The sequence below is a fragment of the Xenopus laevis genome, chromosome 4L, assembly GCF_017654675.1.
Source record: "Xenopus laevis strain J_2021 chromosome 4L, Xenopus_laevis_v10.1, whole genome shotgun sequence".
Classification (NCBI taxonomy): domain Eukaryota; kingdom Metazoa; phylum Chordata; class Amphibia; order Anura; family Pipidae; genus Xenopus; species Xenopus laevis.
Window position 1 is genome coordinate 10,143,653 of NC_054377.1, and position 60,948 is coordinate 10,204,600.

Below are 60,948 nucleotides of genomic sequence, written 5' to 3' on the forward strand. Positions count from 1 at the left end.
GTTTTAGGACTGGAAGGGCAGTCGGCTTATGTAACACTCTACTGAGACAGGTGGCCATGAGTAATTCCTCCCTGGGGGTTCAGAAAGGGTAACTATAATGACAGTAGTAATTGATCCAGGGGGTGATATTGAGGTTGGACGGATTTCCTCTCCAGGAAGCGGCCTTGATCACTGAGTTCCACTTTATTACAGCATTATGTATTTATTTCCCATATAAACTCAACAGCCAGAGAGGCAGATAATATATATAGATATTTGTATAAGACATTTCCCTGTGGGGCAGAAACAAGAGCAGATCACGACCTTGTTAAGAAGTTTTGTGTTTTCCCCATTACAGAGCAAACAGCAGATGCAGGAGGAATGCAAATGTTCCCGAGTCCTGTTCTATAGAGGGATTACCGTTTTAGCCTACAAATCCCTGGTGCGGTGTTATTCGGATCGCGGGGAAGGGAAAGTGATGGCATTGCTATCAACAAACTGAGTTTGACAAACGGTTTGCTGAATTTTAAGCAGCTTGCCCTAATTTTACCCACCAGCATCTCCTTTCCCTGCCTCCAATTAGTCTCTTGCTCTCTCTCACTATATATTTATATATAAGGATAAATGAAGAACATTCATAGAATGGGGGGTGATTTGCATGCATAATGGGGTGACTTTTCGCTGACCCCTTGGTTTGTTAAGAATGACTTAATTTCTTGTAGTTTCAGACAGGGATGCACCGAATCCACTATTTTGGATTCGGCCGAACCCCCAAATCCTTTGCAAAAGAGTCAGTTGAATACCGAACTGAATCCGAATCTTAATTTGCATATGCAAATTAGGGGTGGGAAGGGGAAAACATTTTTTACTTCCTTGTTTTGTGACAAAAAGTCATGTGATTTCCCTCCCCGCCCCTAATTTGCATATGCAAATTAGGATTCGGATTCAGTTCGGCCAGCCAGAAGGATTCGGCTGAATCCAAATCCTGCTAAAAAAGGTCGAATCCTGGCAAATCCCGAAGCGAATCCTGAATCGGATCATCCCTAGTTTCAGACAAAGCTGGGATAATCAACATGCAATTCAGTACACAGGTTTGTATAAACCGGGCCGGGGATTTGGCCCACTGTGGTCATAGCAGAACTGACCGCAAGGAAGGCCCTTCATGTTGCAGCCATGGTGGGTCCCCAATGCTCCAGTCTGACCCTGCCCTCTCGAAACCCAGGCCCACCTTTGGGGTCTGCTCCACTGACAGAAAAGAAGAGACGGCAGACCTAGTGGCTGTTGTGGACACGAACAGAGATGTTCTTAGCAGGTGGGAAATAGATGCAGCTACCCTGGGCACCATGCTAGAGAAGGAGAATGGAGGGCCCAGAATTACTTGCTTATTGATTCCTCCATCAATTTGGGGACCTCCTTCCCACTTGCCTCAGGCCTTTTAGCATTGCCCCCCACTCAAGATCCCCAGTTGCACAGAAAAGGTGCTGGAAGCGTTAAAGTGTATGTCAAGGTAAAAAAATAAAATCCAATTTGTACTTTCTTTAATAATCTCCATTATACTTTAATTAAAAAATGTGTACTGTTTTTATAAGAAACCCGACTGTATGTAGTGAAATTCCCCCTTCATTTACTGTTGTGGATAGGAATTGTCAGACGGTCCCTAACTGCTCTGCAGGGAAACAATCATACTTATGAACAGCAGGGGGAGCCCCCGCCTTACTTCCCAGCCATGCAGAACTCAAGCAGCTTTGTTTGTTTCCCTGTAGAGCAGTTGGCGACTGTGTAGAGATTTGTATTGGATTTTATTTTGCCTTTACATCCCCTTTACTGTTTCCAACTCCAGCTGCAGGGACAAAGATCATGGAGCCAGATTTAAACAGATAAACTGGGATTCTATTTGGAGGATTATTTTGCTGCAGCCACTGGTTCTGCAGAGTTGGAGAAAGTTTGTATTAAACAATACAAAAACTATAAAATCCACATTAGATTACATGACAACACAGGAGCCAGTGCAGTCTGTATATTCTGATTATTAATCAGTCTTGCTGTATCGGCTTCTGGCCGATATTATTTGACTTGTGCTGTTTTGATAATTTATGACGATCCCTAAGCAGCCCAGACCACACTGAGCATGTGCACAGTCTTGGTCTTGCAAAGATGTATAACAAAGTTACAAGATGGTGACCCCCTGTGGCCAACTTTGAAAGCATAAATCATTAGTTTGATTAGGCTTGTGGTGCAGTAAGTTCATATTTATGTTTACTATACAAAATACAGCATTTCTAGCCTTATTCTATTTTATACTTTACTTCCCCTTTAAGGCCCCCATACATAAAAGCTGGTGAGTCAACAGTTTATTGGCCCGTGTGTGGGGCCATCCGACGGGCCAATAACGGGCAGATATCGCTCGGGCAGGTTAAAAAATTCAAAAGATCAACTGATGCAGATTTCCCCTTTATAAATGTTAAGCTGGTTTCTCTTTAAAGGAAAATATACTTTAAAAAATAAAAATGAAAGGTCCGGCCAGCCATTCCCTTTGTTCCCCTCGTGCCTTTGTTCATGAGAAAAAAAAAAGAAAGAAAGAACTTGAGAACCTTTTCCTTCACAAAACATCTTAAAGTTCATTCTCTCCTTCATCTCTTCTGGGGCCCAGGGCTAGAATTAAGCATTTGCCTTCAGCCTCATGCACAGCAGTATTAAGCTTTTTTTTAAAGAAAAAAAGAAACATATTTAAAAACTCAGCCACGTTGGCTTTTACTTAAAAGAAAAGTGGAAAAAAGAGATTTAGAAAAGCAGGGTACTCAATTTAAAAATATGTAGAAGTTTATTCCAGGATTCCAGCACGATTTCTGCCCATGGCAAACCAGTGCATAATTTGGTGCCAGTTAGTAAATGACAGTTAATGACACGGGTGACAGTGAGTGACAGTAAATGATAGCAAGGAAATGACAGTTAGGGGCTGATTCACTAAGGGTCGAATATCGAGGGTTAATTAACCCTCGATATTCGACTGGGAATTGAAATCCTTCGACTTCGGATATCGAAGTCGAAGGATTTAGCGCAGATAGTACGATCGAACGATCGGAGGATTATTCCTTAGATCGAACGATTAAATCCTTCGAATCGAACGGTTCGAAGGATTTAAATCCAACGATCGAAGGAATATCCTTCGATCAAAAAAAGTTAGGCAAGCCTATGGGGACCTTCCCCATAGGCTAACATTGACTTCGGTAACTTTTAGATGGCGAACTAGGGGGTCCAAGTTTTTTTTAAAGAGACAGTACTTCGACTATCGAATGGTCGAATAGTCGAACGATTTTTAGTTCGAATCCTTCGATTCGAAGTCGAAGGTCGAAGTAGCCCATTCGATGGTCGAAGTAGCCCAAAAAAACTTTTACTTCGAATCCTTCACTCGAAGTTAGTGAATCGGCCCCTGAGTGAATGATAGCTGGAGAATGATAGCGAATGACAACCAGCAAATGGCAGTTAGTGAATGAGTTAGTACATGAGAGTGAATGAATCAAAATCAGGATACAGGATTAAAAGTATGTAGAAATGCTTTCCCCAGGATTCCAGTACAACTTCCGCCCATTGCAAACCAGTGCATAGATTGGTGCCAGTTAGTAAATGAATGACATTGGTGACAGTTAGTGATGGGTGAATTTTTTTGCCAGGCCAAATTCGCTGGCAACAATTTGCCGGCGTAAAGAAAAATGGACGCCGGCATTTACGCCAAAAAAAATTTCGCAAATTTCACACAAAATTCGCAAATTTTTCAGTGAAGCAAAACGGCGCAAATTCGCCCATCACTAGTGACAGTGAATGACAGTAAATGACCAGGGCCGGATTTACATTGCGGGCACCCCTAGGCCTTTTGTCGTCTCCGTACAACCCCCCCATTTATTTGCAAATTTCTGAAGCAATGGGGATTGACGCACGGGAAGTTTAAAACTATTGTATCTCCTGCACATCCCCAGTGTTTCTGAACCATTGTGGGTGTGGTTGGGCAGCATGCCGCCCCCTAAAATCCTGCCACCCTAGGCCCGGGCCTTGGTGGCCTGTAAATGACAGTTAGTGAATGATAGCTAGAGAATGATAGTGAATGGCAGTTAGCAAAGGACAGTTTGGGAATGATAGTGAATGACAGTCGGCTAATTACATGGGGAACAGTAAATGATAGTAAGTGAACGATAGTGAATGCCAAATAGAAAATGACAGTTAGTCAGATAGTGAATGAGTAAGTGCATTAGAGTAAATAATAGTCAGTAAATAACAATTAGTAAAAGCATTGGATGACAGTTAGTGAATGATAGCAAAAGACTAAAGTTAATAAAGTTAGTGAATGACAGTTAGTAAAAAAATAAAAACGAAAGTACATTAAAGTATGAATCCTTCCTGAACCTTTACTGTGCCACAAGATAAAACAGCATCGTTAGAGGGATCTTAATTTCCATAATACAGGAAAATAAATGTGTTTATGGATAATTATTCCCCCCTCCCCCCCTCCGATCATACTTGATAAGACTTTGTGTATATTTAGGGGACGGAATTTATCTTCTCTGCTTCCACATTCAGTAAGACCCACTCTCTCCTGTGTATTCCATTTCCCCGTGACGCTGACATTGTACAATAATCTTTATTTATCAGAGGGTTTTCATTTTCTAATTACTTTTTAATTTTGGAAGCCTGTTATTCATAGGGAGCCCCGCGGGACCAGAAAGTCTGCAGTAGGCAGATGCCGAGATCCGGCGCTGGGTAAAGGAGCGAGAGCTACTCCGGCACATTCCGCATCCAATTTCTGATTCTTGACTTGGGTTCAGTACAGACTGTAAAGTCCCTAATCTCGAACTATAACTCTCTGAGGCTCACGTGGCAGGAGGATTAAGGGGAAACATGTCCTTGCATCCAAAATGAGTATTTCTGTGCAACTTCACATGGCAGAAACTTCAGTGGAACCAAGGATACCAACCCTCGTCTGAATCTGAACCTATAGATACAAGTTGGCAGCAATACCTACTGATCTCCAGTCCTTCTAATTGCAACCTAATCAGCTACCAAGTTCATTTATTTAACTTGTTTAAAGGTAACAAGCAGGGCCACCATCAGAAATCAACAACATTTTCTGTGCTCCCAGGTCCCTGCCCACCGCAGCCCAGCCCCCAAGCCCAACAACAAAAACATTGGTGGCCAGGGTCCTCCATAAAAGTTAAAAAAAGAACATTGGTGGCCTGGGTTTAAAAGAATGAATGAAAAAGATCATTGGTGTTCAGTGGACCTTATCTTTAAAGGTCTACTTCATTCTTCCCTTCTTTGGGTCAACAGCTTCTCCTCTTCTATGGGTCCATTCGACTTTTGGGTGTTTATGAAGCTTTCAGCTCAAAGACAAACAGGGTCTTTGGGTCTGTTTGGGGCTTTGGTACTACTGCTCCGTTCGCAGCTTCGGGTGTTTGGGTCTCATTGTGGCTTTGGGTCAACAGCTCCGTTCGCAGCTTCAGGTCTTTGGGTCTGTTTGTGGTTTTGGTTCTACGGCTCCGTTCGCAGCTTCGGGTCTTCGGCTCTGGGTCTTTGGTGACGTCCATGCTCTTAAGAGGGGCTAATGCTGGTATGACTGTACCCCCTGATGGTGGACTGGGAGCAAGTATCCACCCTTAAAGCTTGATGTAAAATGCAGAGGTGAAATTGCAAAACTACTCATAATTCACAGAAATGGCTTGTTATTTTTAGTCTTTGTGATATTAGCATTTGTACATAGCTTTTATGTGTAGTATAGGCTATACTACACCTGTGTAGTTTTTTTACCTGTGAGCAGGGGCCCGGAACTGAAGGGGGGCCCGGCAGTGCTGAACTTTTCGAAAGATCTGGGCCCCCCTTGACAGTGCTGAAGCCGTGCCGCCTCCTTCCAAAGTCCCGAACAGCCGAAATACGGAGTGCGAAAAAAGCCGAACAGCCGAAGTCCTGAATCTTTCGAAAAAACCCAAAGCCACGAGAGGAGGCGAAGTTGAAGTTGAATTTTTTTTAATCCCCTGGCCACCAATGTATTATTTTAATATTCTATAGGCCCCTGCCACCAATGTTTTTTTTAAAAAATATTCTCTGTGGCCCCAATTTTTTTTTACTTGTAAGGGGGGCTCTGGCACCAATGTTATTAAAGAAAACTTTTATGGGGGGCCCGGGCGCCAATGTTTTGTTTTTTTACTTATAGGGGAGCCCTGGTCACCAATAATTTTTTTTAACTTGTAGGGGGGCCCTGACCACCAATTTTTAAAAAAAAAACTTTTATGGGGGGCCCTGGCACCACAGTTTTTCTTAACTTATAAGAGGGCCCTGAACAACAATAGCTTTTTATAACTTGTGTGTGCGGGGGGGTTACCTTTATTTGCGCTGATGTCTGTGTGGTCTTTTTACTGTGGTGTGGATTGGGCAGGATCTGGAGTGGGGCTTGTGGGCCGTGGTGGGCGGGGCCCAGGGGGCCAAAAAAATTGTTGTACGGGGCCCTGCCTGTGAGCTACATTCAAATGTAAAAAGAGTTGGGGAGCAACACAAGCATAAAAAGTCCCTGGGGTGCCAAATAAGGGCTGTGATTGGCTATTTGGTAGTCCCTATGTGGACTGGCAGCCTACAAGAGACTCTACTTGGCACTATACTTAGTTTTTATGCAATTAAAACTTGCCAGGAATTAAAAAATAAGCCCCTGCTTTGAGGCCACTGAGAGCAACATCCAAGGGGTTGGTGAGTAACATGTTGGTCATGAGCTACTGGTTGGGGATCACTGCTATAGAGCATTGTCATTCACCTCTTTACCAGTATTGGGAGCTCAGCTGCTATCAGAACCCAAGGGGCCTGATACTATTTAGTCAGTGGGGCCCTTTCCCTTTAGGGGCCCGGGCGATTAACCTACTGACCTGGTCATCTGGCTGCCAACTAATTAAAATAGAACACTCATTTTCAGCTCATGTAAAATATAAGGATATTATTAGTTACAGAGGAGTTTCATGACCATATAATATAATTATTCAGGTCATGGAATTCCAAGGTGACTTCTAATATCCTTATATTTTTCAACAGGGTCTACTTTTTGTAATACACAAGTTTCATGTGACGTAAATGACATCACTAAGCTCTGATTATAACCGATGATGTCACTAAGCACCGTTTATAAGGATATCCTTTACAGGATATTCATGGCTCATGTGTATTTTACATATATATATCTATAATACACAAAAGCCATGAATATCTTGTAAATTATATCCTTATAAATGGTGAGTTGTGATGTCATCAGTTATAAACGGTGAGTTCTGATGTCATTTCTGTCCCATGACTCACTGAAACTTGTATATTATAATAAATAAAGTACCCCCAGTTGCAAAATATGATGATATTAGAAGTCACCTCTGAGTTTTATGACCTTCAGCCTCGTACTTTTATTTGGTCATGAAACTCCTCGGTAACTTATAAAATCCTAATATTTTACAAGAGGGGGTACTTTATTCACTATATGTATAAATATTATATATATATATATATATATAATATATATATATATATATATATATATATATAACACACAGTTATACCCAGACATATGATTCCATGTGAGAACAAGATGCCTTAGATTCCACACTGGCACCTATGGGGTTAACTCAGATGACAATGTGAATGAGCAGTAAAACAACAAAGACACAACAGAGGATGCTCCTTGGAGAAGAGATCGGATTCCTCCCCATTCAGGCCTTTGTTCCATCTTCTTTATGTGTCTCTCCCAGTGCGAGTCCATCCCAGGCTCCGCTTTGGCCTCTCCCACTGTACAGAACAAGGACCTCGTTCTGAGGCCGGGCTCGTAGCTTACAATCCATCCGGATGGGAGGACGGTGAACTGAGACGTTCCAAGGTAACTCTAGTTGGGGGTGAGAGGCCTTTGGAACATTCTACTGAGTGACATTGACAATGAAGTGGAGATAAACTCATGGCAATGGCATTGTCACTATCTGGTCTCTTCTTCTGCACCCACCTCACGTTACCACTAACTCGTTACCCAGCGGGTGCCAAGTATGGGGTGAAAAGGCCTCAGCAGGATTTATTACACTGTAAACCAACAAAATAAAGTAAGACAACTTGTAAAGCTTTATATAACATGGAACTTACTGCACTGGTTTGTGCCAGAGCCCCTCTATAAACAACCTGCACCCCCTCCAACACAATGACTAATGGCCAAGTACAAGCCCACCCCAATGACCCCTCCCAGAACACTACTTACTAGTTTCTGGCCAGGAACCAATTAGAATGAGTTGGCAGGAACTTTGTTCCTCCAAAAATATCCTTATAATAAAAAGTAAGGGGATATTATCCCTCAGAGTTCCCTGTATAACTCAGCCTGCAGCCTTGTGCCTTTATATGGTCACAGAACAACCCCTCAGTGACTTCTAATATCCTTATCATTTACAGTAGGGGGTACATTATCCCTTATAATACATGAGTGATACTCAGAGTTCCCTGTATAACTCAGCCTGCAGTCTTGTGCCTTTATATGGTCACAGAACAACCCCTCAGTGACTTCTAATATCCTTATCATTTACAGTAGGGGGTACATTAACCCTTACAATACATGAGTGATACTCAGAGATCCCTGTATAACTCAGCCTGCAGCCTTGTGTCTTTATATGGTCACAGAACAACCCCTCAGTGACTTCTAATATCCTTATCATTTACAGTAGGGGGTACATTATCCCTTATAATACATGCGTGATACTCAGAGTTCCCTGTATAACTCAGCCTGCAGCCTTGTGCCTTTATATGGTCTCAGAACCCCTCAGTGACTTCTAATATCCTTATCATTTACAGTAGGGGGTACATTATCCCTTATAATACATGAGTGATACTCAAGAGTTCCCTGTATAACTCAGCCTGCAACCTTGTGCCTTTATATGGTCACTGAACCCCTCAGTGACTAATAATATCCTTATCATTTACAGTAGGGGGTACGTTATACCTTAATCTACAGTAGATGGTACATAATGCCCTATGTGATTTGGACATTAAGTAAAATGCATAGGAAACCTTGACCCTTACAATCACCTGCAGTATGAAATATTATCCTTACTCCCAGACTAAGTGCAACTGTGCATCACGTGGACACCCTGCAGCCCTGGGTCTTATTGGCTTGTGCTAAATGATATCCAGTCCTTCTTATAGGCATTAAGGGAACCTGCCATCACTCGTCGTGCAGTCAATTACTTTTCTGATCCTTTAAAATTAACCTTCTGTGTGTATGAGTGTGGGGGTTGTCATCTATCTAACCAGGGCAGTGTGTATGTATGTGGATTTAGTGCTATCAATTCATGTCTTGCAGAGCAGACAGTAACCCTTCCAACGCTCCTTCCAACACTGTTGCCCCATGTATGGCCACTTGGTCACTTGTCCGCACTGAGAATTAAAATAGTCCCTGGCATTTCAGGTACACAGAGGCCCAATCAGCCCACATAGAGGCCCAAACAGCTCCGACCAGCCCACTAAATACTGACTTTCTATGGGACCTTATAGCAGCCCCACTGGCATTTGCCAGAACCCACAGATTGCCAGTCGGGGGCTGCTTGTATGTATCACAAGGCTCTTGATGGGGAGATTTGCACTTTTTGGCCACATCCACACAAGATGCATTGGGGGAAAGAAGACGTGATGCATTATAAAGTGGATTTTGCGAGCCATTAAGCATGCTCTGTCAATCTCTGCAACACGGTGACAGCCATTTGGCGCTGAAAATATAGTCCAATCCATTTTCCTTGGTGATGATACATGGATTTAATTAAATATCAACAAATCGTAGAAGTTAATACCACCATAAGTAGAGAAATTGCTGTTTGATTGGAAAACGTGTTGGCTCTGCTGCCCTCTGGTGGCCATTGGATGTAGGTCCCTAATATCTAAACTGATCAGAGATTCACATGGGACAATTAACTCTAATCTCATGGAATGATTTCATGAGCTAAAGCTTTAACCCTTTATGTACCAACTGCCATTGAATTTACAGCTCTGGTCTCAAAGTATATTCTAGGTTTTTCTTTGATTCATGCTGCTCCTGCTATTTACTGCCAACATGGATAGAGCAAAAATCCCACTGAAAACAGTGATTTTACCATCTGCTGTATTCTTGCAGTATCTTCTCTAGTAGAGAATGCTGAATTCTAATTCACATCTGCCACCTGCTGGTCACATTGGGATTTTCATAAACTGCAGGTACAAAGCTAAAAATAGAGAATTTTTTGGCAATGCTTTTTGCAGCCACCTTGGGCCCCGTAATTACTAATAGCCACCCTGGACTGTGCAGCAAGTAGAGAATACATCAATAAGAACTGCAGCTCAACATCGTGGTACACAATAGAGATCATTGCTTCAGAGGATTTGTTATTTAGCTGAATCTATATAGACAAATACAAGAGTCCTCTGCACTCAACCCATTATCAATGTCTCTGTCTTAAATATATTGATAATGGGTTGAGTGCAGAGGACTCTTGTATTTGTCTATATGTATTTTGTGGTCACAGCCTCATTGCACCCCCGCCTAATGGTTTTAAAAAATAGTGGTGAGCACAACTTTTCCTTGTTTGATTTACCTGAATCTGACAGTTAGGGGTTCAATACATTGGGACTAAAGAACAAAAGGGGAAATATAACTCACAAGGCCTCTGCTGTACCCACCCGTTCTCAGATCTGACAGTTAGGGGTTCAATACATTGGGACTAAAGAACCAGAGGGGAAATATAACTCATGAGGCCTCTGCTGTACCCATCCGTTCTCAGATCTGACAGTTAGGGGTTCAATTCATTGGGACTAAAGAACCAAAGGGGAAATATAACTCACGAGACCTCTGCTGTACCCACCCTTTCTCAGATCTGACAGTTAGGGGTTCAATACATTGGGACAAAAGAACCAAAGGGGAAATATAACTCACGAGGCCTCTGCTGTACCCACCCTTTCTCAGATCTGACAGTTAGGGGTTCAATACATTGGGACAAAAGAACCAAAGGGGAAATATAACTCACGAGGCCTCTGCTGTACCCACCCGTTCTCAGATCTGACAGTTAGGGGTTCAATACATTGGGACTAAAGAACCAAAGGGGAAATATAACTCACAAGGCCTTTGCTGTACCGACCCGTTCTCAGATCTGACAGTTAGGGGTTCAATTCATTGGGACTAAAGAACCAAAGGGGAAATATAACGAGGCCTCTGCTATACCCACCCGTTCTCAGATCTGATTACAACATAGTCCCTTTCCGCACGGCAAGAGACAAAAGGCACGCAGGTCAAGGTGGTGAATTCCTCACTGATTAACCCAATATCACTTTCACCTGGGGTTAAATAAAATATATAGGTGAATTATAAAAGGAATGTGGAATGATATATACACAAACCAATAACTTACCATAATCTGCAGAAAGCTTGTACGGCACCAGCACCGACCCCTTCTAGGATTTTGGCCACAAGTTCTTGCTGGTGCTGCGTCCAACCCTCACTTCAACGTCACCCTGAAAACGCAGCCCCCCGACTCCTGACAAGATTCCATACATGTGACTAAAGGACAAATATACACACAGTGGCCTCTGAATCCACTTACCTACACTGGCTCTCAGGATCCTGCTGGAAATGTCACTGCAGTTCATATTAGTGGCTGCAGGAAAAAACACATTTTATTATTCCCTTTGTACTGATATTCTTATAGAAATATATTTGAATTTTGCCCTTCTTTCGTAAATGAGACCTTCTGTGGCCATAACAGTGTCAGGTAAATAGTTAAAAACCATACTTGTTTTATTTATCTCCGTTTCTGAACTACCCAGTCCGTACCGTTCTTACTACATGTTTGTCCAGAACATCTTATCTTGTAAAGTGGCAAATTTTATCTGTGCTCCGAAAAAATGTTTTCGTTTTCAGTGCTCGGACTATTAACTGCCACTGACCTGTCTCTATCCAACAGCCTTGCTCTCATCCACTATTCCTACATATATATATATTTCAGCTTTTTGTAAGAACTCCTGTTTTACTACAAGGATATTTAGCACCATATTCCTCAACTATATCTGCTATCCCTTTCCAGAGGCACCATCTCTCCCTACTATACCTGCTATCCCACAGTCACACTCCCTTCCCAGAGACTATTATCCACTGTTACTATAGGCACCATCTCTCCCTACTATACCTGCTATCCCACAGTCACACTCCCTTCCCAGAGACTATTATCCACTGTTACTATAGGCACCATCTCTCCCTACTATACCTGCTATCCCACAGTCACACTCCCTTCCCAGAGACTATTATACACTGTTACTATAGGCACCATCTCTCCCTACTATACCTGCTATCTCAGTCACACTCCCTTCCCAGAGACTATTATCCACTGTTACTATAGACACCATCTCTCCCTACTATACCTGCTATCCCACAGTCACACTCCCTTCCCAGAGACTATTATCCACTGTTACTATAGGCACCATCTCTCCCTACTATACCTGCTATCCCACAGTCACACTCCCTTCCCAGAGACTATTATCCACTGTTACTATAGGCACCATCTCTCCCTACTATACCTGCTATCTCAGTCACACTCCCTTCCCAGAGACTATTATCCACTGTTACTATAGACACCATCTCTCCCTACTATACCTGCTATCCCACAGTCACACTCCCTTCCCAGAGACTATTATCCCACTGTTACTATAGGCACCATCTCTCCCTACTATACCTGCTATCCCACAGTCACACTCCCTTCCCAGAGACTATTATCCCACTGTTACTATAGGCACCATCTCTCCCTACTATACCTGCTATCCCACAGTCACACTCCCTTCCCAGAGACTATTATCCACTGTTACTATAGACACCATCTCTCCCTACTATACCTGCTATCCCACAGTCACACTCCCTTCCCAGAGACTATTATCCCACTGTTACTATAGGCACCATCTCTCCCTACTATACCTGCTATCCCACAGTCACACTCCCTTCCCAGAGACTATTATCCCACTGTTACTATAGGCACCATCTCTCCCTACTATACCTGCTATCCCACAGTCACACTCCCTTCCCAGAGACTATTATCCACTGTTACTATAGGCACCATCTCTCCCTACAATACCTCCTATCCCACAGTCACACTCGCTTCCCAGAGACTAGTATCCCACTGTTACTATAGGCACCATCTCTCCCTACTATACCTGTTATCCCACAGTCACACTCCCTTCCCAGAGACTATTATCCCACTGTTACTATAGACACCATCTCTCCCTACTATACCTGCTATCCACAGTCACACTCCCTTCCCAGAGACTATTATCCACTGTTACTATAGACACCATCTCTCCCTACTATACCTGCTATCCCACAGTCACACTCCCTTCCCAGAGACTATTATCCACTGTTACTATAGACACCATCTCTCCCTACTATACCTGCTATCCACAGTCACACTCCCTTCCCAGAGACTATTATCCCACTGTTACTATAGGCACCATCTCTCCCTACTATACCTGCTATCCCACAGTCACACTCCCTTCCCAGAGACTATTATCCACTGTTACTATAGGCACCATCTCTCCCTACTATACCTGCTATCCCACAGTCACACTCCCTTCCCAGAGACTATTATCCACTGTTACTATAGACACCATCTCTCCCTACTATACCTGCTATCCACAGTCACACTCCCTTCCCAGAGACTATTATCCCACTGTTACTATAGGCACCATCTCTCCCTACTATACCTGCTATCCCACAGTCACACTCCCTTCCCAGAGACTATTATCTACTGTTACTATAGGCACCATCTCTCCCTACTATACCTGATATCCCACAGTCACACTCCATTCCCAGAGACTATTATCCACTGTTACTATAGGCACCATCTCTCCCTACTATACCTGTTATCCCACAGTCACACTCCCTTCCCAGAAACTATTATCCAGTGTTACTATAGGCACCATCTCTCCCTACTATACCTGCTATCCCACAGTCACACTCCCTTCCCAGAGACTATTATCCACTGTTACTATAGACACCATCTCTCCCTACTATACCTGTTATCCACAGTCACACTCCCTTCCCAGAGACTATTATCCACTGTTACTATAGACACCATCTCTCCCTACTATACCTGCTATCCCACAGTCACACTCCCTTCCAGAGACTATTATCCCACTGTTACTATAGACACCATCTCTCCCTACTATACCTGCTATCCCACAGTCACACTCCCTTCCCAGAGACTATTATCCACTGTTACTATAGACACCATCTCTCCCTACTATACCTGCTATCCCACAGTCACACTCCCTTCCCAGAGACTATTATCCAGTGTTACTATAGGCACCATCTCTCCCTACTATACCTGCTATCCCACAGTCACACTCCCTTCCCCGAGACTATTATCCCACTGTTACTATAGGCACCATCTCTCCCTACTATACCTGCTATCCCACAGTCACACTCCCTTCCCAGAGACTATTATCCACTGTTACTATAGACACCATCTCTCCCTACTATACCTGCTATCCCACAGTCACACTCCCTTCCCAGAGACTATTATCCACTGTTACTATAGACACCATCTCTCCCTACTATACCTGCTATCCCACAGTCACACTCCCTTCCCAGAGACTATTATCCACTGTTACTATAGACACCATCTCTCCCTACTATACCTGCTATCCCACAGTCACACTCCCTTCCAGAGACTATTATCCAGTGTTACTATAGGCACCATCTCTCCCTACTATACCTGCTATCCCACAGTCAAACTCCCTTCCCAGAGACTATTATCCACTGTTACTATAGGCACCATCTCTCCCTACTATACCTGCTATCCCACAGTCACACTCCCTTCCAGAGACTATTATCCACTGTTACTATAGACACCATCTCTCCCTACTATACCTGCTATCCACAGTCACACTCCCTTCCCAGAGACTATTATCCCACTGTTACTAATAGGCACCATCTCTCCCTACTATACCTGCTATCCCCACAGTCACACTCCCTTCCCAGAGACTATTATCCAGTGTTACTATAGGCACCATCTCTCCCTACTATACCTGCTATCCCACAGTCACACTCCCTTCCCCGAGACTATTATCCACTGTTACTATAGGCACCATCTCTCCCTACTATACCTGCTATCCCCCAGTCACACTCCCTTCCCAGAGACTATTATCCACTGTTACTATAGACACCATCTCTCCCTACTATACCTGCTATCCACAGTCACACTCCCTTCCAGAGACTATTATCCACTGTTACTATAGACACCATCTCTCCCTACTATACCTGCTATCCCACAGTCACACTCCCTTCCCAGAGACTATTAAACCACTGTTACTATAGGCACCATCTCTCCTACTATACCTGCTATCCCACAGTCACACTCCCTTCCCAGAGACTATTATCCATGTTACTATAGGCACCATCTCTCCCTACTATACCTGCCCATCCCACAGTCACACTCCCTTCCCAGAGACTATATCACTGTTACTATAGACACCATCTCTCCCTACTATACCTGTATCCCACAGTCACACTCCCTTCCCAGAGACTATTATCCACTGTTACTATAGACACCATCTCTCCCTACTATACCTGCTATCCCACAGTCACACTCCCTTCCCAGAGACTATTATCCACTGTTACTATAGACACCATCTCTCCCTACTATACCTGCTATCCCACAGTCACACTCCCTTCCCAGAGACTATTAATCCACTGTTACTATAGGCACCATCTCTCCCTACTATACCTGCTATCCCACAGTCACACTCCCTTCCCAGAGACTATTATCCAGTGTTACTATAGGCACCATCTCTCCCTACTATACCTGCTATCCCACAGTCACACTCCCTTCCCAGAGACTATTATCCACTGTTACTATAGACACCATCTCTCCCTACTATACCTGTTATCCCACAGTCACACTCCCTTCCCAGAGACTATTATCCACTGTTACTATAGACACCATCTCTCCCTACTATACCTGCTATCCCCCAGTCACACTCCCTTCCCAGAGACTATTATCCCACTGTTACTATAGACACCATCTCTCCCTACTATACCTGCTATCCCACAGTCACACTCCCTTCCCAGAGACTATTATCCACTGTTACTATAGACACCATCTCTCCCTACTATACCTGCTATCCCACAGTCACACTCCTTCCCCGAGACTATTATCCAGTGTTACTATAGGCACCATCTCTCCCTACTATACTGCTATCCCACAGTCAACTCCCTTCCAGAGACTATTATCCACTGTTACTATAGGCCACCATCTCTCCCTCTATACTGCTATCCACAGTCACACTCCCTTCCCAGAGACTATTATCCACTGTTACTATAGCACCATCTCTCCCTACTATACCTGTATCCACAGTCACACTCCTTCCCAGAGACTATTATCCACTGTTACTATAGACACATCTTCCCTACTATACCTGTCTATCCCACAGTCACACTCCCTTCCCAGAGACTATTATCCACTGTTACTATAGCACCATCTCTCCCTACTATACCTGCTATCCCACAGTACACTCCCTTCCCAGAGACTATTATCCACTGTTACTATAGACACCATCTCTCCCTACTATACTGTTATCCACAGTCACACTCCCTTCCCAGGACTATTATCACTGTTACTATAGCACCATCTCTCCCTACTATACACTGCTACCCAGTCACACTCCTTCCCAGAGACTATTATCCACTGTTACTATAGCACCATCTCTCCCTACTATACCTGCTATCCCACAGTCAACTCCCTTCCAGAGACTATTATCCACTGTTACTATAGCACCATCTCTCCCTACTATACCTGCTATCCCACAGTCACACTCCTTCCAGAGACTATATCATGTACATAGGCACCATCTCTCCCTACAACCTGCTATCCCACAGTCACACTCCTTCCAGAGACTATTATCCACTGTTACATAGGCACCATCTCTCCCTACTATACCTGCTATCCCACAGTCACACTCCCTTCCCAGAGACTATTATCCACTGTTACTATAGACACCATCTCTCCCTACTATACCTGCTATCCCACAGTCACACTCCCTTCCAGAGACTATTATCCACTGTTACTATAGCACCATCTCTCCCTACTATACCTGCTATCCCACAGTCAACTCCTTCCAGAGACTATTATCCACTGTTACTATAGACACATCTCTCCCTACTATACTGCTATCCACAGTCACACTCCTTCCAGAGACTATTATCCACTGTTCATAGACCATCTCTCCCTACTATACCTGCTATCCCACAGTCACACTCCCTTCCAGAGACTATTATCCATGTTACTATAGGCACCATCTCTCCCTACTATACCTGCTATCCACAGTCACACTCCCTTCCCAGAGACTATTATCCACTGTTACTATAGCACCATCTCTCCCTACTATACCTGCTATCCCACAGTCACACTCCCTTCCCAGAGACTATTATCCACTGTTACTATAGGCACCATCTCTCCCTACTATACCTGCTATCCCACAGTCACACTCCCTTCCCAGAGACTATTATCCACTGTTACTATAGACACCATCTCTCCCTACTATACCTGCTATCCCACAGTCACACTCCCTTCCCAGAGACTATTATCCACTGTTACTATAGCACCATCTCTCCTACTATACCTGCTATCCACAGTCACACTCCCTTCCCAGAGACTATTATCCACTGTTACTATAGCACCATCTCTCCCTACTATACCTGCTATCCCACAGTCACACTCCCTTCCCAGAGACTATTATCCACTGTTACTATAGGCACCATCTCTCCCTACTATACCTGCTATCCACAGTCACACTCCCTTCCCAGAGACTATTATCCACTGTTACTATAGACACCATCTCTCCTACTATACCTGCTATCCACAGTCACACTCCCTTCCAGAGACTATTATCCACTGTTACTATAGACACCATCTCTCCCTACTATACCTGCTATCCCACAGTCACACTCCCTTCCCAGAGACTATTATCCACTGTTACTATAGACACCATCTCTCCCTACTATACCTGCTATCCACAGTCACACTCCCTTCCCAGAGACTATTATCCACTGTTACTATAGCACCATCTCTCCCTACTATACCTGCTATCCCACAGTCACACTCCCTTCCCAGAGACTATTATCCACTGTTACTATAGCACCATCTCTCCCTACTATACCTGCTATCCCACAGTCACACTCCCTTCCCAGAGACTATTATCCACTGTTACTATAGACACATCTCTCCCTACTATACCTCTATCCCACAGTCACACTCCCTTCCAGAGACTATTATCCACTGTTACTATACACCATCTCTCCTACTATACCTTATCCACAGTCACACTCCCTTCCCAGAGATATTATCCACTGTTACTATAGCACCATCTCTCCCTACTATACTGCTATCCCACAGTCACACTCCTTCCAGAGACTATTATCCACTGTTACTATAGCACCATCTCTCCCACTATACTGCTATCCCACAGTCACACTCTTCCAAGACTTATCCATGTACTATAGACACCATCTCTCCCTACTATACCTGCTATCCCACAGTCACACTCCTTCCAGGACTATTATCCACTGTTACTATAGGCACATCTCTCCCTACTATACCTGCTATCCCACAGTCACACTCCCTTCCCAGAGACTATTATCCACTGTTACTATAGACACCATCTCTCCCTACTATACCTGCTATCCCACAGTCACACTCCCTTCCCAGAGACTATTATCACTGTTACTATAGACACCATCTCTCCCTACTATACCTGCTATCCACAGTCACACTCCCTTCCCAGAGACTATTATCCATGTTACTATAGGCACCATCTCTCCCTACTATACCTGCTATCCCACAGTCACACTCCCTTCCCAGAGACTATTATCCACTGTTACTATAGGCACCATCTCTCCCTACTATACCTGCTATCCCACAGTCACACTCCCTTCCCAGAGACTATTATCCACTGTTACTATAGACACCATCTCTCCCTACTATACCTGCTATCCCACAGTCACACTCCCTTCCCAGAGACTATTATCCACTGTTACTATAGGCACCATCTCTCCCTACTATACCTGCTATCCACAGTCACACTCCCTTCCCAGAGACTATTATCCACTGTTACTATAGCACCATCTCTCCCTACTATACCTGCTATCCCACAGTCACACTCCCTTCCCAGAGACTATTATCCACTGTTACTATAGGCACCATCTCTCCCTACTATACCTGCTATCCCACAGTCACACTCCCTTCCCAGAGACTATTATCCACTGTTACTATAGACACCATCTCTCCCTACTATACCTGCTATCCCACAGTCACACTCCCTTCCCAGAGACTATTATCCACTGTTACTATAGACACCATCTCTCCCTACTATACCTGCTATCCCACAGTCACACTCCCTTCCCAGAGACTATTATCCCACTGTTACTATAGGCACCATCTCTCCCTACTATACTGCTATCCCACAGTCACACTCCCTTCCAGAGACTATTATCCACTGTTACTATAGCACCATCTCTCCCTACTATACCTGCTATCCCACAGTCACACTCCCTTCCCAGAGACTATTATCCACTGTTACTATAGCACCATCTCTCCCTACTATACCTGCTATCCACAGTCACACTCCCTTCCCAGAGACTATTATCCATGTTACTATAGGCACCATCTCTCCCTACTATACCTGCTATCCCACAGTCACACTCCCTTCCAGAGACTATTATCCACTGTTACTATAGACACCATCTCTCCCTACTATACCTGCTATCCCACAGTCACACTCCTTCCCAGAGACTATTATCCACTGTTACTATAGGCACCATCTCTCCCTACTATACCTGCTATCCACAGTCACACTCCCTTCCAGAGACTATTATCCAGTGTTACTATAGCACCATCTCTCCCTACTATACCTGCTATCCCACAGTCACACTCCCTTCCCAGAGACTATTATCCACTGTTACTATAGACACCATCTCTCCCTACTATACCTGTATCCCACAGTCACACTCCCTTCCCAGAGACTATTATCACTGTTACTATAGCACATCTCTCCTACTAAAACGCTATCCAAGTCACACTCCCTTCCAGAGACTATTATCCACTGTTACTATAGCCATCCTCTACATACTGCTATCCCAAGTCACATCCCTTCCAGAGACTATTATCCACTGTTACTATAGCACCATCTCTCCCTACTATACCTGCTATCCCACAGCAATTCCAGAGAATTCCAGTACTATAGCACATCTCCACTAATACCTGCTATCCAGTCAATTCCAAGACATTAACTGTTCTATAGCACATCTTAAATGTACACAGTCACACTGCAGAGACAATTATCCAGGCTTACTATAGACACATTTCTACAATAGCCTCATCCAAGTTCCTTCCAGAAGCTTTTCCACTGTTAACTATGACACCATCTCTCCTACTATACCTGCTATCCACAGCCACCTTCCAGAGACTATTATCCACTGTACTATAGAACCATCTCTCTACTATACCTCTATCCACAGTCACACTCTTCCGGACTATTATCAGTGTTACATAGGCACCATCTCTCCTACTATACTGCTATCCCACAGTCAACTCCCTTCAGAGACTATTATCCACTGTTACTATAGCCATTCTTCTATACCTGCTTATCCAAGTCACATCCTTCCCAGAGACTATTATTCACTTACTATAGACACCATCTCTGGACCACTAGAACCTGTTTCCCACGTGCAGCACTCCCTTCCCAGAGACATTATCCACTGTACTATAGGCACCATCTCTCCCTACTATACCTGCTATCCCACAGTCACACTCCCTTCCCAGAGACTATTATCCCACTGTTACTATAGACACCATCTCTCCCTACGATACCTGCTATCCCACAGTCACACTCCCTTCCCAGAGACTATTATCCCACTGTTACTATAGACACCATCTCTCCCTACTATACAGTTATCCTACAGCACCAGGACAAGACTCATAAAAGTCCATAAAGTATATTAAACATTAAATGTTCATCTTAAATCAACAATGCAAAAAATCGGGGGTTTGTTTTTACCATCCATGTTCTCAGAAGCCTCAGCTCTCAATATCAAATTGACCAGTGGGACATGGGGGGGGGGCCAAACCATTTCATGAATGTGCTCATTATTGAATTGCTGGGGATCGTTCTGCTAATGTTTCAAGAGTCACAACCAGCATTTCCAGTTGTGTTTGGCAAGGGTGAATTTAAAGTCTACGAGCATTGAGTTCAACTTAATTCTATAGAACCAATTCTGGACAGACCAGGAACCTACAAGTTGTCCCCGGCTAGAGGGAAGTTCTGTCCCTGGGATCAAAGGGGAACTTTGCCACTTGCCAAACAATTGTGGCCGTGTGGAGTTTGTTACACAAATGAGACAATGTAGGAAAGGACTGGAACATTTTGTTTAGTGATTAAAGAGATAGACTTGTAAGTTTCAGTGTCTCTCAGTACAGGGCATTCCCTTATCTAACTGCATGACCACTGGCAATCCATTCTGAGAATAACTAACAAAAGATAATATTTGGGTTATTATAATACAAAGCAGGTTCTGGAGCGTTGGGTCTATTCCCTTAAAGGGACAGATACAGGCGCATGGAGAAAAGAGCAGGGCATTGACAAGGACAGAATTGGACAAAATAAGGAAAATATACAAACCTAATGTTGTGCCAGTAAAGCTGCATTAACGTGTGTGTCCAGTTAATTGTCACCAGATTCCGGCCAACAGATTTTGGACATAGAAATGGGATACAGTATAGGATTACTAGGATATTAAAGGGGTTGTTCACCTTTAAATTAACTTTTTAGTATGATTTTTAAGTTTAATTCAGAAGCTCTCCAGTTTTCAATTTCAGCAATATGGTTGCTACGGTCCAAATTACCCTAGCAACCATGCATTGATCTGGAGACTAGAATATGAATAGGAAAGGGCCTAAATAGAAAGATGTGTAATAAAAAAGAGCAATATTAATAAATCTGTAGCATTACAGAGTATGGGGTCAGTGACCCTCATTGAAAGCTGGAAAGAGTCAGAAGACACTTCCAGAAACAATTCAAGAACTGTACAAAATAAAAAATGAAGGCAAATTAAAAAAATTGCTTAGAATTAGCCATTCTATAATATACTTAAAGTTAATGTAAAGGTGAACCACCCCTTTAAAGCCAAGAAGGAGAAGTATTGGCCGTTCATACTAAGCATGTTTGTTGGACAATGATGGCAGCGCTACTTTTGTGAGAAGCCCCATGTGCTATTGCTTACATAGTCCTCTATGCAAAGGTGTTTTTGGGGTTCTTGACTGCCATGAGACAGACTTTCCAAGCCCAATGGCTCTCTGTGCCTTCTGTCACTATTGTTACATCCCTGCAGCTCACGTCTATATAAGGAGCCTGGCCTCCCCCTCTACAATCAGTAGCAGAAACACTCACCCAACCACCTCCTCATGGACTCTGCTGCTTCCATCCTCCTCCTCCTCCCCTGGTTACTCAAGTTGGCACTCACTTTGCCCATAGAGGTAAGGCTGGCACTACATTTGCTCTTGCACCTTATACCCAGAACAATGTATGATGAAAAATTAATTTTGCTACATTTTGTTTTAGGTTATCTTCCCTGAACCAGCTGCTAATGGTGAGTCCCTGCATAGTTACTGTACAGCATGTTCCTTTATTTCACTACGGAGCAGTGAGACAGTCATGGGGGTTGAATGTATATTTTCCTTGGTGGATTTAAAATTATTTTTAATAGGAATGACTCTGGAAGACAGTATCTGTTTGTCCCGTGCTGAACTGATGGTTCAGGCGCCTGAAACAATGTAGCTGAAGACAACTCACTTCTGGGCAACACACCAGTATGCTGGGTACCCCAGGACTTATTGCAGGGTGACTGTTACCCCAATGTTTCTATATATCTGTAACCTTGTTATGAGCTAAGGAGGCCCAGTCTGAAGGCCAGTTAGGGGGAGATTTGGGGTGAGTGCTTATTTGTACCCTGGGTACCCCTGGAACTATAGCAGGGTGACTGTTACCCCAATGTTTCTATATATCTGTAACATTGTTATGAGCTAAGGGGGCCCAGTCTGAAGGTCAGTTAGGGGGAGATTTGGGGTGAGTGCTTATTTGTACCCTGGGTACCCCTGGAACTATAGCAGGGTGACACCCCAATGTTTCTATATATCTGTAACCTTGTTATGAGCTAAGGGGGCCCAGTCTGAAGGCCAGTTAGGGTGAGATTTGGGGTGAGTGTTTATTTGTGACCTGGGTACCCCTGGAACTATAGCAGGGTGACTGTTACCCCAATGTTTCTATATATATCTGTAACCTTGTTATGAGCTAAGGGGGCCCAGCCTGAAGGTCAGTTAGGGGGAGATTTGGGGTGAGTGCTTATTTGTACCCTGGGTACCCCTGGAACTATAGCAAGGTGACTGTTACCCCAATGTTTCTATATATCTGTAACCTTGTTATGAGCTAAGGGGGCTCAGTCTGAAGGCCAGTTAGGGGGAGATTTGGGGTGAGTGTTTATTTGTACCCTGGGTACCCCTGGAACTATAGCAGGGTGACTGTTACCCCAATGTTTCTATATATCTGTAACCTTGTTATGAGCTAAGGGGGCCCAGTCTGAAGGTCAGTTAGGGGGAGACTTGGGGTAAGTGCTTATTTGTGCCCTGGGTACCCCTGGAACTATAGTAGGGTGACTTTTACCGCCAATGTTTCTATATATCTGTAACCTTGTTATGAGCTAAGGGGGCCCAGTCTGAAGAACCAGTTAGGGGGAGATTTGGGGTGAGTGCTTATTTGTACCCTGGGTACCCCTGGAACTATAGCAGGGTGACTGTCACCCCAATGTTTCTATATATCTGTAACCTTGTGATAAGCTAAGGGGTCCCAGCCTGAAGGCCAGTTAGCATGAGATTTGGGTTGAGCAATTATTGTTGGCCAAGATATTCTTGGAACTATAGCTAAGTTACATGTATATCTATAACTGTGGGTTAAGGGGACCCTGACCAAGGGCTGGAGCTCCGAGGAGCTAAAAGCCTACACCTTATCATCATTAACTCATTAGCTAAACAATAACTGCTCCGCTTGCTTTGAAATATCAGAAAAGTGCATTTCAATTACTTTTGATTCCTCTGTTATCATCCATAAACGGTAACGTGTGGTTATATTGTTCCGCAGAAACAAATGTCGTGCATGGAGATGATGTCTTTGGTGACATTCTGAGAGCCAATGAAGGTAGGTCTGTGAGTTTACCTCTGGGACAGCAGGTAGAACAAAGAGAGAAGCACTAAACTTAAAGGAGGACTGAACCTTAAAAATGAACATGGATAGAAAAACTGGATTTTATTTACTGAAGTTACTGCACCAATTGGGAGGTTTGGCAGCCCTATAACAGCAATAAACACATTTGCCTACTAAATTGCAGCGGTCAGATTGTCCAGCACAGTTTTCTATACTCCAGTAACTTTTATTCCGACGTTCCTTTAGGAAGCAAGGTCCTGCTTCGTGAAACAGATATTGCGGTGGCTCCGGGACGCAATGCTATATCCTGCAAAACCTGCCTGTGGCCCAAATCAGCCAGTGGAAGAGTCTACGTACCCTACGCCTTTGATGATAAGTACTGTGAGTATCATATAGGTCTGTCCTCACCTTCACGTTCCACGAACCTTCTCTGCATGAGTTTACTGCACCTTTGTATTTCTTATGATCCCAGCGGAAGGGGAAAAGGCCACCATGAGGGAAGCCATAAAAGATTTTGGAACCATGACCTGCGTGGAGTTTGTCCCTCTAACTGCAGAGAACAACTATCTTTCTATTCACCCTGGGGATGGGTAAGTGTCTCTTCAGTTTAACTTTGCCTTTAATTATAGATACATTGCAATTACATATAGCTGTATTCTTTCAGCTGCATGGTATTGACATTGATTTATATCTTTCCTTAGCTGCTGGTCCTTTATGGGAGTTATGGGTGGAGCCCAAGGGGTGTCCCTTGGCGGCGGCTGCCTGGGATATCGCACTATACAACATGAACTGATGCACGCCTTGGGATTTTGGCACGAACAGAACAGGAGCGACCGGAATAAATATATTGATGTATTTTGGCAGTACATCTCTCCAGGTACATAGAGGGACTGTAGATCCCAAAACAATCGCAGTGTTCAGTTTGGCCAACAGGCTACAGTCTGCAGAAAATTAAATTAGTGAGCAGAGGAAAGTCTTGTGATGTTGTTCTGTTTAAAATTGACCAGGGAAATGTCAGATGACTCTTCTTGGCTCACTAACTTCATTTTCTGAGCAGGGTAACATCAAAAGACTTTTCTGTCCTGCACTTGGAAAGTTTAGGGGGCTACACCAACTACACTTTATATCTTTGGACAGATGCTTATATCAACTACCAAGAAATGGACACCAACAACCTTGGCATGGAGTATGACTACTTGTCGGCAATGCATTATGAAACGTAAGGTTCTAGGTCAGTTCTGTACACATGTTCCATCACTTTTGCCCCTCTAGAACTAAAGCACATCATGTTGCTCATTTTCTCTTCCAGCTGGATGTTCAGTAATACTTCTGGGAAGACCACCATGGCGGCTAAGGATGATCCCAACAGACGTTTAGGTGGAGCTAAAGAGCTGACCAACCTGGATTACAGTAAGATAAACCGGCTGTATGAATGCGGTAAGGACTCTTCCAGGGGCATATGGGTACTGCGGGAGGTTTACCAGCTCGAGAAGTTGACATGGTAGTCATACTATGCACCAACTTAGAGAGGTTGTTCCCAACCTATGGGGATGGCATTTAGTAGATGCAGGTATGTCACTGGTGGGAACTCATCCTAAAGGCCATTTATTGGGTGAGACTTGTGAAGAACACCCTGTGTGCTCTGTAAGGTCCTCCTGGAAGTCAAGCCTGAAGGTCAGTTGAGGTCTACACATATCTGCTGCTCTAGATAGTCATAGAACTATGACTGAACAGCTGACACGCTAATTTTCCTATTGGTGGCCTTATTATGAGCTTTGCAGGGCTCGGCCCAATGTTCTACTTTAAGTGGAGGCCAGGGCTTAAAGAGTAAGTTCACCTCTAGATGGTATTGTAGCCAACCTTTAAACTGGTCTCTTTTCATGGTTTTACAGTTAGCCGCTTCCCTGTTCCAGCCCTGTACTGGAAATCCAATCTGGTTGTTGGGGGCCATTATTATATTTCTATTTATTTTTCTATTATTTTTCTATTTATTTTTCTATTATATTCTATTTATTTTTTTTCCAGATGTTGTTAGCACATTACTTAATGAAGATCGGGGGACCCTGAAGTCGGCCAATTACCCTTCTTCATACCCTAATAACGCCAAAGAATTTTTCCTGATTAGGACTGTTTCTCAGCAGGTCAGTTTTGCAGTGTATAGAATGTCTGAGCCTGGCCAGTTGGTATTGGCACCCAACTTGGACCCCCAACCTGCAAAGCATCCTCAGCGGATCCCATCCCCCTTGGTATTCTCACTAATACCTCCACCTCCTCAGTTTAGTTTGCACAAAAACTTCTCCCACTGACACTCTCTCACTCCAACTTGCGTACCAGCTCCCTCTTCTCCAGCCCAACCCTGACTTTTGTTTGGGTGCAGGGTGGGCCCTAATAAAATAATCTCTTCATTCATAGGTGTCCCTAAAATTTGAGGCCTTTAATATTCAGTCTTCCCCTCGGTGTACCTCTGACTACATTAAAATATATGATGGTTCTACAAAGTCATCCCCAGTCTTGCTGGAGAAATCTTGTGGAATGGGAAAACATCCTCCACTGATAGCTTCTGGTCGGGCCATGTTGCTGGAGTTTATTAGTGATGGGTCTCAAACAGCAACTGGATTCAGGGCCTCATATGAAACAGGTAGTATCTATGTATCTATATCCTTCCTTCTCCTTAATCTGAGATAACAGTGGTTGAACGCTCTCGAGTAGATGCTCTATGATAGTAACTGGCTTCCTATGTTTGCAGTGGAATGTGGAGGTACCTTCACCACCCCATCGAGGAATATCACGTCTCCAAATCACCCAAAAGACTATCCACCTTCCAAAACATGCCAATACATCATAACTGCTCCTTTGTCCTACAAGGTGAGTTCAAATACATTATTGGGTCAGTTTTATTTACAGGGGTCTAGGGAGGCCTATAGGGCTCTAAAGGCTAAACCCCTGGTTACCTAGAATGTAAAGTAATGAATAAGTTCCAAAAAAAAAAAATGAGATGCTTAATGGCGTATTAATGAGCTGCTCAATACAAATTTTCTTCTGCTCTCAACACTCTCAGTCCCTGACTGATAACATAATTGGCCGCACCAGGAGAACATTGTTGGGTTGAGGGAGCAGGCAGCAGAAGACATGTTCCCTGGTCCCCATCAATCATCCCATAGAAACATCTTTATGCTTTTATAGATCTCTCTGAGACTAATCAGCATGGACATTGAGAGAAGCCGCCAGTGCCGCCGTGATTACCTCGATATATATGACGGGGACTCCATCGATGCTCCACTCTTGGGGAGATTTTGTGGCTCTTTAATGATGTGCTCACCGAGGAGCAATGGGAACCGAATGCTTCTGAGATTTGTCACGAACGCTAATATACAAGGGAAAGGCTTCCTGCTGAGATACAGCTGGGGTAAGAACTCTAACACGATCACACAGGGGTCAGTGGCTCTAGGGTAACTATCAAAAATCTTGGGGGCCCCATACAAGTAAATAGTAGGCCCTCTAATGGAAACTCTGGTAACATGCACATAATATATAAGTTATAACTCTGTATTATTCTGATTCACAGTTGCCCCAAGAGGAAGTGTCCTACCCTGAGTGTTGCCATCTGCTGCCTGATCTTATGGGACAGAGAGGAATATAATGCTCAATATATACTTTCATCTATAAGTGCACCTAATTAATATAAGTGCCATTGACCACTAGGTGTCACTGCAGCTCTGCATGCTCACAAGTCTCCTGCTGTGCTACCCCTTTCTTCCACGCATAAGGTCCTTCCCTTTCGAGCTAACTCTTCTGACTCTTTCCAGCTTTCAAATGGGGGGGTCGCTGACCCCTTCTAAAAACGACTACAAGGCTACTAATTGATTGTTATTGCTCCTTTTTATTACTTGTGTTTCTATTCAGGCCGCTTCTATTCATATTCCAGTCCCTAATGCATCATTGCTAGGATAATTTGGACCCTAGCAACCAGATTGCGGAAACTGCAGACTGGAGAGCTGCTGAATAAAAAGCTTAATTACTCAAAAACCACAGATAATAAAAAATGAAAACCAATTGCAGATTGTCTCAGAATACCATTCTCAACATCATACTAAAAGTCGATTTAAAGGTGAACACCCCCATTAATATTATTAATTGGAACCTAAATGATGTACAATAGGCCTTAATTGATTATTTATTTTCCGCTAATGGAGCCACAAGGGAATTGAGATGTGCTGCAGTCAATCAGGGGAGATAAAGAAGCAATCAGGAGACGGGGCATTTACATAGAGATAAATCTAGTTTACTCTCACTATAGGCAGTTTCACCAGAGACTTGATCTAAACCATAAAGACTTTCTTTGTCAGCCGGTGAATGGAAGGCGGATGGAGGGCAACTAAACTGTCTCCTCTCTTGTCCTACAGGGATGACTATTGACTCTCCTGTTAGGTGATCATTGTTTTACGGAGTCATTTACATGTCACAATTACTTTATGGCAACTCTCAGTGATAATGTCAGAAATATAAAGAGCCAGTTGCTGCCCATCTACTTACATTGAAAGTTGAGAGTTCACCTTTTAATAAATACACTTCTAAAAATCCCATAGGAATGAGTACAAATTGGTGAATGTTTTTCCGTGGTGACCCCTAATATCACATTTTGATTAATCTGCCCCAAGGTCACAGAATTCCTCGGTGACTTCTAATATCCTTATCATTTACAGTAGGGGGTACATTATCCCTTATAATACATGAGTGATACTCAGAGTTCCCTGTATAACTCAGCCTGCAGCCTTGTGCCTTTATATGGTCACAGAACAACCCCTCAGTGACTTCTAATATCCTTATCATTTACAGTAGGGGGTACATTATCCCTTATAATACATGAGTGATACTCAGAGTTCCTGTATAACTCAGCCTGCAGCCTTGTGCCTTTATATGGTCACAGAACAACCCCTCAGTGACTTCTAATATCCTTATTATGTACAGTAGGGGGTACATTATCCCTTATAATACATGAGTGATACTCAGAGTTCCCTGTATAACTCAGCCTGCAGCCTTGTGCCTTAATATGGTCACATAACATCCCCTCAGAGACTTCTAATATCCTTATCATTTACAGTAGGGGGTACATTACCCTTATAATACATGAGTGATACTCAGAGTTCCCTGTATAACTCAGCCTGCAGCCTTGTGCCTTAATATGGTCACATAACATCCCCTCAGAGACTTCTAATATCCTTATCATTTACAGTAGGGGGTACATTATCCCTTATAATACATGAGTGATACTCAGAGTTCCCTGTATAACTCAGCCTGCAGCCTTGTGTCTTTATATGGTCACAGAACAACCCCTCAGTGACTTCTAATATCCTTATCATTTACAGTAGGGGGTACATTATCCCTTATAATACATGAGTGATACTCCGAGTTCCCTGTATAACTCAGCCTGCAGCCTTGTGTCTTTATATGGTCACAGAACAACCCCTCAGTGACTTCTAATATCCTTATCATTTACAGTAGGGGGTACATTATCCCTTATAATACATGAGTGATACTCAGAGTTCCCTGTATAACTCAGCCTGCAGCCTTGTGCCTTTATATGGTCACAGAACAACCCCTCAGTGACTTCTAATATCCTTATCATTTACAGTAGGGGGTACATTATCCCTTATAATACATGAGTGATACTCAGAGTTCCCTGTATAACTTGTTCCTTTATGTAGACTGAGATTCATCGAATTTCCTAGTGAAATCTAATATTAAATAAGATGTACACTATTCTCTATGTTGGCAGCTGCAGAGCTACAATCAATATATATATTGTAATTGCAAAAACGACTGGTAAACACAGAGAGATAACTGTATCCATTGTGTTATTTATGTGTCCGTTAATGTCTCCTCTCTGTGCCACTAGCAGGACAATAGAGTGTGAATAATGGGTGTAAATTCACTTTCAGGTTCATTGAGATGCAATGATTTCACTGAGACACCCTGTGTATGATACTGCGCCGTGACACTGGGTGCTAAGGAGCCACTGATGGTAAATATGTTGCTAATTAACCCTTTAGATTTCCAAACATTCTGGATAACAGGTCCTATATTTGCACTTTAAAGATTGTAATATGATAGAGCAGCCACTAGAGGGCAATTCTTTCAGCATTCTCTGCCCTTGGCCTCATGATGGAGCTGGGACACCTGGTTACATTTAGGGTATATGCATGTTTGTATATTTTTATTTATATAGTGTTACTTAAGTACATAGGGCTGTATGGCAGCAGCACAATACATTCATAGAACAAATAGGGGTCATTACAAAAATAAATACAAATAAATAAACAATGACATTAAAGATTAAAAGCTTAGTGTCAAAGAAGACAAGAGGAAGGAAGTCCCTGACCTGTAGAGCTTACAATCTAATGGGTGGGTCATTTACAGACACATATAGAAGGAAAGGAAGTACCAGAATTGGATCAGGTGTTATGCAAGTTTATTTTAGCGTTATAAGATAAGATTCCGGGAGATTAAGTTGCCCAGCGACTAATCGCCTCTTCTTCGGGCGACTAATCTCCCCGAAAAGCCTTCCCGCCAGCTATAATCTAAATCGTGGCCGGGCACTCACCAGCGATTTAGATTCTATCCAGTGGGAAGGCTTTTTTGGGGGTAGGCTTTTTTTATTGGTCGCCCGAAGAAGAGTCGCCGGGTGACTAAAGCTCCCCGAATCTTCCCTTGTGTCTCTCCCCTCAGAGTTTTTAAATTTACTCTAAAACCGCAAATACCATGTGATTTAATATAAAAAAAAAAAAAAATATTAAAAGCATGAAAGGAGAAAAAAAAAATACAAAAACCTCGAAAATTCAGGCAATTAATAGTGGGAAAAGAAATCAGAATACCTTTAAAAGTCTGAATGGCTAAAAAAAAGTTCCAATAGGATCATTGACTTCTATAGGACCTCGACTGCTTCTACTTGTCAAATTTTGTATTAGAGGTTTTTCATGGTTTTTACACTTTTTCGTGGTTTTTACATGTTTTTACAATTGCAAACTTGCACTTTGTAGAGTTTTCGGGGAATTTTAAAAAAAATTAAATTCTTAATAAAAAATAGAAAGAACTGTAGCAAATAGGCCCCTAACTGCATTTAATTATTATAGTCATTAAATGTATTTAAAGGCGAAGTTGTCCTTCTGTAATGCAGCATTACCGTCACTTGTTCTTATATATTACACCACAATAAGGAGTCTGTGAACAGGATCTGTTATGTTTTAGGTAGCCGAGGATGAGTAGAGTATAACAGGGCTTTATTAGCAGGCTCTCATGCAGCCATTACACAACAGTAACTTTCACTTTTCAGCTGTCAGGAAGTATGAACAGTATAAGTCTGGGCACAGTGACATCTACAGGCCATTTGTATAAACACTGCAGGATCCGATCAGCTATGCTTATTACAAGGGGTGGTTCATCTTTATATTAACTTGTAGAATTATGTAGACTTATATTCTAAGACAATTTGCAATGGGGCTTCATTTTTTTTACTTTTTGTGGGTTTGCAGCTTTTTTTTTTTCTTGTTGGATTTCCTGATGGGGATTTCAGCAGCTTCCAGTTATTAGGGTCCAATTTCCAGTGGGGTGAATAAGAGACTTGATGATGATTAGAAGAGTGCACAAATAGAAAGATAATAAAAAAAAGTCTCAAGACCTACATTACCCCCATATTGTGGACCATTTATCCAGAGACACACGTGGAGATTTGGGGAGATTTAGTCACCCTGCGACAAATCGCCTCTTCTTCGGGCGACTAATCTCCCCGAACTGCCTTCCTGTCGGCTAGAATCAAAATCGCCGGTGGGATAGATTCATTTCCGAAGTCATCCGAAGTTTCCTCACGAGGCAACTTCGAAAAAGCGATCCGAGTGCAAAAGGCAGTTTGGGGAGATTAGTCGCCCGAAGAAGAGGTGATTTGTTGCCGGGTGACTAATCTCTCCGAATCTCCACGTGTGTTTCTGCCCTTAAGGGTCAGGGCACACTCTCAGATTCAGGGGGAGTAGTCACCCAGCGACAAATCACCTCTTCTTCTGGGCGACTAATCTCCCCGAACTGCCTCACTGGCAGGATTTCACTCTGTTTCCGAAGTTGCCCGAAGTTTCCAGGTGACGCAACTTCAGGCTACTTCAGAAAACGAATAGCTCCAAGTGCCATCCCGCTGGCGATTTACATTCTAGCTGGTGGGAGGCAGTTTGGGGAGATTAGTCGCCCCGAAGAAGAGGAGATTTGTTGCCGGGCGACTAATCTCCCCGAATCTGAGCGTTTGCCCTGACCTGAAAGGGGTCGGGGCAGATATATAAATTAAGGTTGACTGGCAGGACGGTCTGGAAATTCCCGCCCCGCATATCACAAGTACACAGCTTATCTTCAGCCAATTACTTGGGACTGCTTGTACTCAATGCAAATGAAAGCAGCACTGGATAGATGAACTGGTTGGGATGAAGGCAATTACAGGATAAGACAATTAGCATTATAAATGCTCTGCAGGTGTTCTTGATCACTGCCATCAATTGCAGCAGAGGCAGTTTGCTATTGCAGCTAATTAACAAACTCACAAATGAGGGGCTGTATCATTTATCAACAGGCAGTTTACCAGGGCAGCTCCCACTTCGCTTGTGTAGGGATTTGCTACTAATTGTCTGATCACCCTTTGATAAATATGCCCCTTAGTTTGGAGATCCCAATAAACAGACAGTCCTGCAAGAGCAATGGTTAGATGATTCATTTTTTGAAGGGCAATGAGCGAGGGAAAGTGGCATCAGTAGACAAGGGACTTGGTGGGGGGCCTGAGTATTAGCTCCTATGATGCAGAACTTTACTTCTATAATAGAGCAGTGGTGCATAAAAGCTAGACCCATGGAATTCAGTATAGAACGGGGGTCCCCAAACTTTTTTTTACCCGTGAGCAATTTTCTGATGGAAAAAGAGTTGGGGAGCAATGTAAGCTGAAAAAGGTTCCTGAGTGGTGCAAAATAAAGGCTGTGATTGGTTATCAGACTGGTAGTGTACAGGAGACTCTGTTTGGCAGTACATCCGGTTTTTATACAACCAAAACTTGTCTCTAAACCTGGAATTCAAAAATAAGCACCTGGTTTAAGGCCACTGGGAGCAACATCCAAGCTGTTGGTGAGAAACATGTTGCTCATGAACCACTGGTTGGGGTTTCATGGTATAAAAGATAGGGATGCTCCGCATACATAGTTTTTGATTTGGCCAAACACAGAATTCTCCACTAAAGATTCAGCCGAAGTGAGCCTGAACCTTAGTCACTTTAAATGAAAAAGAAACATATTTATATAACTTAGGCCCACTGCTCAGGTCTACCTTCTCCCCTCCCAAACTGCACAACCCAATATTAGTCCATTTGCATACTAGCGTTGAAGGTTTGGTGGATGTCACCTCTTGCTGCTTGATGTTCCAGTTCTTTTGTGACCAAGAGCAATCTGGTCATAAATTCTACTTTAACTGTGTCCCCAACCTCGTGCTTCAGTGTCGGAGTGGGGCAAGAGGGGGCTGTATCATTAGTGGAAACTGGCCTTTTAGGTGTATGTCGGAAAGCTAATAAGCCTTCTGCCTAAATCTCATGGGAGAGCTGGGAAAGGGACGTGAAACTGGCAGAGATGGTGGTCCATGACCTTGCTGCACTTCTCAAACTGTAGGCCTGCCCTAACTGGGATGGGACTTGGAGTAGTGTCAGAGCCCCAGTCTGAAGGCTTGTAGATGCACAAGTCTTATTTGTTCTTCAAGATAAACCATAAAGCCCAGCTTGATGGTCAACAAGGATGATATTTGGGTTGAAAACATATTTGCTGAACTTGGTATTTTTGAAACTATGGCTAATTGACTGATACACCAATATGTTCCTATATTTGTAACCTTGTTTTGAGCCAAGAGGGGTCCTGATCAAATGTTGGACCTCCAGTGGGGGCATAAGTCAACTAAGGGCAACTAAGTCAAAAAGGGCAATGGCAGATTTTAATTATGAAAATCATAGAAGACAGATGGAAGTTGGAGATGGATCATTTACTATATATACATTTACAAATAACATTGTAGAAGTCAATTTGCAAACTGATCTTTGTGGAGGACACAGGTCTTTATATAGGCCATAGTTGACTATAGGTTTCATTTTCAGCTTCATAGTCGGAGAACAGTGAAATGATGAAGATGTAGTAATGGGAGATATAATAGATAAAGAAAGGGGCACTTGTTATTTAAGGAAATAAAATAATAACTGGCTACTGGTATAGCATGAATACTTCCACTTCTGTTGCCTGGTTAAAGTCATGGAAATTTGACTTCCATTTGCCATTACTTGACCTAGATTTGTAGAACAAGAATGATGGAAGACCTCTATCTAGAACAGGTTTTTAAAATGAACACCTGAGGGACAACCGCCCTCCAAAGGATTTGTAAGCTCCTCAAATTGCTCAAAAAATGTCTTTGAATCTCAGCCAGAGGCTGTGGTATGTTATTTCTTCATTAAATGTGTCCTTCAACTTATCTTCTGAACTGTTTGTTTATTTAGGCTGTAGCCTCTCTAATTGTTATTTGGATCAGGTCATTCCCATTCTTTGATTCACATGTAAAATAGCTCTGGGGGTTAAGGGAAAATCTCCATTCATAGAGTGTCCTGTTTTATTCCCTTTTATTAAATGACCACAACTGACACTACAATAAGAAGGAAATGTACCTGCTGTGGGATTAGTGATCAAAAGCCATCTTCTACTTTAAGCTCTGCATTCTGATGTCATGAGCACTTTCACCAGCACACCCAGCATTCCCTTGCATGGGAAGAACACTGCTTGCTGATCCAGTTTTCCATTTTCCCCAATCTTTTTTTTACCAGTGAGACACATTATAAAATATATCAAATTATATAAAGAGGTGAAGAGCAACACAAGCATTCAGAAAATTCCTGTAGGTGCCAAATAAGGGCTGTAATTGACCATTTGCCTACAGGAGGCTCTGGTTGGTAGGACACCTGGTTTTTATGCAACCAAAACTTACCTTATCTAAAGCAAGAATTCAAAAATAAGCACCAGCTTCGAGGCCACTGGGAGCAACATCTAAGGGGGCGGTGACCATCATGTTGCTGGTTAACCACTGGTTAGGGATTACTGCTTTATACTATGTGCCACAATGTTGGAGAATTACTGTATTTGTTCCATGGCACTAGAGCAGTGGGTCACAAACCAGGATCATCCTGGAATCAAATTATGGTTTTCTTTGTGTAGAATGCCTGTTTGCTTTTTTAGATACTCCTGGAAGCTTAGGCTAAAGTTCAAATGGGGGAATTTGAGGGGATGGGCACTTATATATATTGTTGAAAGTATGACTGAATGCCTGATATCCTAATGTTTCCTATATCTGTGCCCCTGTTATGTGCTAAGAGGAGCCCTTATCAAAGGTTCAGGCGATAATAGGGGCTCGAACCAAGCCAACCACTGCCATAGAGATAGAGATGGAAAGAGTCACCACTGGTGATGAGAGGTAGACCATAAAAAACATAGTGAAATTTAGCCCACCTGCCAATATCACTTTAGGCAGTGCATATGTATCTCTATGGGAGATGGTGACAGGCAGATAGGGTTGTTTTGACACCTAAAAAGCATTCAACTCAGACATGTGTCATAGGGGTTGCGTAACAGTGCCTAAAACTTTGACACCTTTCATTGAATGGTTCATGCATGGCTTAAAAATGCTAAACCAGTGACATTGACATTGCGTTTGAGTGGCATTGATTGACATTTATATAACAATGAAATGTGTGTATGGGGGGGGTGGACAGGACCATTTCAAGGACTGTGGTGGCAGATTTGTAGTTAGTAGGCCCAGTAATGATGCTCCTGTTCCCCTTTGTGCCTTATCTTCTCACAAGAAGATATGAAAAATAGGCGAGTGTTCCAAATGTGCCGCATTTGTGGTAGGTGACAAGAAGCCCATATGTTTGCTTAATATGAGTGGTGCAGTTTAACATTAGCCAGGAGGCCACAGGTAGGACTTCACTGCAAAATCAGGGCAACTACAGAGAAAACAGACCCAGGGGGGCCAGGAGTGTGGAGGGCCTAGTAAAGGTCCCCATACACAGGCCGATAAAAGCTGCAGACAGACCGAGTCGAAACTCGGCCAGATGCCATGGCGGCCGCATCTGTTTGTTGATGTGGTTCCCATGATCTGACCGCCCGGATTGGGCCTAGTACATCGCCAAATGAACGGATCTCCCTGTGTATGGCCACCTTAAAACTAATGAGCAATTTCAGTAAATCTTGAAAGACCAGATGTGTCCCCACTATATCATTGCAGGAAAGTCCTCCACACCTGGCAGTCCATGTTCCCCCCAGGTCAAATGATGAATAATAATGAAACAATTAAGGGATTAGTGCATTACCATGACAAAGCTTAGTTTCACTTGAGACCTTATTTATATAATTGCTAATGGCCCAGCATTAACTCACCTGCAGGCATCAGACTGTGCATGTGTTTGGAGTACAGGGATGGGCTTGTAATCCTCTGATTTTTGTGAAAGATCATGAGGACATGTTTGTGTTGCCTGGAACAGGGCGTCCAGATGCAGGGCTACTGGTCAGGTGTCTGTCTTTTTCATAGACAATTCTTGAAGGACATTATCACAACTTACTCCAGCCCATGTTACTATAGCCAAATCATTTTAGCCCTGATCCCCCAAACCCTACAGTGCAAGCAAAGTTCATTTGTTTATAGCATGGGGGCATCAAATGATTTTAATGAGGAATAATCAATATACACATACTGTATATATAACAACAATAATTTATGACCATAGTTTATACTTACAATCTTGACCATGCAAGTGGGTTACTTCTTTATCATTATGATACATTATCTGTAACTCAATGGCACTTGGGAAGATTGCCCACAGGAATGGACTCCAGTCTCTTCTTGGTTCATTAAACAGAAGGAACTTTGAACAGAATGCAGAAATAGAAAGTTATGGATGCATTCATCAGTTATTAATTTTTGTTTTTCAATCTTTATATGTGCGAGTTGCCAACACTGGAAAATCATTTTAGGGATAATGCATGTTGTGCCACAGGAAAGTACCTAGAAAGAGGAATGTCACTTTTACCACCCTTTGAGAAATGCTTGTTGGTCCTGGTTTTAAAAATGCAAAAGGGTTTGATCTCAAAGAGCTTGAACGCCCCCAGTACTAAAAATATTCTGAAGACTATAGTTGTGAAAGAATGATGTAGCTTGTGGTTACTCACCAAAGGTGTATGAAGCTTTGAACCTGTGACTGTACTAACAGTGGGATAATAGTCTCTGGGAAGGGAGTGTGACTGTGGGATAGCAGGTATAGTAGGGAGAGATGGTGTCTATAGTAACAGTGGATAATAGTCTCTGGGAAGGGAGTGTGACTGTGGCATAGCAGGTATAGTAGGGAGAGATGGTGTCTATAGTAATAGTGGATAATAGTCTCTGGGAAGGGAGTGTGACTGTGGGATAGCAGGTATAGTAGGGAGAGATGGTGCCTATAGTAACAGTGGGATAATAGTCTCTGGGAAGGGAGTGTGACTGTGGGATAGCAGGTATAGTAGGGAGAGATGGTGCCTATAGTAACAGTGGATAATAGTCTCTGGGAAGGGAGTGTGACTGTGGGATAGCAGGTATAGTAGGGAGAGATGGTGCCTATAGTAACAGTGGATAATAGTCTCTGGGAAGGGAGTGTGACTGTGGGATAGCAGGTATAGTAGGGAGAGATGGTGCCTATAGTAACAGTGGATAATAGTCTCTGGGAAGGGAGTGTGGCTGTAGGATAGCAGGTATAGTAGGGAGAGATGGTGTCTATAGTAACAGTGGATAATAGTCTCTGGGAAGGGAGTGTGACTGTAGGATAGCAGGTATAGTAGGGAGAGATGGTGCCTATAGTAACAGTGGATAATAGTCTCTGGGAAGGGAGTGTGGCTGTAGGATAGCAGGTATAGTAGGGAGAGATGGTGTCACAGTGGGAAAATAGTCTCTGGGAAGGGTCTGTGGGATAATAGTCTTTGGGAAGGGACTGCAGCCCTGGAATAGGAGGTACAAACTAATTTGTACAGGTTGCACCATGAGATGCAGCTCTTTGTGTTCCTACAATGATGCACATATATTTGAGCCTTGCTTTGAGCAGTGCTTTGTATTTAGAGGTACAGAATGTTGGGCAGCCTTACGATTTCCTTATATGGTTCTTCAAGTCGTCTTCATTTCCAGCTATGAGCGAAGTACCAGCAACAAATCAAAGGTTTTTGATATGTCCTCCACAAGTCTTAAATCCTCAATTGTATTCTTGCTTCTCTATTTATATGTTCAGCGTAGAAGTAAACATGTGATAGTAAGCTGTTATCAGTCTGCTACTCTGTTTTTGTCTTGAGTGTGGCTCCTTCTCCAGAGTAGAGGATCCTCATAAGAACAAAGAAAAGCTCAGGAGACCTTTCCATGAATGACACAACTGAAGGCTGTCTGTGGTCACTGAAGCTCATTTCGACTTTCTACATCCCTTTGCTTTCCCATTATCCAGCATCCATCAGAAATAATATATCAGGTTCTTCAGCCCTACTGGAGTCAAGGGTATATGGCTGGCACTTCTCTTCTCATAATTTGATGCCAGCAAGTCTGGAGTTGACTTATTCAAGTCTTGGGAGGCAGAGGACAAAACATGTAAATGCTACAGCCACCACAATGGAATCTACATGAGTGGTAGGATTAAACCATTCATTAAATTGCAAAACACATGTAAACAGACGATTTTCATTCAATTGTACATGGTGTCCAGCTAAGATATCCTGTGGAACGATGTATCTGCTTTAATAACAACAGGGATTTTGAAAATTGGGAGTTTATTCTGTTTACAATAGAAACTTTGCTACTCAGTTGTCACGGCCGGCACCCAATACCAGAACAGGTGCCAAGTACCCTGGTCTCGGCTCGGCTTCACCAGTAGTGTGACCACCGTTGGGCTTCGGGAGGAGCCCTCAGCTTACTTGGGTGCCACCTGGACTTAACGAGGGGTACAAGGCGAGATGTTCTGGCTGGCAGAGGGGCACGGCAGGTAGATAGTCTTTTAGGCCGAAGGTCACGGCACAAATGGAGCAGGCAAGAGAATCGTCAGACAGGCAGGGTCGAGGCAGACAGATATCAAGAATCGTCAGGCAAGTAAGGGTCAAACCGGGTAATCAAACAGATGGGGTCAGGCAGAAAGAGTAGTCGAGATGCAGGCAAAGGTCAGGATTCGGATATCAGAATAGTCAGGAACAGGCAGGGATCAAAACCGGAATAGCAGATACAAAATACACAGGAACAGACAGCACAAGGCTTCAGGAACCACCAGAATCAAGATTCTATCACGGGCACTGGCTGGGAGTAAGAATGGGCCTTAAATACCTCCAAATTTCGTGCCAAAACGTGCCCAATGCTCGCTGGCGTAATCGCGCCAGCGCGCCTGTACCTTTAAGAGGAGCGCCGCGCGCGCCCTAGAGAGCCAAGATGGTGCCGGCGCTGGAGGCCGGAACAGGAGCGCAGCAGCTTTGAATCACATGGAATTCTGAATGGGTAGAATTTCCAGTGGGGGACAGAAGTGCAGGCCCTGGCCTAGACTGGATTTAAGACAGAACCTGGTATATATAAATATAGAGTAGTGAGGATTGATGTGTCCATAATGCTTTTGTTATGAGTAAAGTTTCCTCCATTTGAAAACTGGAAATAGTCAAACGAAGAAAACTATAAGAAACTATAAAAAGGCCAATTGAAAAGTTGCTTCAAATAAGCCTTTCTGTAACATACTAAAAGTTAACTTTAAAGGACCAGTAGCATCAAAATTAAACTTTGAAATCGCAAAGTTTTTATTAAGAAATAACTTACCGAAACTCCTCTTGCGCTCCTCTTCGGAAACGACAGGGCGACAATCCATCGTGCGGAGCTCGATTTCTCTTCACTGGCTATCTCCTGTAAGGAAGGCAGGGAGGGAAAAACCGAGCAACGCACCATGGATCGCGATCACCTTTACTGAAGAGGAGTGCAAGTAAGTTATTTCCTAATAAAGACTTTGCGATTTTAAAGTCTTGGTGTTTTTTATTCAATGTATAATAACGAATTTCTAGCCGGCAGGAGGCAGTTCGGGGAGATTAGTTGCCCCGAAGAAGAGGAGATTTGTCGCCGGGCGACTAATCTCCCCGAATCTCTGAGTGTGTGCCCTGACCATTATTGGGGGCCTGGGGATAAAGCTGATTGGAGACAGATAAGGGGTAGGTTCCTGCTGTGAAGATAACAAATTAATAGCGTGTACCTGACTTTCACTCAAGCCTCATTAGGGAAGGAAACCAAACAAACCACAACAACAGCTGTTGTTATTTTAACTGTTAAGTGTAACCCATCCACATAATGACCTGGAGATTCCTGAGGATCAACCCCAAGAGCAGGGGTCCACAACCTTTTTTTACCTGTGAGCCATATTCAAATTCAAAAAAAGAGTTGGGGAGCAGCACAAGCATGAAAAATGTCTTTGGGGATACCAGGAAAACTCCCGGTGGGCCCAGGTGTCAGTGGGCCTCTTGCTTCTAACCATTTGGCCTATATCATGGTCATTCCCTATTTCTTTATGGGGAAAAAGAAGCTTAATAATGGAAGAATAGCGTATAGTATGTAGAGATAAAAGACTGGGAGAATAAAGAGATTGAGAGAGGAGAGGAGGAATAATAGTTTGGAAAGTGGGCCCACGGTCTAAGGTATTCTGGTGGGCTCCTGGCATCCCAGTCCGACACTGGTTCCTTTAAATCCAAGATTGGGATTGTCTGTTTTCCCTCCCCTTTTTCTATTGGTATTTGGTTCTTTAAATACTGGTATTGTGTTCTACATGTTTAAAGGGATCCTGTCATCAGAAAACATGTTTTTTTCAAAACGCATCAGTTAATAGTGCTACTCCAGCAGAATTCTGCACTGAAATCCATTTCTCAAAAGAGCAAACAGATTTTTTTATATTCAATTTTGAAATCTGACATGGGGCTAGACATTTTGTCAATTTCCCAGCTGCCCCTGGTCATGTGACTTGTGCCTGCACTTTAGGAGAGAAATGCTTTCTGGCAGGCTGCTGTTTTTCCTTCTCAATGTAACTGAATGTGTCTCAGTGGGACATGGGTTTTTACTATTGAGTGCTGTTCTTAGATCTACCAGGCAGCTGTTATCTTGTGTTAGGGAGCTGTTATCTGTTATCTTCATTCTTTTTTTTGGTTGCTGGAGGGGAAAGGGAGGGGGGTGATATCACTCCAACTTGCAGTACAGCAGTAAAGAGTGATTGAAGTTTATCAGAGCACAAGTCACATGACTTGGGGCAGCTGGGAAATTGACAATATGTCTAGCCCCATGTCAGAGTTCAAAATTGAATATAAAAAAATCTGCTCTTTTGAGAAATGGATTTCAGTGCAGAATTCTGCCGGAGCAGCACTATTAACTGATTCATTTCGAAAAAAACCTCTTTTCCCATGACAGTATCCCTTTAAGCCTATGATTAAGTGTCAGACGAAACATGTAAGGCTTGAGATGATTGTTCAATAAAGATTTTTCCATTTTTTAAAATTGTTGGTCTGATCTGCATGTGTTTTCCAGTTTGCTTTCTACCTTCCTTCTCAGTGGAGCCTAGGGTTGCCACCTTTTCTGGAAAAAAATACCGGCCTTCCTATATATTTATCTTTTTCCCTATTAATAACATTGGGATCAACCATCATTTTTACTGGCCAGGTAAAAATACCGGCCGGGTGGCAACCCTAGTGGGGCCTAGGGTTTCCACCTTTTAATAAAATGCTCACCAGCCGGGAGGACGGGAGCAAATGGGCGGGTCGTGAGGTAAAAAGGGGTGGGAGCCATAATGCGCGATTGGCAAGAAGGCAGTCAAAAAGGTCTATTTTGAGTGGGTTGGGGACGGCCCGAGGGCTTTTGTAAGGATTATTACAAATTTACCGGCAGCTACGTTGCCGGTAAATTTTAACACTGGCCCTGGCCTTGGCAGTTGTTTTACCGGCTAGGCCGGTAAAATACCAGCCGGCTGGCAACCCTAGTGGGGCCTCAGTTTCTAGGCTAGCAGTTACTGGAGACCACTTAAAGTGATACTGACACTAAAAAATGAATTTTAGCATATGAATGTACATTAAATGTTACCTATAGGTCATGTTGATCATTTTTTGCTGAGAGGTTTGTTTTTGTATATAATTGTTAGTTGAAGTTCCTAAGCCTGACACTCTGACTTTGCCAACCTGACTGTCCCATCTCAGTCTGTCAGTTACAGTTTCTAATGCTAACGGACTCCTGCTGCACAAATATGGCAGCCCCCTCATACAGGAACATGGGGGATCAGACAGGTAATGTAAAAGCATCATGCAAATACTTTATGCCAAAGTTAGAAGTAGCTTGCAAAGCCAATATTATAATAGATGTAAAAAAAAGTTTAATTTCAGGTGTCAGTATCTCTTTAAGGTGAAAGACAACATTTATTTGGCAAGAGCTCTGTGGATTTTGATTTCACAAAGAACCAACAAATCACAGACTTTTATATCCTTGTAAAAAGGAAGTTACAGGTGGAAGAACATAGATGTATTGCTCCACAGAACAGAAAAACAAAGAACTGCTCTTACAGCCAAGCAGGTGGCTCTGTCTTCAAGCCATGGTACTAGTGATCAAGTCTAGCTTGAGAACAGAATCCAAGTCAGGGTGGCTCCCAGGGGAATCTGCATACACAGAATTTTATTCTTTCTCACCAACTACTATGAGCTCCACAGAAGGCTACTAGCTGTATGAAAAATGTTGCTTGGCAAGACTCTCACCAGACCAGTAAAATACCAGTCAGATAGAAATCTTACAACAGCTGCAACGTCACCACTCCAACCATACAACAATACCCCCCCCTTGGTCCCCACAGTCCCTTACATGATCAACTGCTATAGACTAAAGGAAAATACTTTTTGAAACACCTTGAGTTTTTTAATTTATTATATATATAATAAAGTATGTGTTTTCAATTAAAAAAGTGGTCTTCAAGTCCTTGGCATCATTAGTTGTCATCCGCTAAAAGGCCCTGGGCCCAGTACTCAATTTTATCACCTTCCTCCCTGCTTCCAGAACCTTCTAGAGAGGATTCTCTGCCTAACATCGCCATCTAGTGACTGGAACCTATATCACTACCTAATCGTCATCAACATCATCATTTATTTTTATAGCACCAGCAAGCTATGCAGTGCTTTACATTCATTTATAAAGAACAGGGGTCTTACAATAATTTAACAGACACAGAGTAAAAAGGCACTTCTCGCAAGAGCTTACAATCTAAAGAGTTAGGGTACATTTGGAACATAATAAATATGAAAACAATTGGCATTCCCTTCTACTTTGAACTCTGGTATTTGGGAAATGAGATTTTATTCAGGTGACAGTAGAAAAAAGACGTGAAAAGATTAACAAACGTCATTAATCAAAGGTCTACAACAAAAGTTATTTGATCTAAATAAGGATGAGGAGTTTCCCACTGAAGTGGAAGAAGCAGTTCAGCAAGGGCCTTGGATTAGCATTTGTATGATTGTAGACAGTAGAGCAGTTTTTCAAGAAATCATTTGGTGGCCAGTTGGCTGTCACCCTCCCATCCCCCCCTCCAAGACCACTGATTGACTCTAAATATAAGGGCTGGGGATTAGAGTATGAGGTGCTCAGTAGAAATCAGTTGATCAGTAGAAACAATATGAATTCCTCCATTTGTATAATCCTGAGCTGTCTTCTCGGACAAGTATTGAGCATCTCTTTTAAGGTAAGTGAAATCGACTCTTTGCCGAACTCTACTGTTGGTTCATTACTGCTTCCTAATACCCACGATTTGCTTCTTTTTGTTCCCATTTACCTCATACCCATTATTTGCTTCCTCCTTCTCCCTTTGCCTTATACCCATGCCTTGTTTTTTGCTGTTCCATTTGCCTCACACCCATGCTTAGCTTCTTCCTTTGCCCCATACCCATGTTTTGCTTCTATTCCATTTGCCTCATTCCTGTGCTTTGCTTCTTGCTGTTCCATGTGCCTCACACCCATCATTTGCTTCTTCCTTCTCCATTTACCTCCAACCCAGGCTTTGCTTTTTGCTGTTTCCTTTTACTAATACCCACGCTTTGCTTCTTCCTTCTCCCCTTGCCTCATATCCATTATTTACTTCTTCCTAATCTGTTTGCCTCATACCCATGCTTTGCTTCTTACTATTCTCTATTCCTCATACCCATGACCTACTTCTTACTATTCCCTTTGCCTCATACCCATGATTTGCTTCTTACTATTCCCTTTGCCTCATACCCATGCCTTGCTTCTTACTATTCTCTTTGCCTCATACCCATGATTTGCTTCTTACTATTCCCTTTGCCTCATACCCATGCCTTGCTTCTTACTATTCTCTTTGCCTCATACCCATGCCTTGCTTCTTACTATTCTCTATTCCTCATACCCATGACCTACTTCTTACTATTCCCTTTGCCTCATACCCATGATTTGCTTCTTACTATTCCCTTTGCCTCATACCCATGCCTTGCTTCTTACTATTCTCTTTGCCTCATACCCATGATTTGCTTCTTACTATTCCCTTTGCCTCACACCCATGCCTTGCTTCTTACTATTCTCTTTGCCTCATACCCATGCCTTGCTTCTTACTATTCCCTTTGCCACCCTTTACTATTCCCTTTGCCTCATACCCATGCCTTGCTTCTTACTATTCCCTTTGCCTCATACCCATGCCTTGCTTCTTACTATTCCCTTTGCCTCATACCCATGCCTTGCTTCTTACTATTCCCTTTGCCTCATACCCATGCCTTGCTTCTTACTATTCCCTTTGCCTCATACCCATGATTTGCTTCTTACTATTCCCTTTGCCTCATACCCATGCCTTGCTTCTTACTATTCCCTTTGCCTCATACCCATGCCTTGCTTCTTACTATTCCCTTTGCCTCATACCCATGCCTTGCTTCTTACTATTCCCTTTGCCTCATACCCATGCATTGCTTCTTACTATTCCCTTTGCCTCATATCAATGCACATTCCATGGACCCCTATTTCACTAGTAATTTAGTATCTATACAAGTGCGTATATATTCTTTAAAAACATGGGGTTTTAGTTACAAAGTTAGGATTTTAAAATTTAGAAGCCACTATACCATGTCAAGGTAAACCCCATTGATATTAAACGACTAGTGAAACAGGGGATATGGGAATTGATCAAACCCCTCTCTTTTGTATGATTTCAACTAACTTGGCCAGAGCAGTGGCACTTCCATTGTACTTATATATCTTAACATTGGAGTGCCCCCTCAACCTCCCCTTTTGTGTCCCTTTGCCTCATACCCATGTTTTACTTGTTGATATTCCCTTTGCCTCTAACAAATGCTTTATTGGGATTCTCTTGATAACAAAATGTTTAAAACTGTTAATTTGATTTCAGACCATCTTGGCATCCAATTATAATAAAGGTGAGTGCATTGTATTCATATATTTTGTATGAGACCCCCTAATTGCTCATTTGCAGGGCAAATACTACATGTGCCATTAGCCTTACACCAACTAACAGAAATACATTTGCTGATACTATATACCCATTTCTAGAGAAAGCCTGTTCTTATACACATATATATTTTGTAGCTTTGATCTATTACTGGCGAAACTGTCCCACATAACCATCATCTCACATGTCTGGCAACTCAGTTATTTAAAATTCAATAATACCTGTCTGCCCCTATAGAATCGTTATCACAGTATCGTGGATGCCCCTTACTTAATCCTACATGTCTACTATAGCCATCAGCAGTTCCCACATCACATACATTTGTAAATTGCTGATAGAAGGACCTACACACTTTATACACATATAACTTCCCATATCATTCTATATGAGAGCAGCAGAACAAACATTAGATCATTCATCTCATCATACATTAAATAACCAAGGACCTCTTGGAAATGTTCATCTCTCTCTCTCTCTCTCTATCTGTATGTCTGTCTATTATCTATCTATCTATCTATCTATCTATCTATCTATCTATCTAATCATCTATCTATCTATCTATCTACCTATCTATCGCAATTATCTCAATCTATCTATCAGTCATCTCTACATATATATATATATATATATAATATCAAAACAGGGGGGTTGTGGGAGCACTCTAAAGGCTTTAAAGTATATATATATATATAAGTATAATAAATGCTATTGCATATGTACCCAAAACAGGGGTTATTTTGTTACAAAGTTATGATCATAAAATTGATAAGCTGTTTGAACAGCGTTCAATGGACATTGATTACAGGTAATGCTAAAATGCACATAAAATATAAAACAAGTTAGGGACCGCCATTCGGGGTTTACCTTGACGTGGTATGGTGGCTTATCAATTTTATGATCATAACTTTGTAACAAAATAACCCCTGTTTTGGGTACATATGCAATAGCATTTATTATACTTATATATATACTTTAAAGCCTTTAGAGTGCTCCCACAACCCCCCTGTTTTGATATTATATATATATATATATATATATATATATATATATATATATATATATATATATATATATAACTTAATCAATTGGATAGAGCCGCACTCCAAGAAGTTTGTGAATCAAATAATTTTATTAGCATTGGTGTCCTCATACCCATGACCCAGGACACCAATGCTAATAAAAATTATTTGATTCACAAACTTCTTGGAGTGCGGCTCTATCCAATTGATTAAGTAATAATATATTTTGGGCCTGCACCCACGCTTATACTCAAAATCCGGATTAAAGTGCGGCTGCTTTGTTACCAGATATCTATCTATCTATCTATCTATCTATCTATCTATCTATCTATCTATCTCTATCTATCTATCTATCTATCTATCTATCTATCTATCTATCATCTATCATCTATCTACCTGTCTGTCTGTCTGTCATAATCTATCTATGTGAATTATCTCTATCTAGCTATCTATTATCTATCAATCATCTATATAACTATCTAAATTATGTTAAATGTAAAAAAAATGTTTTTGCTTTGTTTCCCCAGTACAAAAGAAAACACCTGCCCCTATCGATGTCTTCAGCAGGTTCATTAAAGCCAACAAAGGTAAATTAGGGCAGTGAGTCTGGGGGATTGTGGGAATGTACATTTACTGCAGGTTGGTGCTGTCCAGAGCTGTTGGGTGGAAGGGGCATTTACCCAAGGCTGCCAAACCTGGGGGCCAACAATCGGATCATTGCCATGTGCCCACTGGTTCCTTTAATCAGTTCTGCTGTTATCCTCACAGCTGTTTGTGGTTCTTATATCTGTAAAGGAAAACTGATGTGGCAAATTCAGACTGGTAAAGGGAAAGTATACCCTCTCTGTCAGTCCCCCCAACCCCCTACCTGTCCCCCATTAGAGAAAATGTGGGCCTGCCCTGGGGCAAGTGGTAAGGACGGGGCTGACCTGGCCTGAATAACCTTCAGTCATAAATGTTTATTTTTATGTTTATTTGTAAGTTTACTACTAAAATGAGTGTCTGTCTAGTGTCTGCACTGCTGGTTCTGACTTCTGTTACATTGCTGTAAGAGACAGAATCAGAGAAGCGAATTTCTTTCTTTCAGCAGCAATTACATTTACAATTAGCTTCAGTACCTTTAAATATATGTAACTAAGTTGTATTGGGAAGTTCCTAGAGCTACAGTTTCATTCATTATGCAAAAACAGTTTTGGGGTGGAGTTTCCCTTTTACAGGAGAATGGTGAGAAGTGCATATTCAGCCCACACTGGGAGTCATTATTTTAATGATTTAATTTAGTTCTAATGCACTCAAATGACTTTGACATAGAATCTGTGATAATGGGACAGAATGCTCTGTTATACAGATAGCTAGAATCTCAGCTGCCATAAAGCAGGACAGGACTGCTGCTTACAATGGGGATCAGATAGGATCTGTGCAGCCACTGGGACAGAATGCTCTGTTATACAGATAGCTAGAATCTCAGCCATAAAGCAGGACAGGACTGCTGCTTACAATGGGGATCAGATAGGATCTGTGCAGCCACTGGGACAGAATGTTCTGTTATACAGATAGCTAGAATCTCAGCTGCCATAAAGCAGGGCAGGACTGCTGCTTACAATGGGGATCAGATAGGATCTGTGCAGCCACTGGGACAGAATGTTCTGTTATACAGATAGCTAGAATCTCAGCTGCCATAAAGCAGGACAGGACTGCTGCTTACAATGGGGATCAGATAGGATCTGTGCAGCCACTGGGACAGAATGTTCTGTTATACAGATAGCTAGAATCTCAGCTGCCATAAAGCAGAACAGGAATGCTGCTTACAATGGGGATCAGATAGGATCTGTGCAGCCACTGGGACAGAATGTTCTGTTATACAGATAGCTAAAATCTCAGCTGCCATAAAGCAGAACAGGACTGCTGCTTACAATGGGGATCAGATAGGATCTGTGCAGCCACTGGGACAGAATGCTCTGTTATATAGATAGCTAGAATCCCAGCTGCCATAAAGCAGGACAGGACTGCTGCTTATAATGGGGATCAGATAGGATCTGTGCAGCCACTGGGATAGAATGTTCTGTTATACAGATAGCTAGAATCTCAGCTGCCATAAAGCAGGGCAGGACTGCTGCTTACAATGGGGATCAGATAGGATCTGTGCAGCCACTGGGACAGAATGATCCATTATAAAGATAGAATCTCAGCCACAAACAGGGCAGGACTGTTGTCTTTCAGAATTCTGTCAATACTGGTCCTTCCAAATTATTCCAAGTGATTTTGTTTTTGAATCAGGAAGCAGAATAAAGCGGGTTCATGGGGACATCGCACTTGGGGTCTCACGTAGCGCCCTCAGCTGCAAAGGTTGCTTATGGCAGAAAATAAATGGGACAGTGTATGTGCCGTACACACTGGATGAGCAGTACAGTAAGTTTTTTTTTACTTTGTATCTCCCAGTGGTTTTGTGTGTTTCCCTTCAAATCAGCTTTGAACAGGTCTGATATAGACCATTGAGTTTTAGACCAATATTCAACTGGCCTTCATTTGATAAAAAAAACAATGTGTGTGTTAGTTTCATACCTTAGTGTTGCTAGGGACTTAAACTAGCAACCACTACCCCCTGAAAATTAGAAGAAAAAATCCCCCAATCCCAAATAAAAAACATTGACATTGAATAGATAGGGATGATTCTGGCTGGAGATAACTATCGCATTTGCACATTGGACCGCTAGGTGGTGCAAATGAGTCCGTTTAAAGGGATACTGTCATGGGAAAAAATATTTTTTTTCTCCAAAACACATCAGTTAATAGTGCTGCTCCAGCAGAATTCTGCACTGAAATCCATTTCTCAAAAGAGCAAACAGATTTTTTTATATTTAATTTTGAAAGCTAACATGAAGCTAGCAGGCCCGGATTTGTGGAAAGGTCACCTAGACCCGGGCCTAGGGTGGCAGGATTTTAGGGGGGCGGCATGCTGCCCAACCACACCCACATTGGTTCAAAAACACTGGGGATGCGCTGGAGATACAATCATTTCTTAAATTTACCGTGTGCCAAGCCCCATTGCTCCAGTCCACCCTGGAGTGGACTGGGGCGATGAACGGTAGTGGGCCTAGGGGCGCCCACTATGTAAATCCGGCCCTGGAAGCTAGACATATTGTCAGTTTTCCCAGCTGCTCCCAGTCATGTGACTTGTGCTCTGATCAACTTCAGTCACTCTTTACTGCTGTACTGCAAGTTGGAGTGATATCACCCCCTCCCTTTCCCCCATACCTCCCAACATTTTGGAAGTAAAATGAGGGACAAAATTTTTTTTTCCGCACGTAGCGCAGCAATTTTTTGACCACACCCCTTTCTGTGGCCACACCCCCTAATTACCATGTTTGTTTTACAAAATTTGGCAGGTTATGAAAGTTTGAGAATATTTCTCCTTATCTAAACTGTGTTTTTGTGTCTCAAAATTGTTACAAAGTATCTTATTTGCACCTGTTAGCTGTTCTGGGCTCTCTGCTAAAAGCCAATTAAGTGAGAAACTTTGTTTCTTTTTCTGGCTGTTCAGTGCAGAGAAAAGAGTCCCTCCGAAAAAGGGACAGTTGGGAGGTATGCTTTCCCCCCCCAGCAGCCTAACAACAGAACAAGGTAACCAGATAACAGCTCCCTTAAGCTGGCCTTACACTGGCTGATTAGGGTTGCCACCTGTCCGTTTTTGACCCGGACAGCCCGGTAATTTGAAGGGATGCCCAGGTCAAAACTTCCTGCCCGGTTTTCCAAATGAATAAAACCGTGCAGGATTCCCCATGATTGACACAGCGATTGGCAAATAGTTGATCGCCACGTCATAGCCACGCACCCTGACATCACTGCATCAAGACCCCAGGTCTCCACCAGGCAGAAAAGATGGCAACCCTAGAGCCGATAAAAAGCTTCCGACAGACCGAGTTGGCAGCTTATCGGGTTGTGTGTAGGGCCTTCCGACGGGCTTTCCAGATCGATAGCTGTCTATAAGTCGGTCAGATGTCGATTGGGTTGGATTGCACCCCACATCTATTTGTTGATGCAGTCCCGCGATCCGACCGCCCGTGTTAGCTTCATTATGATCTGATCATTTGGATCAGCCCGATATCGCCCACCTCGGCATATCGGGTAGAGATCCGCTGGTTTGGAGAAATCACCAAACAAGTGGATTTCTACATGTATGGCCACCTTTACACAAGATAACAGCTGCCTGATAGATCTAAGAACAACACTCAATAGTAAAATCCAGGTCCCACTGAGACACATTCAGTTACATTGAGTAGGAGAAACAACAGCCTGCCAGAAAGCAGTTCCATCCTAAAGTGCTGGCTCTTTCTGAAATCACATGACCAGACATAATGACCTGAGATGCACCTACACACCAATATTACAACTAAAAAATACACTTGCTGGTTCAGGAATGACATTTTATATTGTAGAGTGAATTATTTGCAGTGTAAACAGTGTCATTTAGAAATAAAAACTACTTCATAAACATCATGACATAATCCCTTTAAGGAGGCCATATGTTAATTATTTCTGGTGCAGGAACACACACGTTTTGTGCAGGAAACAGGAATTCACCAATTTTTTTTGCGTCCCCCAGATAACGATGAAATTAACATGATCACAACGACTATGCAAGTATACGCGACCCTGACCTGCGTGCAGTTTGTCCCTTACACAAATGAAGATGATTATATCACTATAAAATCTGCCAATGGGTAAGTCTGACAATTACTATATGTGAGTTTACCTGGTGGTCTAGTGGGGCGACGGGGCGCCTTCTCTTATGCATACGTCACATCATCGTTGGCGTGAAATTCAAATATTTAAAGTGGCCGCGTCCAATTACTCATTGGCCAACGTAGGTCTATTTCCTGATAGTTCCTGTTTATGATTCGTGGCTGAATATCTGACCCTTGCCTGTTCCTAACCGCTGATTGTTCAGACCTTTGCCTGTTCCTGATAATTTTCTCGGTTACTGATTTTGTACTGTGTTACTGTGTGGTTTGATCCATTTTAATTCACCTTCATTAGCAAAACTGTAATAACATATAAAACCTGACCCTAAAACCCTCAGAAATGTATTCGAACTTTGCATAGCTGCCAACTTTTATAAAATGGGTGTGGTATTTAAGAGGTGTGGCCATAAAATGGGAGTGGTCAAAAATGTGTCGCTCTTTGCATGGCAAATCTTTTTGTCCTTCTTTCTGTTTTCCAAATTTTGGGAGGTTTGCTACGCTCCCTGTTCCCTGTCCTTCCTGCATATGTTATGTTCCCCTTGATCCTCTCACTTTAAGACCTGGCGGCATCCGAGTAGCAGAGGGCTCCTCCCGAAGCATAAGATGATTGTTATAGGCAGAAACGTGAACTGAGACAAGGACCTTGGGGTTTGTTCTGGATTTTGGGATAACGTACAGTACACTATAGTTAAAACAAATGTTTCAGTCTTCTAAAGGAAAAAAATATACAACAGTTTTATCCTAACTAGACTGTGCTGTGTGAGGTTACTGAAATAGCTTTTTATGAGCTTGTGTCTGTGTATACAAACAACCTTTAGTCAACCAGAGCATAAATAAGAAAATTCTTACAGTGCTAGACCAGCTTGTAGCCAACAAGAGCATTAGAATTTTCATAATGACAGACCAACCTGTAGCCAATCAGAACATAAGAATTCTCACATTACTAGACCAACCTGTACCCAATCAGAGCAAAAGAATGTTTGCATTAGAAAGCCAACCTGTAGCCAATCAGAACATTAGAATTCTCACAGTGCCTGGCCAGCAGGTAGCCAATTAGAGCAGTAGAATTCTCACAGTGCTAGACCAACCTGCAACCAATCAGAGCAATCGAATGTTTACATTAGTAAACCTACCTGTAGCAAATCAGAACATTAGAATTCTCACAGTGCTGAACCAACCTGCAACAAATCAGAGCATTAAAATGAACACAGCTCTAGACCAACCTGTAACCAATCAGAACATTAGAATGGTCAAAATGACAGACAAACCTGTGACCAATCTATTAGAATGCTCACATTAGTAGACCAACATTTAGACCAACCTGTGGCCAATCAGAGCATAAGAATTCTCACAGTGCTAGACCAGCCTGTATCCAATCAGTGCACCAGAATGCTCAAAGTTGCAGTGACAGACCAACCTGTTGCCAATCACACAGAAATCAACCTCCATCCAAGCAGATGAGTACAATGTTCACTTTTTAAATTAATATAGCCAAAAGGCAGCTGTACCTGCAACGCTCTTACTGTAAATAAGTGTAAGATGTGCTTTACTCAGCAAGTCAATAACTCTCCTATGTTTGGATTCCAGCTGTTGGTCGTTCATGGGGAGGCAAGGAGGTGCCCAAATTGTGTCCGTGCAGAAAGGTTACTGTACCTCCGAAGGAACGACCATGCATGAACTCAACCACGCCCTGGGCTTTGTACATGAACAGTCCAGGAGCGACCGGGATGACTATGTTGATATCATGTATCAGTACATCTCACCAGGTATGGGGACATTAGTGACATCTCCACCAGAAACTAAAGGGCCACCATGTTCTAAAAGTTGTTCTTCGAACAGATGCGTTGCCTAAACTGCAATAGTTTTATGTAATACCTCTCTGCACAGGTTATAGTCTGCTTAGAGCATGGGGATACCTAGGCTGAAATGGTTGTCTATATGTCCATGTACAGTCAATGAGAAGCTCACTGGGGTTTCCTGTTGGATTAATGCATCTGCATCAGTATTATGGAGATGTAGAAGATCTGGCAACACCAGAACTTAATTACAATCTAACCCCTTTATGCCACACCCCTCCTAATTAATTATCACACTACAGGCAGGGTGTGGAAGGAGAACAAGTAGGGTTGGGGCCAATGGAATCGTATGCCATTGTCTGAGGACAAACACATGTCACTTGGATATAGAGGGGTGACAGTTACAAAAGTGATTTGGGGTTGAGTCATTGAGTTTGCTGATGTTATCTAAAAAACTCAAAATCGCCCCATCCCTTATAACCTGCTGTTTATGATAGATGACAAAGTCAACTTTGACAAAATGGACACCAACAACCTCCGCACAAGATATGACTACCAATCCATCATGCACTACCCAGCGTGAGTTTACCACGTCTTGTTCAATGTGTGTATTGTTGTTTAGCTTGTTCTTGTCTTACAACATTCATGATGCCAGCCCTAATGGGCCCCACTGCAACATCATTTTAAGGCCCCCTTAAACTTTGGGAACAAGATATTTCATATACATATATAGTGATATTGCTTAGAAGTCAGTGTCCTACTGGGGTCCCTATACTTTACTTGGCAGGTTCTGCTTCCTCTATATTTAGACCCATTCCTTAGGGTTTTTGGAAGAGTTCTCAGATGGGGTGTGAACATTGGGGATCAGGGTGTGGTCATAATTGTCCCACTTTTGATGTTAATAATAGAAGCTTGGGGTGGGGTTGACACAAGGTAAACATTTACATCTTAATATTTCTATTAGAGATACTACAATCCCTACTCATGGACATAGATTGCCAGCTGTATTATTCACTTCTTGCCTTTCTTATTATAATTGTAGGTGGGCTTACAGCAACACAACTGGAAAAAATACTATTGTGGCCAAGCCTGACCCTAGTGTAACACTTGGTGCCGGAAGCACAATGACCAGCTTGGATTTTACTAAGATAAACCGGCTCTATCAGTGTGGTGAGTACCATGAGAACCATGGGCAAGAACAGGTCCACTGTTGGCAAGTTAATGTTCACATGGGTTCATCATAGGCCTCCTTCAAGGGGAAGACTTTTGTCCTTATCTGTTGCTGGCATTTACCACAAGCTGTTTTTGGGGTGGGGTTGGTTTGTTTTATGGGCCATTGGTCTTTATGAAGGTTCTTTTGCGTTTCAGATGTATGTGGTTCTTTCCTGACTGATGCCAATGGAACTATCATCTCAACTAATTATCCATCCCCTTATCCAAATAATGGCAAATGTGTGTGGGTCATCCAGGCACCGTCCGATTTGGTGAATTATATATTATTTCATATATTCGTTATCTTCTTTTCCTGTTTTGGTTCAAGGTTGCTTAACCTAAATCAGTGGTCCCCAACATTTTTTGGGGCCACATTCAAATGTAAAAAAAGTTGCAGAGCAACAAAAGCATGCAAAAAGTTTCTGGGGTGCCAAATATGGGCTGTAATTGGCTATTGGTAGCCCCTATGTGGACAGGCAGCCTACAGGAGGCTCTGTTTGGCAGTACACATGCTTATTATGCAGCTGAAGCTTTCCTTCAAACCAGGAATTGAAAAATAAGCACCTGCTTTGAGGCCACTGATAGCAACATGTTGCTCACGAGCCACTAGTTGGGGATCAGCCCTAAATCATGGTCTTTTTTTCTAGATGTAGCATAGGGACTCCTTAGCTTTCAATTCAAGCCTCTCCTATTTATTCATTCGCTACCATTTACCCTAGCAACCAGAAAGCTGCTAAAATATCAAACGTACCTTGCTGTTGGAGGATAGTGGTCCTTCCACCCTATAACATTATCTCTGATGACCATTCTTGGGTCTTCATGTCACTTTTCAATCTCAGCTTGTTTCTGCCCTCTGTGATATTACTGGTCCTTAGTCATTCTTTTAGACAAATAGCAAAAGAAGGAATAGATGCCCTTTAACACATGCTGACTTTAACGTTGCACCTGCAGGTAACGCTGAAGTTTGATGCCTTTGATCTCCAATCTTCCCCAAACTGTATCTCTGACTACATTAGAGTTTATGATGGGCGCACCAGAAATTCCCTACTACTGCTAGACAGAACTTGTGGGTCTGAACCTGTTCCTGCTCTGATCGCCTCAACAAACCTGGCGTTAGTGGAGTTTGTCAGTCGTGATAACAAGAAAAAGACTGGTTTCAAGGCCTCGTACAGTACAGGTAAATATGGGTTGGCAGTGCCGCTATTGTATTCAATTACAATTAAATTACATACGATAACGGGGAGAAATGCATAAACTGGTGGCTTCTTAAATGATACGTAAACCTTAATAATAAGTGAATGTAAAATTGATAAAGGTGCTATTGTAAGAACTTTTGCAATGTACTTTCATTATTTATTTTTTTTAATTCCAAGATATTAAGGGATACATGTGCTGTTAATATGAATGAATTTTGTTCCAACAGCGCCACCTGCTGGTCAGTTTCCCACCAGTCTGACCACCAAGTAGTCAAGGAAGTTGTCAGGAGAAAGAACGAGGCTGCTCTGATGTTCTTCTGCTTAGGAAAACAATTATAAATCTTTCTCAAATCTTTCCTAAGCAGAAGAACATCAGAGCAGCTTCTTTCTTTCTGTGTGAGCCAGTTACACCTCCACTAAAGAGAATACATTTAATGGACAATCAGTTAAAAGGGTAAATGAGATACACAAGGTATACTGGCACTTTATAGATGGGGCCTGGTTCTGTTACATGATGCCATTGCTTATATGTGGGATAGGAATCTGATAATCGAGGTACCCACTAATGTTTTTTTTTTCCACCAGTGAAATGTGGAGGCACGTATTTCACCCCATCAAGGAGCATCACTTCCCCCGGATATCCCAACAATTACCCTCCTTATAGCAACTGTTCTTACATCATCACTGCTCCACCTTCCTATAAAGTAAGGAGATACACACTCACACAATCTATCCACGAATGCTCTAATGTGATCATATCTGCAACAATGAAATCATTCCCCGCCACTATAGAACTAGCGTTGGGTGACACTTCCTGCTGATGAACAGCAGGGGGCACTTGGAAAAAACATTTTTGTAGTTAACAGTGTAAAAACTGCTTATTTCATGAAATGTTAAAAATGTAAAACTGCTCAAGTCATTGCTTCTCAAGGTGTTGGTCCACACAATGTAAAAGCACCAGCCTCTACTCTACTAGCCTGACTTCTACTATTCCTTCTTTCTTCTAGGTCTCACTGAGCATGACCAGCTTCAATACAGAATTTAGCTCCTCATGCAAATATGATTACCTGTCCGTATATGATGGGAATTCCAGTAACAATCCCCTCCTGAACACATTCTGTGGACCCCTCTTCCTCCTTTCTGCCACCTCCACTGGTCCCAACATGTTCCTCAGGTTCCTCAGTGATAAATCAGTGCAGAAGAACGGCTTTCTGCTGTCATACAGTTTTGGTGGGTATTGAGTAGCAACGTTATGATAAGTCTCTGGCCAACTCCGTGTAACATCCAGCCATTTTACTAATCATCACCCAAATTTTTCTTTTCTATTTGCAGTTCCTTTATCCAAAAATTGGAATGGACCCAAAGTGGATGCAATTCTTACTGGTGATTAATTCGTCATTCATATTAATTCCTAAAATTTTGGTCACCTTGCAAAGTGTTTGTCCCTAGATGATCAAGTACATGATTCAGTTTGTAAATAGAATGAAATACATGGGTTTTTTTAAAAGGTTTTTATTTTGCATTGTAGGGCAGAGACACACGTGGAGATTGGGGGAGATTAGTGGGATTGCACTTGGAACGATTTGTTTTCCAAATCGTTCCTTCGCAAGGAAACTTCGGGCAACTTCGGAAAACAAAGTGCTCTGAGTGCCATCCCGCCGGATATTTACATTCTAGCCAGTGGGAAGGCAGTTCAGGAAGATTAGTCACCCGAAGAAGAGGTGATTTGTAGCCAGGCGACTAATCTCCCCGAATCTCCATGTGTGTCTCTGCCGTTAAAGAGATTAGTTCACTATTCACAAGAAATGATTGGTGATGTAGACTGGTGAGTTCCATAATAGGTACACAAATCTAGGTAGATGTAGCATTTTTATTAGGTTAACTTAAAAGGATAGGTTCCGGGTTCTTAGTTCTGTACAATAAGGTATCTGTGTTAACAATGATACACAAATACTCGAACCTAGTTATTAGGGTGAGTGCTGGATTGCCTTCCATGATAACCAGGTTCCCCAAGGGAAATAAAATTGATTATTTTTTATTTATCTGTAGGCCACTTAGTGCCCCAAACCTTTCAAGTACCTCCAGTGCAGCCAGTAGTGAGGGGTCAGCATCTGCGAGGAAAATTAACATATCGTCGGCATACAGTACCACTTTTTCTTCTATATTGGCGATTGAGATTTCCTTAACAAAAGGGATTTATCGCCAGTGGCTTAATAGCCAGAGCAAATAAAAGGAGTGACAGGGGGCATCCTTGTCTGGTTCCTGTCCTCAACTCAAATTCTGCAGAGAGAGTGTTGTTGAACCAGTTTTCAGAGGTATGTTTCTTGTATAGCAAGTTGACCCATGTGATAAAGTTAGGACAGAATACAAATTTCTCTAGAATCTGCCAGAGATATGACCAAAGGCCTTTGTTATATCTAGAGAGGCGACAGCTCGAATGGAGTGTTGCTGGCAGGCCAATTGAATGTGGGTGTATAAACATCTAAGATTAATGAAAATAGTTTTATGAGGCATAAAGCCAGCCTGGTCCAGGTGGATTAGAGATGTAATGACCTGTGTTAATCTATTCATTAATAATTTAGCAATTAACTTAGCATCAGTGATATAGGTCTATAGGATTCACATGAATACAGGTCCTTCCCATTCTTAAGTATCAGAGTAATTATCGTGTTGTAGCATGGGAGGGGAGTTCCTAGCTTTATCTGATAGCTAGAGGTCTAGGTCTCTTTGGGCCCTAGCTATTGTGCCATGATTATCTTTGGATTTGGTGTGGTAATATGTCTGTTCTGCCTTAAATGGAGTTTTCCTGCAGCTTTAATATCAACCATTTTGGTTTCTCTAATGGCATGTATGGTGGCAATATGAGTGCCCCTGGCCACTGCCTTGCCTATGTCCCATACTGCTAAGGGCAAGGCTGTGCTTTGGTTGACCGCCCAGCATTCCCCAAATTCTTTTACACGTTATGAAATATGAAATACAGTAATAGTAGATCACAATGTTGCCCCTTAACTTTTCTGTATCATTTTTACACACTTTTAAAACTGAGGGCAGAGACACGCGGTGCTATTTCGGGAGATTAGTCGTCCATCGATAAATCTCTTCTTCTTCGGACGACTAATCTCCCCGAACTGCCTTCCCACCGGCTAGAATGTAAATCGCCGGCTGGATGGCACTGGGATCGCTTCGACTTTCCGAAGCGTTTTGAGTGCCATCCCGCCGGCGATTTACATTCTAGCCGGCAGTTCGGGGAGATTAGTCGCCCGAAGAAGAAGAGATTTGTTGATGGATGACTAATCTCCCGAGATAGCACGTGTGTCTCTGCCCTCAGTTTTAAAAGTGTGTAAAAATGATACAGAAAAGTTGAATAAATTTGAATTTTCACAATAAGGGGCAACATTGTGATCTACTATTACTGTATTTTATATTTCATAACATGTAAAAGAATTTGGGGAATACACTTCCCTGAGTGGTTACAATATTTATAATCAGTTTAGATATCAGCCTGTGGTGCAAGTGAATTTTAGATAGATCTTGGTTCCTTGGTCTGAATGCTCTGAGATAAAGACAATCTCTGCCATAAAGCAGGACAGGACTGCTGCTTCCAATGGGGATCAGATAGGAAAGGTGCCACTATGCAAATATGTTTGTAAATGTAAATTCATACAACTACAAATCAACTTTTATGAGTATTAGCGATTGTTTTCACGTGTAATTAAAACTTATTTTACCAAACGGTGTCTGTGTGTCTTATAAATACAGTGGGAAAGAGACAAGGCAGCATCAGGCAAGTAATTGTTCTGTAGTGGAGAGACAGTAGTGGGCATAGACATGTACTGTAAATTGTTAAATAACAACAGATATGCAAATAAGTTAGAAACCACAAAGAAATAAAAATAAGGACCAAATGCAAGATTAGATCCTCGCCATTTACATTATGCTAAAAGTTAACTTGTAGGTGCCCATTGCTTTTGAGTCAGTATGACTATATGAGTCAGTGTCTCCCTCTGCTGGGTCCATGAGACATTCTATCAATGGCCTGAAATCCTTTAAGACATTTCTTTAGCAGATCATAGGGGTGGGGTGGCCTGACTTACTTACAGTTGTCCCTCTGTCCTAGTCCCTTTGGCGTTTCATCTCCTGGCTCTCTGTCTCTTTTATTTATACCATTATGTTTGTCCCACCCACCTCCGTTGATGTCAGAGACAGGCGTAGGATATAAGTATATAAATTCTGATGTCACAGTGGGTCCTGGATTACCCATTAAATGTCCCATATCTCCTGCCAGTCTGTCGCACTCCCATGAGATGAGACTGTGCCATCATTCCTTACTCTGCACATTATGCAAAGCATAGTTATATGGAGACCAAAGTTTGGGAGACAAAATGCTTGGGAGGCCACCACCTTGTGTCTATCAAGACTTTCTTGGGGGTGCCACAGTGTGTCTGAAATGTTTAGAGCCCGCAGAGCCATGAAATTCTTGTATCTACAATGAGCCATGAAATGTCCCCCCAACTTTTTATGGTTCATTGTAGCTCCAATTATTTCATGATTTTGAGGGTTCCAAACATTTAATGACCACCACATGGTAGGAGAGCAAAACGTGTCATGAAAAGTTGGGGCTATAGTGTGTTCCAAACATGTAAAAAGTGTATGGTTTTGTTAAATAGTGTATTTTGGTATTTTGGAAGTTTATGGATAGGTTTGCCAGTGGTGCTGGTGGAATAAACTAGATGAAGAGATGGAGGCAGGGACACAAAGGGCAGGGCAGGTAGAAAGAGGAACACGACCTCATCACCAACTGAAAGAGAAAAAACGACCAAACTAGAAAATATTTATACGGGGCAGTAGTTCCCAATAAGGATGGACATAATTCAGAATTCATTTTTTTCAGCAGAATTCACCGATTTCCAAGTGCCTGCCCGAACCGAATCCAAAAAAATACTCGACTTTTCGTCACACAAACAAGGAAGTGCGGTTCTCTTTCCTACATATTTCCCTTATTTTACACAAGCAAATTAGGGTTTGGATTTGGTTCGGTATTCGTGTGAATCTTGAATCCTAAAATAGTAGATTCGCGCATCCCTAGTTCCCAGACCTTGGGTCTGTTTTCCTGGGGGGAGCTTGGAGAAGTTCTTTACAATTTTTAATATGCACATTCTT

The 60,948-nt window shown here is 42.5% G+C and overlaps 2 protein-coding genes across 2 annotated transcripts; both read left to right on the forward strand.

Annotated features, from left to right (window-relative positions):
• The first annotated feature begins 22,459 nt into the window (after positions 1-22,459).
• Positions 22,460-28,329, forward strand: astl2b.L (astacin-like metallo-endopeptidase 2 gene b L homeolog). The gene is given in 13 exon segments (NM_001099877.1): positions 22,460-22,556; positions 22,642-22,669; positions 24,214-24,270; positions 24,523-24,657; positions 24,749-24,866; positions 24,978-25,153; positions 25,414-25,495; positions 25,586-25,713; positions 26,302-26,417; positions 26,689-26,914; positions 27,023-27,141; positions 27,460-27,682; positions 27,842-28,329. Coding segments are annotated over 13 exon segments (1,509 nt in total). The 5' UTR covers positions 22,460-22,484; the 3' UTR covers positions 27,871-28,329.
• Positions 28,330-43,965: 15,636 nt separating this feature from the next.
• On the forward strand, positions 43,966-59,520 carry astl2d.1.L (astacin-like metallo-endopeptidase 2 gene d1 L homeolog). The gene is made up of 13 exons (XM_041589819.1): positions 43,966-44,098; positions 45,764-45,791; positions 47,370-47,429; positions 49,120-49,251; positions 51,446-51,563; positions 53,172-53,350; positions 53,878-53,959; positions 54,423-54,550; positions 54,749-54,864; positions 55,544-55,769; positions 56,374-56,492; positions 56,796-57,018; positions 57,121-59,520. The coding sequence occupies exons 1-13, from the start codon at positions 44,033-44,035 to the stop codon at positions 57,177-57,179; spliced, it is 1,536 nt and encodes a 511-aa protein (XP_041445753.1). The 5' UTR covers positions 43,966-44,032; the 3' UTR covers positions 57,180-59,520.
• Positions 59,521-60,948: the final 1,428 nt, after the last annotated feature.

Coding starts and splice junctions, on each gene's coding strand:
- astl2d.1.L (XM_041589819.1), top strand. CDS start 44,033: ATGAATTCCTCCATTTGTATAATCCTGAGCTGTCTTCTCGGACAAGTA. Junction 51,564..53,171: donor ACTATAAAATCTGCCAATGG/GTAAGTCTGACA, acceptor TTTGGATTCCAG/CTGTTGGTCGTTCATGGGGA. Junction 57,019..57,120: donor TCTGCTGTCATACAGTTTTG/GTGGGTATTGAG, acceptor TTCTATTTGCAG/TTCCTTTATCCAAAAATTGG.